The sequence below is a fragment of the Dysidea avara genome, chromosome 1, assembly GCF_963678975.1.
Source record: "Dysidea avara chromosome 1, odDysAvar1.4, whole genome shotgun sequence".
Classification (NCBI taxonomy): Eukaryota; Metazoa; Porifera; class Demospongiae; order Dictyoceratida; family Dysideidae; genus Dysidea; species Dysidea avara.
In genome coordinates, this window is record NC_089272.1 from 44529112 (window position 1) to 44601200 (window position 72089).

The 72089-nt window shown below is 36.7% G+C and overlaps 1 protein-coding gene and 2 long non-coding RNA genes across 4 annotated transcripts; all 3 read left to right on the forward strand.

Moving 5' to 3' along the window:
- The first annotated feature begins 13967 nt into the window (after nt 1-13967).
- LOC136250593 (uncharacterized) lies at nt 13968-17090 on the forward strand. Of its 2 annotated transcripts, XR_010698586.1 has the most exons (9): nt 13968-14448; nt 14504-14591; nt 14648-14733; nt 14789-14874; nt 14930-15015; nt 15072-15157; nt 15215-15300; nt 15355-15646; nt 16613-17090. It is a non-coding gene; the product is annotated as an uncharacterized lncRNA (long non-coding RNA). The 2 variants fall into 2 exon arrangements; XR_010698587.1 differs by lacking the exon at nt 14648-14733.
- A 15548-nt stretch (nt 17091-32638) lies between these two features.
- LOC136250602 (uncharacterized) lies at nt 32639-33998 on the forward strand. The gene is made up of 5 exons (XR_010698589.1): nt 32639-33037; nt 33081-33394; nt 33449-33576; nt 33627-33716; nt 33775-33998. It is a non-coding gene; the product is annotated as an uncharacterized lncRNA (long non-coding RNA).
- Nucleotides 33999-38488: 4490 nt separating this feature from the next.
- LOC136246965 (uncharacterized) lies at nt 38489-40093 on the forward strand. The gene has a single exon (XM_066038564.1). The coding sequence runs from the start codon at nt 38489-38491 to the stop codon at nt 40091-40093; it is 1605 nt and encodes a 534-aa protein (XP_065894636.1).
- The last annotated feature ends 31996 nt before the right edge of the window (nt 40094-72089 follow it).

The following is a 72089-nucleotide window of genomic DNA, read 5'->3' on the forward strand; positions in this document are numbered from 1 at the left end:
AGCATCATACGTTGTACAACGAAAGTTGGTAACGTTGTACATGAAACGAATGCTGCGAATGTCAAATGAAAAATGAAAACGAATGCTATGAATGAATGAATGAATGAATGAATGAATGAATGAATGAATGTCAAATGAAAACGAATGCTGGTACGTTGTACATCATACGAAAGCATCATATGTTGTCAAATACCAAATAGAAAGCACATACGTATGTACATACATAATTTTAGACAATGAAAAATAAATGCAGATATGTCGATCACTGTATATAATAATAATGCAGTACAAAGCTATATTTACTGTACCTAATTTCTGTTGCTGTTTGCTATTCTAAGAAAGCTCTATATGTTTAAGTGTCACAGTATAGTGATGCTATGAAATTACGGTATATTTATTGTGACTAAACAACATCTATAGCATTCATCTGTGTCATGTTTTCAATATAATTCACTTATTGTTATCCTGCTGAGGATAACAACCAGTTGTTTATTATGTACTAGCATTGTTACCTGCCCTATGCAACAGGACTGTCTCCACATTAAACATTTCAATGCAAAGGGAATTAATCATTAAACATCACCACCCTTCATGTAGCATGCACGGTGATGTCACTTTTAAAGAACATATTAAGGTTGCCTTATGTAGGTAAGTTATACAACAGAGTTGCATGTTTCTAAGACAACTGTAGTATTGTGTATATAATGTTTACCACACAGATGCATATGTGCATGGTGCTAGTAGTCGTAAAACATCAAAGTTGTTGTCTGTGGTTTAACTTTTCAGTGAATCTTCCCTGCATCAGTACTAGGCTTCAATGTGCTGTAAAGAACGAACAAAAGCATTGGTATATATGTACCTGCTTTACATGCAGTACATTCAACTTTAGATTCAAAATTTTTTTACAATGTGACATAATAATTAATGCGTTGATAACTTATTAGTGTCTGTGTAGGTGTGCATGGCAAAAGTGCTTAAAGTACATGATCCTTATGCCATCCTTTAAGTATGTATAGTTAGTAAAATAATGTGAGCATGTCAGGGTTAGTTATAAACTACATAATTATAAGCTAAGGCAATTGATAATGGTCAGGTGGTACAGTACTTTATCGCATGTAAACTTCAGTTTCTAACATGATCTTTACCTTCCTGATAGCGAAAAGAAACCTTGTAGTAATAGACTGTATATCATTTAACCAAATCATTCACAAAGTTACAACTTCAGCAAAAATATTCCATCAACAACAACAGCAATCCTCATACAAAAACTGGAACTCGCTTAAAGTGTATTACATCAAAAAGGTGCACATGACTATGTATCATTACAATCAATAACAGTGTGCATACTATTACAAGTCATTACACTAGTGCATAATGTAATTTGCAACAGTTATATGGCAAGCACAGGTTTGAAAGTTTCCCTATAGAATGAGAACAAAGCCTCATTATTTGCACTGAAATTTTACAGTTTTGCATCAGTGCGCACCTACAGATATGCTTTTAGCCCTGGCTGGTAAATGATTTTGAATTGACTTTTCCAATCACTTGAATCGGCAAGTGTTCCTCTAAAATTCTGCAGCCAAGTCAGAGCACCATGGTCTATGCAGGCCATGAATGGCTTACTCAGTAAATACAGTAAATGAACGGAAGTCACAACAGCAAGGAGTTCCTTGCATGTGATTTAATTTCTCTCAGCAGTCAGTTGGCATATGCTATCACATGTTCACGTCTGTCAGAATGGCATTGACACTAATTCTAGTGTCAATGGTATCTGTCCAGGCCTGTTCCAGTCAGACATTTCCAATAATTTATTGGTGCTGATGTCAAATCATATTGAGGGTACTGACAGGACGTATGTTTGTATGCTGATTTGCTGTGTTGCGTGTGCAGTATATGTGCTGTTCTGTGCTTCGCTTTGCTTTGCTGTGCTGTACTGTGATGTTATGCACTGTGTGTGCGCGCATGCATATGTGATTGCATTAGTGTAGACCAATCAGTGGCGGATCTCAGAGGGGGTTTCAGGTGTAGACATCTATGTGGGCATTAGAGAAAATCACTCAACAAGTGTGCATATTCCAACTAGGGACATGGTCCCACAGGAAACTTAGCCTTCTGAGATTGAATTTGGTAACACCTTTGATTAAATAAACACTATATGAATTACTGCATGGTGTTATTTTATTATCCAACTCTGGCAGAGGCAATTCTAAAAGCTGACATTCAGAGGGCAAAGCAACTGAACTAACTGAATGCCAGGAAAATTTTGATATTTTAGCCTTACTTGGTGCTAAACTTGTTGAATAAACATTGATGGTGAACATGTATGTTGAAAGAAAGCTTATTATTAAATACCAGTCACTGAAGTGGCAGTTTGAATCTGCATGAGATGTGCAATGTGTGAGTCACAACATAATCTAGTAGAATGATTTCATGCATCCAGAATGCTCTGAAATGACTGCAGAGGCTATCCTAGGCCTATACCAATAAAAATAAGTGTTGGAGAATGTTTCTGAATAGTTAGCTACCAGGGACAGATCCAGATCTTCAAAAACAGGAATTTAGCTTCAGTCTATCTAGCTCAGTAGTAGCTAGATACAAAATAAGCACTCTCCAGCAATGTTTCATTGTTAAGTACTACTAGAAAATGCATTTAGAATTAGCAACAATCAGTTTTAAACCATTAAAATGATAATTATTTTCAGAGGTGCTTATTAGAGGTGCTTTAGTCTTGCCATAGATTACATCTGAATTTGACAAAACAAGGCTTCCACATACATACAATTCTCTGACTTTGGCCAATTGTAACTTGGCTACTCAGTAAGCTAGCATTGAGCGACGTAAAATTTTCACACAATTCTTCCATAGTATTGTGAAATAGCTAACAGTTGAAAAGTTGAAGCTGATAGGTATGCATACTCCTACATTAAGTTATGGTGCTTCAAAGTCATAAAGTGGATGTGTGTGCAGTGGAAGCCTTGTTTTGTCAAATTCAGTCACATATACGCCCCCTAGGGGTGTATATAATCTATGGTCTTGAAGAGACTCCGTGAAACCTGAACAGTGTCTGTGTTGCTGAAGTATTAACAGGCTATGACTGGGCCTGCAAAATAGGGCATGTGGGCACATGATTTTTGTCTACTTTTTCAAACTTTCATCACTCATAACTTTTTGTACCATTATACTATGGCAATGCAATTTTAATCTCTTAGTAAGCATTTAATTGGCTTTGTGATGAAAGTTACAGAATGGAAATATTCTTTTCCAGTACTAGCTGAGATATGACCTGTAGCGTGATGGGGTGTGGTTTGTGCCCACATGCCCCAGTGTGGGCATGGCAAGGAGTGAAATACAAAAAATATATTGAATATACCAATTAATACAGTTAAATCAGTTCAGGTCTGGGGAGAACCATTCACTGCATTTCCGAGCCATAAATATCTTCTGAGAAACTGATATGCATTTCTTTGCTGCAGTGTCTAGCATTTGCTGCACAGTGGACCTTGGGAATGATAGATCAGAATGGATAAAACACAGCAAGTTCAGTATATTTTTAACAGAAAAATGCTTATAGTGCCCAAGCACACTTATTTCCAGCATTTCATAAAAGTGTGGGAAGTTTAAACAATCTAGCTCTGCCAAAAGTTGTTGGTATTCCAATTTACTCTGCTTACGGGTTCTAGCTGCCTCTAGATGGTGATCAGAATCCAAAGGGCATATCAACTCTAACAGTGCCACAGTGGAGGTATCAGTGTTGTGGATAAGAATGTCAGGTCAATATGCAGTCACCATGATAGCAGTTGGGATCGTTGCTGGAGGAGACTCACAGGATCTAAAGTTCTGCACATTTATATACAGAGCTCTGTTGAAATACTCTAATAGAACATACACCTGTTGACAAAATACCCCAATAGAACAGTCACTGCTACTGTTCTGATAATCGAGTGTCCGGATAATCGAAGTTCGGATAATCGAGGTCCTACTGTATTTGTTGTTTGGCTCTTCTCATAGCCCACGCCCCATAAATGTCCATTTCGTAAGTGTCTTGCGTGTAAGTGTCGGTTCAATATAGCCACGGCGTTATTGCACCGACCGCTTTTGGTTCAGTATCTAAGTATGGTGCATTCAGCAAAAACCAGAAACATACAGGTGTTAGCAAAGTTCTTGCAAATCCCATAATTCAAACACTTGCACATGTGCGTTATTGTTCTTGCCTTTTAATATCCTGAAACGAATGTCATCTGCTACAACTGCACCTAATGATAATGTTTGAATGTGATACGGTAGCTACTGTAGTTCGTGTAAACATGACCATTGCTCACTTTTGCACCTTAGAATTTGAACTGCGTTTTATGCGCATGCGCAAAGTTTGAATTACCTGACCTCATTTTTTGGTAAGCTTTTTCATCGTATACTGTCTATTCGTTTAGAGAAGTTGGCTTTGAACAACAAATTAACAAATTGTCAAATTCTTCATTTCAGAAGGGTTTTTTTGGAGTGAATGGCACAATGGAACATATTTTCAGCATCGATTCACTATTAGACAATGCCAGAACTACTAAGAACCCCATTGTCATGTCATTTCTTGACCTGGAAATGCTTTTGGGTCAGTATGTCATCAATACCGTACCTCTTTGATATTTTGCAATACATAAAGTTACCTTCTCTTGTTGTTTCTTATATACATTACCAGTAAGCTGTTGTTATTCAAAACTGACAGCGTATGTCTCTACCAAGACATGGAAAACAACCGTATTTTCTATTTACTGTGTAGTTTTCCAAGGTGATACTCTATCAATATAATCACCACTTTTATTCAACTTAGCCATTAATCCATTATTAGCTTATCTCTCCACCCCAGAGGATTGTGGTTACTCTGCTCAACTACAGGCTGCTAACTCCATTGGGCTACCCCCTGCGGAGGTTCCAATAATTATATGTGTTATGGTCAGACTCCTCTGATGATTCACCATCCAGATGGTATAGAGCAAAAGCGACCTCCTATCATTGTGATGGCTCCTGTGATCTTGCTTATGATAATGGTGATAGTGAACAGTGAAACAGTCCGTGGATCTTCACGCTGTGGAATGGTGCTACACAGGCAGGTATCGCAAAGTATACCGCCCTGATAAACCTTCCACCTAACCATCAACCTGCTGCTGCCCTTCCAAAGATTTGCTATCCATCATGAGTCACTGCATAAAGCAAAGGGATTTGCTGATGACTTAACTGTCATCTCCAATGATGTCAAGTCACATCAGCGGGTTTTATCATCATTAGTCTTTAAGGAAATTGACATATGTCTAGAGTTCCAACCTCCGAAATGTATCATTCTTAACTTTAATGGCCACCGCATGGTTTCCTCTGCAGTGTTTTCAATGGAAGATGGGAATACTGTTAATATATATACATACATATATATATATCTGTAATGTAAGTTTCTGGGCCGCACTATTGGTATATCCACAGCTATTATTTGAAAGACGGCTTCTGCCAACATGAAACAACTAATCATACAATTCTTACAGCTAATTGGTAAGTGTTATCCATGGGGAATACAAGATATGGATCTTAAAAAAATTTGTGACTTCTGTTCTGCATTTTCATTTGGCTGTTGAGAGGCTTACTGTGACATCTATTAATTCTGCACAGTCGTCAGTGTTGAAGTTTGTGAAGAATTGGTTGAACCTCCCTCATAATTGTACTCCTGGAACTGTTTTTCACCCAGATGTGTTGAATCTTCCCTTTTTACCCCATCTGAACTTTTGAAGGAGTCAGCTAGATTGTCATACATTTTAGCTGTGGAATGGTCAGTTGATCCACTGATTGGAGAGCCATGCCATTCTGTTGTAGCCAACAGTCTGGACATCTCTCCCACTGTCTTTCACTCTCTGCTGCTAAGGCTTCAGTTGCCAACATTTGCTCTGCAACCTTTAAGAACCATGCACGTGACCATTTACATTGTACTCACAATTAGCATTGGGATTCAAGGTTTGAACCATTAACTGTTCAAAATAAATTTTTATGTCATCCTGGAGCAAGCTTGTCCTTTATGGAAGAGATTGATGTTTGGCCGCCCTGAGAAAAACTGTTGTTCTTGCTACGTGCTGGTTGTGATACTCTTCCAACTCCTATGAACCTGTCCAGGTGGAATATAATTACTAATTCAAAGTGTGCTCTTTGTCAAACTCCTCAACCTACCATGAATCATATCCTGATGGGATGTTCTGTTGCTCTCGTTCATGGTAGATATACCTGGAGGCATGATTCAGTTTTGCAAGTTTTCGTCCACGTGCTTCAAAAGCACTTACCAGAATTTTCAAACTTTATGCTGACCTTTCAGATTATCTTGCCAGTGTCAGCCCTCCTAGTAATATCCCCACCAACCTTTCTACCTCCCTTAGCAGACCTGACTTGGTCTTGGTTTCTAAGGATTCCATCTATACCTGTTTGAGCTGACCATTCCCACTAATACCCAGCAACATTTTTTGGCTGCAAGAGCTCGGAAGGAAGATAGATATGGCTCTTTATTGTATGGTCTTCAGTGTACTGGATTAGCTGTTGATCTCATTTCTATTGAGATTGGATGTCTGGGTCACTTTATGCCAGAAATACTTGCTCAAGTGGTCATTACCAAGTTTGGATGGACATAAGGTTATGATAAAAAAAGTAAAAAGAATGTATTGCAGACATATGAGAATGCAAATTTAAAGCAACATAGTGCAGCAGTGAAAAGACTGCTGCTGTTAGGTAACGTCAAAAGCTATCAACCATCTATTACTACATGATTTAGCATCAGAAAATTAGGAAAATATTGGTGTTATCATCTGGCAATTTCAGCATTTTATAATATTGCATTTTTAGTACAATTGTACGAGAAAGTGCAATATTATAAAATACTGAAATTGCCAGGTAATAGCTAACACCAATATTTTCCTGATTTTCTGATGCTAAATCATGTAGTAATAGATGGTTGATAATTTTGATGTTGCCTAACAGCAGCAGTCTTTTCACTGCTGCACTATGTTGCCTTAAATTTGCATTCCCATATGTCAGTAATACATTCCTTTTTCCTTTTTTAAATCATAACTTTGTGTCCATCCAAAGTACAGACAGACAAAGTTGGTAATGCTACTGCTTGTTGTGTATCAAAGAAAACTAGTGTATGGTCACTGGTTGCTCGTATTACGATCTCCTGCTCCTACAGAACTTTCAATTCTATAGAGCTTCCCTGGAGTGGGATCTATTGGACCTCTTGACCTGAACTTTGCTACTGTGTAGTTAGTTTTGTACTGTAAGTTAAGCAATGTAAGTCTTGCCAGGGCTCTCAGTTGCACTGATCACTCTTTGGCTATCAGTGTATGGTAAACCTGAGTCTAGGCCCCTGTTTGTATACTATCAAGACACACGGTCGTGCGGCCCAGGAATCCGGCGCGCCACACCGTGAGTATATTAACAGGAAGAAACTGAGAAAACGCAATTTTCACACCTATGTAGCTCTGTGATCCCTTATCCGATTGGAACCACATTTGCTAGAGAAGTGCCGGCCAGTTAGGGGAGTCTACATACCAAATTTGAAGAAAATCGCTCAAGCCATTTCCGGGATACGAGCGAACAAAATGTCGTTTTAATTTCTTCGTTTTTCTCTTCTTCATTTTCTTCATTTCGCACACTTCGCAAAATCCGCCATAAAACACGAATGCGTACTCAGGTTGGGCTGAAATTTGGCACACTTAAAGGGCTCATTAAGGCGGATCTCAGTAACAACTCTTTGGTAGGAATCCGATGAACATACACGGAGTTATGACCAATTATGTGCGTAAAATAAGGTCGAAGGTTTGTCACGCCTACAGGGTAAACCCCTTGGAAGAATGAGTTGAAAATTGATATGTAGATGGAGTAACCATCGTAGGAGTGCCTTTTTGTGGTTTGAAAGGAATCGAGATAAAGACCATGGAGATATGACACAAAGCCCAACCTGTGTCAAAATTACGCGATCGATTTTTATGAATAAAACAACTATTAGTTTTCACGTATACCAGGCAAACCACTTAGAGCAATGAGCTGAAAATCGGTGTGTAGCTGGAATAATCATCATAGAAAGTCCTTGCAGTAGTACAGAAGAATCGGATTACAAACCACTGAGTTATGATTGGAAAAGGCAACTACGTGTAGCAAATGCGAGATCGAGATACTCTAATAGAACAGTCACCCTAATAGAGCATTCAGCTACGTTTATAACTTACAATACTCCATTATAGAATTATATTACATTGCAAGTTATTCTGTAGGGAATTCAGCTACAAACAGTTAATCTGATAGACAATTCAGCTACGAACAGTTAATCTGATAGACAATTCAGCTACAGGCAAGTCACCCTGTAGAGAGTTCACCTATAAACAAGTCACTCTGTAGAGAGATCAGCTAGAAGAAGTCACCTTGTAGAGAGTTCAGCTACAAAGAAACTACCCATGTAGAGAGTTCAGCTAGAAGAAGTCACCTTGTAGAGAGTTCAATTACAAAGAAACCACTGTGTAGAGAGTTCAGCTGCAAACAAATTACCCTGTACAGAGTTCAGTTACAAACAGATCACCCTGTAGAGAGTTCAACTACAAACAAATCACCCTGTAGAGAGTTCAGCTACGAAAAGATCGCCCTGTAGAGAGTTCAGCTAGAAGAAGTCACATTGTAGGGAGTTCAGCAGCAAATAAATCGAGTCACCCTGTAGAGAGTTCAGCTACGAACAAATCACCCTGTAGAGAGTTTATCTACAAACAATTAACCCTGTAGAAAGATCAGCTAGAAGAAGGTACCTTGTAGATAGTTCAGCTACAAAGAAACCATCATGTAGAGAGTTCAGCTGCAAACAAATTACTCTGTAGAGAATTCAGCTACAAACAAGTCACCCTGTATAGAAGAAATCACATTGTAGAGACAAAGAAACTATCATGTAGAGAGTTCAGCTGCAAACAAATCACCCTGTAGAGAATTCAGCTACAAGCACATTGCCCTGTAGAAAGATCAGCTAGAAGAAGTTACCTTGTAGAGAGTTCAGCTACAAACAAATTACCCTGTAGAGAGTTCAGCTAGAAACAAGTCATCCTGTAGAGAGATCAGCTAGAAGGATCACCTTGTAGAGAGTTCAGCTACAAACAAATCACCTGTAGAGGGTTCAGCTAGAAGAAGTCACCTTGTAGAGAGTTCAGCTACAAAGAAACCACCATGTAGAGAGTTCAGCTGCTAACAAATCAGCTGTAGAGAGTTCAACTAGAAACAAGTTACCCTGTAGAGAGATCAGCTAGAAACAAGTCACCCTGTAGAGAGTTCAGCTAGAAGAAGTCACATTGTAGAGAGTTCAGCTACAAAGAAACTACCATGTAGAGAGTTCAGCTGCAACAAATCACCCTGTAGAGAATTCAGCTACAAACAAATCACCCTGTAGAAAGATCAGCTAGAAGAAGTTACCTTGTAGAGAGTTCAGCTACAAACAAATCACCCTGTAGAGAGTTCAGCTACAAACAAGTCATCCTATAGAGAGATCAACTAGAAGGATTACCCTGTAGAGAGTTCAGCTACAAACAAGTCATTCTGTAGAGAGATCAGCTAGAAGGATCGCCCTTTAGTGAGTTCAGCTACAAAAACAAATCACCCTTTAGAGACAAAGTAACCCAGTAGAGAGATCAGTAAGAAACAGATCACCTTGTAGAGAGTTCAGCTACAAACAAAATCACCCTGTAGAGAGTTCAGTTACAAACAAATCAACCTGTAGAGAGTTCAACTACAAACAGATAACCCTGCAGCTAGAAACAAGTCACCCTGTAGAGGGAATCCTGTAGAGAGTTCAACTACAAGCAAATCACCCTGTAGAGTTCAGCTACATTTCAAGTCACCCAGTAGAGAGATCAGCTGCACACCAGTTATCTGTATAGGGAATAATTGGCATGTAATAAATGTATAGATTATATATATAATTTGTACATTTACTGATAAAATCTGAATTAGTTAAAGTATTTAAAATCTACTTCATCTTTTTCTTCTTCCTGTCAGTTAAAGAAAAAAAGATAGGTTTAAAAGGCCCTAAATGGCCGGCTTTGGGGTATACAAATACAAAAAGAAGTGAAATCTAATCCAAAACAGCCAAGCTGTAAAAAAAAGAGTGCGGCCTTCAGAAAGGCTATGGTGAAAAAAGATGTGAAATCCAAGGAGGCGGCCAAGAAATGGCTGTGATGGTAGGTTAATGGTAAAAATTTTAATAACGACAATTCAGGTGAATTTTGGTGCCGCTTGGTCTTGGCACAAAATTCACCTGAATTGTCGTTATTAAAATGTTTACTACCATCACAGCCATTTCTTGGCCGCCACCTTGGATTTCACATCTTTTTTCACCATAGCCTTTCTGAGGGCTGCACTCTTTTTTTTACAGCTTGGCTGTTTTGGATTAGATAATATTGTCTTAATAATCAATAAGACGTTTATCATCACTAGCTACGTACTCTATCACCTATTATCTGTTACTACTAAAATTAGCTAGCTACTAGCTAGACTATAATTATTTAGCTAGCTATACTGTATCTAATCAAAAACAGCCAAGCTGTAAAAAAAGGAGTGTGGCCCTTGAAAAAGCTATGGTGAAAAAAGATGTGAAATCCAAGGTGGCGGCCAAGAAATGGCTGTGATGGTAATAACGACAATTCAGGTGAATTTGGTGCTGCTTGGTCAATTGGCACAAAATTCACCTGAATTGTCGTTATTAAATTTTTACCATTAACCTACCATCACAGCCATTTCTTGGCCGCCACCTTGGATTTCACCTCTTTTTTCATATGAAGGGTGATCAGTGCCATAATTATGCCATATAATTATGTTATTGAGGTAGACTATTATCTCTCTTATTATTAACTCTTGCTATTATGGTGTGGTGGGCTGCAGGGTAATGGTGATGTTGCTTATAATTACTGCCTTGTTATCATTAATTGTGTGATGTTTCCATTGCATGCATGTGATATACATAGTATAGTTGTCATCATGATAAGTATGTATGCTTTGATATAGACTATATGATACCATTATCATGCAACATTGCCATTATGACATGCCATTACCATTATGACATAGACCATTGCCATTATGATAAAGACTTTACCATTATGACATAGACCTTTGCCATTGTGACATAGACTTTGCCATTTTGATGTAGACTTTTACCATTATGACATGGGCCTTTGCCATTGTGATATACATTATGACAACATAGACTTACCATTGTGATATAGACTTTTACCATTATGACATAGACTTTTGTCGTTATAGCATTGACCTTTGCCATTATGATATAGACCTTTACATTCTGACATAGACCTTTGCCAGCCTGATATAAACTTTTACCATCATGAATTATTCTACCATAATGACATAGGCCTTTGCCATTATGATATAGACTTGTAATAATGTGATTAGGTACAGTGGTAGATCTTGTGGGAGGTACTCCAGCAACCAATTATTTACATACTTGATAATACTATCTAATAGAGCAGTCAGGTGTATATTCTTCCATTATTTTAACCAATTAAATTATCTATGCCATAGCAAGAGCAGATCAGATCTAGGATTTTATAAATGGGTGCTCACAATGGCAATTAAAATAGAGAGGAGGGAGTGATAGCAGGTTAATGCACCTGGGTAGCACAGTAAGCATGCAAAGCAAAAACTCCTGATGCTTGTAACCATGACAACCATAAGCTCTATGTATACATTCTTTTCAATTAGGTATGTGTGCCTACATTATACTCAATGGTCTTGGCCCTAGCTTCCTTGCTCCTCCTCAAGCTGCTTGCTTTTACTATCATCAGAAAGTTGTTAATACAATATTATGTACTTTACGCTTGTACTGTTCTGGACACCATAGATAATAGGCATCTATTTTGTATGTATGTTATACCCAGCCATACTTCCTTCCCATCATATGGGACACTAAAGGCAAACTCCCCAGTACTAGAGTAAAGATAAAGAAGTTTATCTAATCTCCACTATGTTTCTGCCTCTTAAGAAGTATTTCTATAACTATTTTGAACTGTACATGTCATTGTTCCAGGGGTGCTGTAGTCTTGCCTAAGGCCACAAGGATCTGATGACATGTAAAATACAAGATCTTAGTGACTACTATGACGAGACATTTATTGGTTACCAATTAGACTCATGAACACCTCTCATGTCAATTAATCCTATAAACTAGATTCACTTTATTCCTTATGCTATCACTCTGTTCCTTATTGCCATCTCTTTTACTAGTGACAGTCTACCAAAACATCTTATTGTGTCCTAAGTAGTGCTCCATATCAATTAAGATTGCTTCACAAAATATTTGTAAGACTTTGCTTTACAAACAAACATTTCTAGACCAAATTAAGTAGGTGGTCCTATATATTTAATAAATGGTGAAAAGAGCAGTACTCAACTATACTGATGTGAATGGGTGACCCAAAGTCATGGCAGTGCAGTAGAGCTTTTATTGATGTCCGTCCAACTATATACCAACCACCTTAGAGTAAGTCACCAACCTACATGATGCAGCTACTGTACAACGCCTTTGTTGAAGGAAAATCTGATGAGTCCACACTACATCAGGCTTCAGCAATCATGTTTTCATAGATCTGACATTCATTTATAAAAGTGCATGATCTAGCAGATATATGCAAGACATAACCCTACTACTTGACTGACAATGTCTAGCCATATGCATTATAACAAATTTGTGCATGGCACCATAGCACCATCCATGCAATTATTGCATATATATGACAACTGAAAGGTATGTATGTGAATCATTTCCATTTTGGAAATTCAGATTCATTAATATTGCTATAGGTGTTTTCCCTTAGCACTAAAGTAATAGTGCATGCATACCTTACAAGGATGTTTTTGTTGTTTAGCTATAGCATGTTAATGATGGAGCCAAATATAATTTTCCTTATGTAGTAGTTAAAAAAGAACTCTTGGCTTCATAGCTGCAAGCTAATTTAAGTCATACAAAATTTCTGCGTGTGGTATAGTGTGTATATGTAATCCTTTCTCCTGACAGTAACCTGACTGGAAGATCCAAGAGCAGTAATGGTGGTAATGCCACTAGCAGTAGCGACAGCATCGGCAGTCCAACTTTCTAAGTAAGATGTGTACAAGTAGTGTGTGTATGTGTGTAGCTATAAGTATCGTATGTCATAGGCGGTGGAGACGGGGCGGCCAGGGGGGCCATGCCCCCCCCCCCCCCCCCACTTTTTTGGGACACTGTTTGCAAGAAAAGATCGAGATACTCTAATAGAACAGTCAGGATCTGGATACTCTAATAGAGCAGTCACAGTATTCAGAGTAGTGTAGCAAGTTACTTAGCTACGTATGTGTAGTTATAAATAAGGACATATAATTTGTGGAGAGCAGCTACTGTCAGCAGGCTATGACCTTTTTTTTTTTTTTTTGGTCTTCAACTTATAGCTAGCCTGGCCCCCTCACTCTTTGGCCTACTCCACCGCCCCTGTCGTATGTGCATACTTAAGTGTGTCCCAGTGCTGGTTCACTGGGTATAGGTGTGACCACTAGTGTGGCAGTCAAAGACTTTGCTTTGATATGTGTGCATGTGTGTGTGTGTGTGTGTGTGTGTGTGTGTGTGTGTGTGTGTGTGTGTGTGTGTGTGTGTGTGTGTGTGTGTGTGTGTGTGTGTGTGTGTGTGTGTGTGTGTGTGTGTGTGTGTGTGTGTGTGTGTGTGTGTGCGTGTGTGTGTGCGTGTGTGTGTGTGTGAGAGAGAGAGAGAGAGAGAAGCAGCATGGTCCGAATGGTAAAATTTGTAATCATAAGGTTTTAAGTTTGATGTTTGGTGATTGCTTGTTGTTTCCTTGAACAAGACACTTTATACTCACATATCACATTGCTCTTTCTACCCAGTTGGGAGTTGATGTTAACTAGGAAGGAACACAGGAAAACCTTACCGAATATTCAGAGAGATTCTATCCCGAAGATTTAACTGGATTCGGACGCACAATCGTCAACAATTCGGTGTATCATTGAATCGGTTTAACTCAGCACCGAAACATCGCGATTTTTGTGAACCATACCCATACAAATATTCAGTACCCCGAATACACCTGTACACGTCGACTTATGCAATAATCGATTGTGGTACGCATGTGGTGGTAATCATACTTTCGATTATGGTTTTTGTTTTTTACAAAATGGCCAGCATTGACGGTGGAACGTTACTTATGTTAGAGAATGACGACGAAGGTCGGTACTGTCCTCATTGCGATGAAACAGTATCAAAATCAACCTTTTACCGACACAAGACGAAATTTTTCAACCTCCTCACCAAAACCTGGCAGCTTCCAGCAGGCATTCCCATAGGTCTTACTGATCATGAAGAGACAGAAAGCTATGCACAGGATGTGCAGACTCATTTGAGAGCTCGTAAGTGATAGCATAAGGCCAGTTTAACTAGAGATCCGTCTCTAAATTCACCTAGAGATGTGAAGCTAAAGTACGAGATAATAAAGTGCCGCACATCACTGCACGGATTACTAAACACACTGCACGGATTACTAAACAATGATGTAAGTGTTTTGTTATTCAAATAAACAATATTTTATAGTGTTGTTTGTTTCCTCAGATGTATGGTAAAGGCTATCTCAAGACGGACAACTCGTTGGAGTTACATCATGAATGTAGACACTGCACGGATTACTAAACAATGATGTAAGTGTTTTGTTATTCGAATAAACAATATTTTATAGTGTGTTTGTTTCCTCAGATGTATGGTGAAGGCTAACTCAAGACGGACAACTCGTTGGAGTTACATCATGAGTGTGGACACTGCACAGATTACTAAACAATTATGTAAGTGTTTTGTTATTCGAATAAACAATATTTTATAGTGTGTTTGTTTCCTCAGATGTATGGTGAAGGCTAACTCAAGACGGACAACTCGTTGGAGTTACATCATGAGTGTGGACACTGCACAGATTACTAAACAATGATGTAAGTGTTTTGTTATTCAAATAAACAATATTTTATAGTGTTGATTATTTCCTCAGATGTATGGTGAAGGCTAACTCAAGACGGACAACTCGTTGGAGTTACATCATGAATGTGGACACTGCACGGATTACTAAACAATGATGTAAGTGTTTTATTATTCAAATAAACAATATTTTTATAGTGTTGATTATTTCCTCAGATGTATGGTGAAGGCTAACTCAAGACGGACAACTCGTTGGAGTTGCATCATGAGTGTGGACACTTCATAAACTAGTACTCAACAATGTGAGTGTTTTTGTACGCAGATAATTTGTTACTGGTATTTGTTTATTTCCTCAGAGATGTGTCACCATAAGCGCTGAGCGGATGGGAATAGCTATTCAAAAGCCAAGCTGCACTAGGAGGATGATCTGATAAACAAGATCAACTGAACCATAATTTTTATTATAATCAATATCGCATTTAAAATCATTTGTAAATGTTAAATAACGCGAAAGTTAAAATTGAGTACCTTGGATGCGGAGAAACACGATCCATTTGTAAGTATCGTTTATGCGTGCAATCGGAAGATGTCAGTCGCAATTTCAGGAAGAACTAGGAGATATTCGGATGATATCAGTCAAGGAATCAGGTGAGCCCGAAGATGTTGTGTTCCTAATCGAAGTTATTCAAGCGAACTCGTACCCCGTGTTCCAAGCGGATTCAGGATACGAGTTTGTTCGAATGCGCCTGACTGCGCGTCGATTTCTGAGGTTTTCAGTCGAGTATTCACCCCGTATTTGCGAGGTCGTTTTCCTGTGGAAAGCAGCCGTGCTGTCAAAGGCTAGCTATGGCTGGTAATAATTGGTGTCCGTGTCTCAATGCCCTCACACATAACAGGTGAAGTTGAAGTGGGACTTTGGAAGCTATTGCTGTGAAAAAGAAATTAAACTTCAGAAATTAGGTATAAAACTGACAATTATTTATGAGATTAAGTATGGAAGTGACTTTTAGCCAAATGGTGGATTGCGGAGAAAATAAAAATAAATCTATAATTCATGACATTAGTTAGTCAAATGGCTTGCAAGTGCTTTCAATTAAAGTCTGGTCACCCAAACTCATCCCCAGGGTTGGAGCATACACAAAAATATAAGTACAGTATAACTATTAGGGATCAAGGAGGTTTGCAAAAGACACTTGACCATGGCCAAAAACCAGCAATACATCCATCTCGACTATTAGTTAGGTATACATACCTGTATTAATAAACCTAAACATTCCTTCAACACAACCTAACACTTCCTATAAATTGCTACAATTTTTGGTACATTTTAAGAGAAATTTTCTACTGATTAACTATCAGATGCCTTCAGACAACTGAAATTACAGCTAAGGCTTTGGTCTTGACTTTTTTCTTTGTTGTGAGTATAGGCATCACTTCAGCTTGACATGTGCCTCAGTTGACATACTGCACTGCATACACAGTGCAAGCATGGTGGGCTTACCTTTGTCTTCCTTTGTGTCCCATTTAATTTTTGCTGACTACACAAGGTGTCAATTTGTGATAGCTTGTGATGGTTTTCTACATTTGTAATGGGAATCATCTGTATTTTTATAGTAGCTGCAGAGCTTCTTACACCGTTCTTCATTTGTAATGCAGTTTAACAGGCTGACACACAGCTGAAATTGAAGCATAATGACAACTTTACTCTTCAGTAGTAATTGATAGTTGGGGTGTGTGTTCAGTTGAAAGCATACAGTCTGCATATGGTGCTATTGTTTATTTTGATATGGTATAAGTAGATGTACCAGTTATAATCACATTATTCAAAAGTAAGCAAACAAGTATATTCAAGGAAAATGAGGTCAATCAGGGATCATAGAAATACAAAGAATTGAAACAAGGAGATCACCTAAGCACATGGAGATATACCTGTGGACATTTAATTCCAATTTCAGTTATGGATTACTTGTCCACTAGTATATCCGTACTTTTACTTTTAAGATCAAAACTAACGAACATTAAACTAATAGTGTGTTGTTATCTTTGCATAGGCTTACAAGGGGTATTCATCATCATAAGGCATGCAACTGGAATCAAGACATTTGATTGTTAATATTCTCTTTGATCACTTGATTTCAACTAAAAGTTATGCTTAATATTTTAAGCAGGATGTCTTATAATGATCTTGAAATTATAAAGTTACTTGATCACCTGTTTTTGGCAGTACTTGGCTGCTTTATGTAGCTTTAACTAGACCCTTGATTTCATGATCACATAATTGCATTTTTATCCTAGGTTAAAGGGTAGTCACTTCTATAGGTTTTTGAACTCTGATCCAAGAGACATGCAACATCGCTGTTAAGGAAGAGATTGTATAATTAATTCTTGTGGTTTAATAGTTGCATTGCAGTTGTTTATTGTATAAGCCACTGATGAGTACATAATGCATGGTGTATTACCTTTTGTCACTGGCCATCTTCGCACAAGTACATCTCAGATGGTTGCTTGTAAGTTGCTTCATATTTGTGACCATCTCAGCAAAGATGATCCACCTACGTAGTTCACACTTTTTTGGGTCTCAGCATTATATACAGCGTCCAAAATAGGTTATCAAAGTTTCAGCCAATTGCTTGGGCAGAGGGAAGGGACTGTAGCCCTTGTCAAACAGATTATGGAGGGCCCTCTTTAGCTGCCATCAAACATTGGCAATAGTTGTGCTAATTTATTACAGCTAATGGCTAAGTGTACAAATCCTTAGCTATGCCTACAATTCCACCAAATTCTACTTGCAATTATTGCTATTCAAAGAGGAATTCCAAGTTATCAGCTTGCACTGATTACGTCCCTGCCCTTTGTTCACACCACCTGTCTATAAATGTATAAAGATCAATATACCCCAATAGAGGAGTCACCCTAATACGACAGTCACACTTATGTTAGTGATCTCTGCTGATCAAATATTTCTTAGAGGGAGGGGTCCTTCTATGTACATCTCCATCTACTTGACACTAACAGGAGTCCATAATAAAGAAGGGTCCTCTCTATTACAGATTCTTGATACTGAAGATAAATATACCCTATCAATGTAGTTCCCTAAAACACCTAATACCACTAAAAAGGTGCCTTCTCCACAAGACCTATTGAGGTAGGTAGATTTGGAATTATAGTGCTAGACACAATAGACATAAAAAAGAAATAAATTTATTTGTATAGCAGCTGCCCTGAAAACTGAATTTGTAGCCATAACTTTCATTTGTATATATAGGCTTAATGCTCGCCATGAATTGACAAGTCAACCAAGTTGTATATATACAGTTTTAGACCTGCATTTACTTGTGTACACAAAGTGTTAAGGCATTTTAAATGAAGAAATGGTGATTTTGATTACACCTACTGCATTGTACGTACATGATCCTTTAAGTTGTTTATCTGCATATGCTTTAATTGCAAACTATAGACTGCAATTTGCTGAGATGGTCACATACGTATGTTGACAATTCTTATGTTTCTCAACAGTTTATAACCAACTGTCTAACTTTAAAGATGAAGAACCGATTGTGGACTAACAACTAACATTATTGATAGTCATAAGAGATACCTACATGTAATTTAACTACTTAAAATGTATACAGTGAATCAAGACACACGGTAGTGTGTCGTGCGGCCCAAGAAGCCGGCGCATAACACCCGTGAGTATATTGACAGGAAGAAAGAAAACGCAATTTTCGCACCTCCGTAGCTCTGTGCTGCCTTGATGAAACAAGACGATTTTTGCTGTGGACACTCCCTCCACCTTCAGCACTCCACATTCCAAATTTGAGCGAAATCGCTTCAAGCGTTCCCGAGATATGCGACTTCAAAAATTGGCTTAGTTTCTTCGTTTTTTTTCTTCTTATTTTTCTTCCTCTTTTCGCACATTTACAAAAACTGCTATAAAACGCGGACGCCATATCCGATTACCTTGAAATTTGGCACACTGAAGCGGGGTATAAAGGCGCATCTCTGTACCAACTTTGGCTAGGATACGATAAACAGGAAAAGAGTTATGATCGATTATTCACGAAAAATAACACTAATATGTTGTCACGCCTACAGGGTAAACCGCGTATGGGAAGAAGCTGACAATCGGTGGGTGAATAGGTTAACTATTGAACCTCAAACCTTTTGTGGTTTGAAAGAAATCGAGCTAAAAACCAGGAAGATACAACGAAACAACCAACAGTGTGTAACAATTACGCAATCGAGATTAGCTAATAAAAAAAACGATTACTTGCCACGCCTATCAGATAAACCGCTTGAGGTAATGCTTTGAAAATCGCTGTATAGATGGAGTAATCATCTTAGAAAGGCTCTTCAATGGTGCAGAAGAATCAGACTTAAAGCCACGGAGTTATAACACGAAATCCAACTTGGTGCAGCAAGTGCGAGATCGAGATACTCTAATAGAGCAGTCATCCTAATAGAGCAGTCATCCTGAAGAGAATTCAAGAGATCAGCTAGAAACAGGTAACCTGTATAGAGATCAGCTACAAACAATTCAACCTGTAGAGAGATCAGCTAGAAGAAGTTACCTTGTAGGGAGTTCATGCAACTATGGAAAGAGATAGTTCAGCTAGAAGAAATCACCTTGTAGAATTCAGCTACAAAGAAACTACCATGTAGAGAGTTCAGCTACAAACAAATCGCCCTGTAGAGAGATCAATAGAAGAAGTTACCTTGTAGATAGTTCAGCTACAAAGAAACCATCATGTAGAGAAATCAGCTGCAAAAAAAATCACCTGTAGAGAATTCAATTACAAACAAATCTCCCTGTAGAGAGATCAGCTAGAAGAAATTATCTTGTAGAGAGTTCATCTACAAACAAATCACCCTGTAGAAAGATCAGCTAGAAGGAGTCACCTTGTAGAGAGTTCAGTTACAAAGAAACCATCATGTAGAGAGTTCAGCTGCAAACGAATCTCCCTGTAGAGAGATCAGCTAGAAGAAGTTTCCTTGTAGAGAGTTCAGCTACAAACAAATCATCCTGTAGAAAGATTAGCTAGAAGAAGTTACCTTGTAGAGAGTTCAGCTACAAAGAAACCATCATGTAGAGAGTTCAGCTGCAAACAAATCACCTGTAGAAAGATCAGCTAGAAGAAGTCACCTTGTAGAGAGTTCAGTTACAAAGAAACCACCACGTAGAGAGTTCAGCTACAAACTAGTGACCTTGTAGAGACATCAGTTACCTTGTAGAGAGTTCAGCTACAAAGAAACCATCATGTAGAGAGTTCAGCTGCAAACAAATCACCTGTAGAGAGTTCAGCTACAAACAAATCACCTTGTAGAAAGATCAGCTAGAAGAAGTCACCTTGTAGAGAGTTCAGCTACAAAGAACCATCATGTAGAGAGTTCAGCTGCAAAGAAATCACCTGTAGAGAGTTCAGCTACAAACAAATCTCCCTGTAGAGAGATCAGCTAGAAAAAGTTTCCTTGTAGAGAGTTCAGCTACAAACAAATCATCCTGTAGAAAGATCAGCTAGAAGAAGTTACCTTGTGGAGAGTTCAGCTACAAAGAAACGTTCAGCTGCAAACAAATCACCTGTAGAGAGTTAAGCTACAAACAAATCTCCCTGTAGAGAGATCAGCTAGAAGAAGTTTCCTTGTAGAGAGTTCAGCTACAAACAAATCACCCTCTAGAAAGATCAGCTAGAAGAAGTCACCTTGTAGAGAGTTCAGTTACAAAGAAACCACCACGTAGAGAGTTCAGCTACAAACTAGTGACCTTGTAGAGACATCAGTTACCTTGTAGAGAGTTAAGCTACAAAGAAACCATCATGTAGAGAGTTCAGCTGCAAACAAATCACTTGTAGAGAGTTCAGCTACAAACAAATCACCCTGTAGAAAGATCAGCTAGAAGAAGTCACCTTGTAGAGAGTTCAGCTACAAAGAAACCATCATGTAGAGAGTTCAGCTGTACACAAATCACCTTTAGAGAGTTCAGCTGCAAACAAATCACCCTGTAGAAAGATCAGCTAGAAGAAGTCACCTTGTAGAGAGTTCAGCTACAAAGAACCATCATGTAGAGAGTTCAGCTGCAAAGAAATCACCTGTAGAGAGTTCAGCTACAAACAAATCATCCTGTAGAAAGATCAGCTAGAAGAAGTTACCTTGTGGAGAATTCAGCTACAAAGAAACATTCAGCTGCAAACAAATCACCTGTAGAGAGTTAAGCTACAAACAAATCTCCCTGTAGGGAGATCAGCTAGAAGAAGTTTCCTTGTAGAGAGTTCAGCTACAAACAAATCACCCTCTAGGAAGATCAGCTAGAAGAAGTCATCTTGTAGAGAGTTCAGTTACAAAGAAACAATCATGTAGAGAGTTCAGCTACAAACAAATCTCCCTGTAGAAAGATCAGCTAGAAGAAGTCACCTTGTAGAGAGTTCAGCTACAAAGAAACCATCATGTAGAGAGTTCAGCTGCAAACAAATCACCTGTAGAGAGTTCAGCTACAAACAAATCACCCTGTAGAAAGATCAGCTAGAAGAAGTCACCTTGTAGAGAGTTCAGCTACAAAGAACCATCATGTAGAGAGATCATGATCAGCTGCAAAGAAATCACCTGTAGAGAGTTCAGCTACAAACAAATCTCCCTGTAGAGAGATCAGCTAGAAGAAGTTTCCTTGTAGAGAGTTCAGCTACAAACAAATCACCCTGTAGAAAGATCAGCTAGAAGAAGTTACCTTGTAGAGAGTTCAGCTACAAAGAAAACATCATGTAGAGAGTTCAGCTGCAAACAAATCACCTGTAGAGAGTTTAGCTACAAACAAATCTCCCTGTAGAGAGATCAGCTAGAAGAAATTACCTTGTAGAGAGTTCAGTTGCAAAGAAGCCATCATGTAGAGAGTTCAGCTGCAAACAAATCACCTGTAGAGAGTTCAGCTACAAACAAATCTCCCTGTAGAGAGATCAGCTAGAATAAGTTTCCTTGTAGATAGTTCAGCTACAAACAAATCACCCTGTAGATAGATCAGCTAGAAGAAGTTACCTTGTAGATTATTCAGCTACAAACATTCACCTTGTAGAGAGAGCAGCAAGAAGAAGTCACCTTGTAGAGTGTTCAGTTACAAAGAAACCGGCCACCATGGAGAGTTCTATGATAAATATATGTATTATATATATAATTTGTACATTTACTGATAAAATCAGAAATATTTAAAGTACATCTGCTTCACCTTTTCTTCTTCCTGTAGTAAAGAAAAAAAAGACAGGTTAAAAAGTCCCAAAGTTGGCCATAGGCCGGCTTTGGGGTATACAAATACAAAAAGAAATGAAATCTAATCCAAAACAGCCAAGCTGTAAAAAAAGTGTGCGGCCCTCAGAAAGGCTATGGTGAAAAAAGATGTGAAATCCAAGGTGGCGGCCAAGAAGTGGCTGTGATGGTAGGTTAATGGTAAAAATTTTAATAACTGCAATTTAGGTGAATTTTTTTGCCAAGACCAATTGGCACAAAAATTCACTTGAATTGTCGTTATTAAAATTTTTACTATTAACCTACCATCACAGCCATTTCTTGGACGCCACCTTGGATTTCACATCTTTTTTCACCATAGCCTTTTTGAGGGCCGCACACTTTTTTTACAGCTTGGCTGTTTTGGATTAGATATTATTTATGGTTAAAGTAATAGTATAGAATGAGTTACATGAATATGGCAAATCACACATTACAGTGCATGTAAATTCCTGAGTGATCATTCCACACTTATAGGGTAGTGCTCTGGGGTAGTGCTAAATTGTGTTGTTATCAGCACATCCTTTAATTATATGTGACCATTGTGGCCTGTAAGAATGGCAAAAACTACACCCCTATCACATAACAGGTCTTATCAATAGAACTGATATCTTGATTGTGAATCAAGCCAATTAAATGTAGAAAATGGCCTGAAAAAGGTTAACATACGTACCACTATGTGGCTGCTTGGAGCTCCAACTTAATCTCAATATAGTTATTCTCCTTCATTCTTTCACTGTGTAACGATAGTAATGATACATGGCACTAGAATGCTATAGTCAGGCATGAGATCAAGGAAAAAATGGCCTCAACAATGAGGTGGTTTTATTATTGTGTACACCTTAGCTATGTTAGGGTATTAGGGACTTCCGCGGTACACGACAATAAAGTCATGCATGTATAAGGATGTGCAAAATAAATGTATGTCTACAAGGGTAGCTAATTTTCTATTTAGTGCTATGAGTAAAGCGTTTTGGCTGCCATATCTAAGTCCTTTTCAAAAATGAGTACATAAATGCAATACTGCCTGTAACTATTGCATATAGTAGCATTTGTACACTCATAATCCAAACCTAAAAATCAATGTAATGTAAATACAGTTATAAAAGTACCTACATGAACTTTTAATGATAGAAGTTAAGATATGTTATAATATTATATAATGCAAGATCACAGTAAATCAAAGTTCAGAAGTATGAATATGATATATACTTAGGATAACAAATTCACAGTGATCCATAGTAAATTTCTTTATTTATAGTTATTTAGTGAACTCTTCCTGCTAGAATGCGACATCATCAATACAAGTAACATCGGGAGTTCATATATTCATAGGGGAGAGTGACTACAAGTTGGTATATACGGTCTGTATGAAAGCACTGCTGCAAGTTCTGATCATATCGAGAGTAAAAATTTTATTGTTTATACTCTTGATCATATGTACACCACTACCCTGCTTCCAAAGAACTGTTGATAAGGTCAGCCTTCCTTCTAAGAGAAGCCTGGGGTGTTATTTGCAATTGCAGTGGAGCCTTTACTCAGTAATATTACATACACTGAACCCTAAAATCAATAATAACTGAATAAGAGAAAATAATAAAAGCTATAGACACTCTCTTTATTGTTTGCTGTTGATATAAATCATCAAGAGTTAATAATAGTGAAGGGAGAAGGCCTAATACTGTGTAGGCCTTATAAAATGATCCTGAGAGAGTGACTCACTCCCATACTGAAGTTAGACAATGGTGGGAGAGTGTGTAACACTGCATGCATCCTGAGAAATTCAAAGGAATTCTTTCTGCTAATTTGTAGTATTCTCCTATAGGTGAAGATTGTTTTAAATTAATTACCTAACATTTGCATATACTTGTATAAAATGATCTTCAGAGGTGTAAAATTAATGTCCACAAGGAAATGTGATGATTGTACACTGAGAGAATAGTACTCTCCCTCTACTATTATTAGCTAACTCTTGATATCATGAATCATGTATATATTACTTCAAATTCACGCATGTGAAAATTAAAATAAAAAGTCAATCTCAATCTCCATGCACATTACACTGAAAATTTGAAACTAACTTATCACACTGTATGAATATAGCTAGCCACACCAATACACTGTAAATTTTACACCACAGCTAGCCGTGATTAGGCAGCCTTTTACAAAGTATTTCCCATGTATCAGGCAGGATCAGACAACATGAAAATGCTCAATATGCTTATGCTAATTCAGTCATATTGCTACTAAATTGTATCTTAAAAGTCTAATTTTGTACAAAAATGTTGTTGGGGTGAGGGTTCAAGCCCCCTTGAGATAGAGCATATATACATGCATGCTCAGGACCGTGTGCTTTGCACACTGCATATACTAGCAGATGTATCAACCAGTTACCACCTCTTCTGCCTAATTTAAATGCACTTGTTAGCACCCCTCTGTAAAATCCTAGATCTGCTATTAGATAATTAAAATATATTTGGTTAAAATAGTCTTAATTGTGATAGAAGAATATATGCCTGACTGCTCTATTAGATAGTATTATCAAGTATGTAAATAATTGGTTGCTGGGTACCCCCCCCAAGATCTACCACTGTAACTATTATCACATTATTACATCTATATCATAATGGCAAAGGTCTATGTCATAATGGTAAAAGTCTATATCACAATGGCAAAGGTCTATGTCATAATGGTAAAAGTCTATATCACAATGGCAAAGGTCTTTGCCATAATGGTAAAAGTCTATATCACAATGACAAAGGTCTATGTTATAATGGTAAAAGTCTATATCACAATGGCAAAGGTCTTTGCCATAATGGTAAAAGTCTATATCACAATGGCAAAGGTCTTTGCCATAATGGTAAAAGTCTATATCACAATGGCAAAGGTCTATGTCATAATGGTAAAAGTCTATATCACAATGGCAAAGGTCTTTGCCATAATGGTAAAAGTCTATATCACAATGGCAAAGGTCTATGTCATAATGGTAAAAGTCTATATCACAATGGCAAAGGTCTTTGCCATAATGGTAAAAGTCTATATCATAGTGGTATAGTAAAAGTATATGTCATAATTGCAGAGGTCTATGTCATAATGGTAAAAGTCTATATCACAATGGCAAAGGTCTATGTTATAATGGTAAAAGTCTATATCACAATGGCAAAGGTCTTTGCCATAATGGTAAAAGTCTATATCACAATGGCAAAGGTCTATGTTATAATGGTAAAAGTCTATATCACAATGGCAAAGGTCTTTGCCATAATGGTAAAAGTCTATATCACAATGGCAAAGGTCTTTGCCATAATGGTAAAAGTCTATATCATAATGGTATAGTAAAAGTGTATGTCATAATTGCAAAGGTCTATATCATAATGGTAAAAGTCTATGTCATAATGGCAAAAGTCTATGTCATAATTGCAAAGGTCTATATCATAATGGTAAAAGTCTATATCATAATGGTAAAAGTCTATATGTCATAATTGCAAAAGTCTATGTCATAATTTCAAAGGTCTATATTATAATGGTAAAAGTCTATATCATAATGGTAAAAGTCTATATCGTAATAGCAAAAGTCAATGTCATAATTGCAAAAGTCTATGTCATAATTGCAAAAGAGTATGTCATAATTGCAAAGGTCTATGTCAAAAGTCTATCTCATATTGGCAAAGGCCTATATCATAATGGTAAAAGTCTATATCATAATGGCAAAAGTCAATGTCATAATGGTAAACACTGCACGAAAAGTAAGATGTCCTGCTTGTGTCAGCATGTAGGAATTTTTTTTAATGATTTCCTTTAGAATTTCCTATTTGAGTTATCATGCAGGAAATATTTTTGAACATTTTCTGTACAATTTCCTGTTAGTGTCACATTGCAGTAAATTGTTTTAACATTTACAAGAAATGTAGATAAAATCAGTATTAAGATTTTCACCACATTCATGACTAGTGAAAATGCAGCTGTAAACTGATCAAATGGATACTGCAGGTTTCTTGTGTTTAGCTCAGTGTAATACTGAGCCAAAACTTGGTTCTCAACACTATATAGGGCTGGGCGGTATTGGAGTTTCGCTTCACGATATATCGTGCAGAAATATATCACGATATTACTATTTATCGCGGTTATTAAAGATGACTGCTATATTAGAGTAGCTGACTGCTTTATTAGGGTATCTCGATCCTAGCTGACTGTTCTATTAGAGTATCTCGATCTATGTAAAAAAAAAATTGACCAGCTAGTACTAGCTAGGTCCTTGTTTGCAGTAATATCACGTGATTATTTGAGGTGCATTATAACAACCTTAAGGACTTAATAAGCTGTCACAAACACTAAAAATCGTAATAATATCGATATCGTGATATTATCGTTTCACCGAAATCTACGCGATACAGATATCGTTTCATTGCAATACCGCGGTATTACTATAATACCGCGGTATTACTATAATACCGAGAAACCGCCCAGCCCTACTCAACACAACATAGGCTTTCAACATCATATAACAGAGTGTCTCTACAACAATGTGTAACACTGTAACCCATATTATGCTGCTGCAATAACTGTTTAGTGGTATATGAATTGTTATACTAAGGAAGCTCTATTGTACTTTTAAAATTAACTTTACGTGATGCCAGAATTGTATCTAAATCAACTACACCATATTTCTCAGTGACTTACCGTGCTACAGAAAAAAGAAGCTATGGCATACAGTGATGATACTCAACCCTTTAGGGCTTTCAACATGACAATGTAAACAGTCAACACACGGAGCTGGATAGTTATGTACTGTATGCCAAGGTAAATATTACATGAATTTATGGCCTTAATTGTGTGTTACACTTTGTGTCTTTGTTAGGGTCCGCAATCCGAAAAATCAACTTTTACAAATCGATCCCCCTACCATTGTGGGATGTTCATTGTGGTATCCCATTGCTAGATCCACCATGAAACCGGAGGCACGATTGTTGTCTTCACAGAAATATCGATTTTAGTATTTCGTGAGATGCAAAAATTATTTTTAAAATTTCGTGCTCCACACAAAGAACAGGATAGAACTTGCTGCTTAGCTAGATATTATCTAGAGTTAATGTAGTTAAAAAGTACGCACAGTAATAAGCAAATGATTGGCTGGGTTCCCGGCACAGGGTTGCTTTCTTTCAAAAAGCAGAAAGCCAAACAATAATTTTCGAATTCAAACTGCCCTACCAGCCAAGACAAGAAAAGCCAACTCTTCCTCATGGTGACGTGATAAGGTTGGATGCATAGTCTGTCTATGCTGTTAGTCTAGAAAGGATCTGAGACTTCTCACCATCTGGGTGAAGAACGTCAAAATTTTCGTGCGTCATTTCAAGGGATTCTCTCAATGGTACCAAAGTGCTTTCCAGTACTTCTGATGCCACACTGGTCACTTAATTTTGTTTAGAATGATGATAAATGATGGATCAAAACGTTTGGTGGTAGTAGCAGTTGGTGTTTCTGTGATTTCATATGATGCAGTATACCAGCAGCTCACCAGGAGCTCCACCCAGCTCGAACCAAAAATGAAAGGTTTTGTGCTTTTTTCGGTTTGTTTTTGGGTGTTTTGCAGCATAATGGTGATGTAGGGTGATCTAGTGGAGATTTGAAGCTGCTGTGGAGCGTGAGAGGTGAAGTCAAATTTGGACGATTTTGTTGCCTCCCTTGATGCATAGCTTAGAGCGAGGCGTGGAAGCCGTGGATGAAATAATAATTGACAACCGCTGTTACCAAACGTTCAGGGACATATTTTGCCATAGTTTTAGTTTATAATTGATGATTGTTGTGGCTGCTGAAGTGCTGGAAATGGCTAGAAATTCTTTAATGCTGCAGAAAATTTTGACGCTCGTCACCCAGATGGTGAGAAGTCTCAGATCCTTTCCAAACTAACAGCATAGACAGACTATGCACCCAACCGTATCGAAACACTATGAGGAAGAGTTGGCTTCTCTTGCCCTGGGTGGTAGGGCAGTTTGAATTCGAAACTTCGCATCTCTTTGTCTGTTTTTTCAAAGAAAGCAACCCTGTGCCGGGCACCCAGCAAATCATTTACTTATTTATGTGCGTACTTTTCAACTACAACAACTCTGGATACGATTTGGCTAAGTAGCAAGTTTCATCCGGTCCTTTGTGTGGAGCACGAAATTTAAAAAATAAATTTTGCATCTTGCGAGATACTGAAAACAATATTTCTGTGAAGACAACAATCGTGCCTCCGGTTTCATGGTGGATCAAGCATTGGGATACTACAATGAACATCCCACAATGGTAGGGGGATTGATTTGTAGAAGTTGATTTTTCGGATTGCGGACCCTATCTTTGTACAATATGGATGTTAGAATTTGTCATGAATAGTGACAGACAGCTGGGGAGTATGGCGTTGTGACAAAGTGTTTATTTTAGTAAATACCTAGCGATGGCTTTACTTACTGTTAGGGACCCGCCGATTATGCTGGCATAATTATGAGCATAATAGGTGCCTGAAAGCATTGAGCATAATGCTAGCATAATAGGTAGAATATTTTGTAAGGCAGTATGAATTCTTGCTTATAAAAATAGCTATCACAGAAAGATCGATATGCTCTAATAGAACAGTCAGTAACTCTAATATAGCTGACTGTTCTATTAGAGTATATCGATCTTTTCTGTAATATGCATTTTGACAAGTAAGTTTGTGCTTCAGCCACTTATTATTAAATTTTATCAATAAACTGGAAATTATTAGCAGAGCATGAGAACTGAGGCATAAATAACTGGGCATAATTTGAGCATATTAGGTAAGTATTGAGCATAAATTTAAGCATAATAGGTAAATTTTTGAGCAATGCAGCATAGCATAATAGGAAAATTATGAGCATAATCGGCGGGTCCCTACTTACTGTTTCAGCGGTTCACCGTCTTCATGCTATGTACTTTAATGTATACTACAATGGTGAATGATATACCTTGATTTGTGGAAAGGTACTGATTACTACGATAAAATAGCCTGCACTTGGTTGCCAGGAGATAAAAAAAGAAATAGTACATTTCATGAATATAATAAAGGAAATGTAAGTGGCTATGAATATTATACATGTACACCATAAAAATTTCCCCTAGTGTATATATAAGGATGGGAATATATGCCTTTACAGTTATGTGGGTGATTATGTGTAACATAGCTACAGTACAGTGACTAAGTTGATGCCATCCTAGCATTCCCGGTTATCGCTCAGGTGACATATTATTGTAATGTTGCTTTATATTAATTTAATAACTGAAGCAAGCTATCAACTTAGCTATGATGATATCACATCATTTTACATATAGCTAGTTTCTGTGTGCATTAGCTGCATCATACTGTCTACATTACCTGATACATGATGCACGCAAGTCTACATTGACAATATACAATATGGCTAATCTCAACTCTTTGGTAGGGATGCGGCGATTATGCCGGAATAATTTCGGGCATAATAGGTATGTGTGAGAATCAGGAATTATGCTAGCATTTTGAGGTGATTATAAAGCTTTAACAGAAGGAAAATCTGCAGATTGCACAATTCCGTTTAAAAAGATCGAGATACTCTAATAGAGCAGTCAGAAACTCTAATAGAACAGTCACTAAAGATTATTTACTCTAATAAAGCAGTCACATTGAAATGAAATACTCTAATACAGCAACCAGCTAAAGAATTCAAGACTATTTGAAGCTTAAACATCAATGAAAATGGTCTGATACAGCAATAAACTGGCATTATTAGCCAATTATAGTGGCATAATTTTGGGAATAATGGGCAATTCTCAAAAGCATAATAGGTGATTTTTTGAGCACTGCTCAAAAGCATAATGCTCAATTTTTGGAGCATAATAGCCTCATGCCTACTCTTTGGTCAGTCATGGATGATGTTAACACAGTATACTGTAATGTTGTGACCTCCCCTAGTCTCTGTTGAGGCACCACAGCCAACTGTGGTATAGTTTTTCCCACAATCCTATAGTGGATGGTTGTCAAACCAATAGGCGTTAGTCTTTGTGTCACTGCCACTGGGCACTTTCTGACAAGTGTATGTAATGTGTAACAATAAATTACTGATTTTTGATTGTATATGTGTACTATCAATAGTTCATAATAAAGAGGTCTTATAGTATGGACTCTTGGTACAAGAGGTTATTGGTAGAACTTAATTGCAGGAAAAAAACACTAATGACACTTAGATGGTTTATTAATTGCAATATTGGTTTACAGTTAAATGACTTCTATCCATGCAAGAATTATGATGTAAGAAAACAAAATGTTTGGATTACAGCACTCTCCTATGGTGGTCTATAGCTAGTATCACATTAAATTTTTTTAGTTCACAGATTTACTATACAGATTTGGAGACCTGTATGCCTTAATAACATTATGATACCAGCTAGATGTGATCATCATTCACATGTAACTAGTAGCTAGTAATGTGCAAGGACTTTCATGAGGAATAAAGTTCTCCTAAAATTAGCTATTTGCTAAGAAACTGCATGAGTGAGAAAGGTGGTGGCAGCTAATTGGTCATATTCATAGAGTTGATTGAAGAATTACACATAACTATATTCAAATGTTAAAGTTTTGGTAGACCTTTTGGTTAAATACATAAACTATAGCTACCTGCCCATTTCTTTGTTCTGTTGTAAATGAGTTTCTGGTCACCTCTTAGCAGCAATGTGTGAACAAAATTCTATCATGTCAGCAAGGTAAGAGTTTAATCTCAGAGGCTCGTAAGATGGAATGCAATCCATCTATGTACATGTGTCCTGCTTAACTATGTTACCTGATCCTGCATGGTGGTAGCTGCAGCTTTATGTGTTTAAAGTGTCAAGTGTTCAAATTTTTCACAGCAATATGTGAAACACATTGCTCTTCAAAGCAGGCAATGAAGTGTAGCTTAGTAATCTACTCTATGAATTTCCATACTGGGCATTTGCGCTTAACGTTATTTCATTAGTGGTTATATCCATTTAGTGGCTTGAAGTAACAGCTGTTAGTGTCTTTGTGTCGCTAATGCTTGGAAGGGACTTATATACTTTGCTATTCATTCATGTAAGCATGGCCTATAGACATTTTGAATCACAAAAAAACTTCTATAGCTGATAATGGTCTGTCACTATCAAATGCATGAATTTTAGTAGGCACAATCAAAGTTTGGTAATTGTAAGGTTTCAGCCAGGGTTGATGCTCAGTTGCTGTTGCTGCTTCCTTGAGCAAGAAAAGTTACTCACATTGCTCTGGTTTACCCAGTTGTTAAATAGGGACCTTTCTTAAATGGTGACTTTTTTGGTAGCCCTACTTTTAAATGCTTTTGGTTGAATACATATTAAACTATAACATTACTTTGTTCTGTTGTAAATGAATTTCTAGTCACCTGTTAGCAACTATTGTGTGCACTATAATGCATATCTACATGTCAGGAACATGCATTAAGCATGTAGCAAAGTAAGTTTCAATCACAGAGGCTCTTATTAAGATGGAATGCAATCCATCTATGCACATATGTCCTGCTAATGGTGGTAGCTAGCTTTTTAATATTAAAACTAACTTAAAAGTGCCAAGTGTTCACAATAATCTCCACAGTGATGTGTGAAGCATATTGAGCAAAAGCTCTTTGAAGCAGGCAGTGATGTGTAGTGCAAAAAATTCTATGAATTTGCATACTGGGAATCCACCACAGCACATTATTTCATTAGTGTTAATGGTTATATTCATTTTAATGGCTTGAAGGAACAGCTGTTAGTCTGTGTACCAATAGTTTGAAAGGACTTATACTTTGCTATTGCTTTTGACTCATGCATGCATGCAAGCACAGACATTATAAATCACAAAAAAATTCTGTAGCTGCTAACAGTCTGTCACTATCAAATCCATCACCTTTGGTAGGCACAATCAGTGCTTTGATACATGGAAAAATTTAATGTTGTGTAGTAGCTAGTGTGTGTGTGTGTGTGTGTGTGTGTGTGTGTGTGTGTGTGTGTGTGTGTGAGAGAGAGAGAGAGAGAGAGAGTAATGAGGCAGTTAAGATAAGTGGTCTGAGTTTGGTAATTGAAAGGTTTCAGCCATTTTTGATGCCCAGTAACAGGTGTTAAGTGGCAACCTAGTGACAACTGGGGAGGCAGACCATCCATAGCTCTGATATAACATATGTAGTGGGTGAAGGTACAGGTATACTTAATTGGGCTGCCATGTCCACATATTCACATGAGATACTGTATGGTACACCTTTCTGTGAGTTACGTATAATACTAGTCCTGCCCTCGAAGGATTATGCTTACGATGACTCTTAGCACCAGCCTACATGAGTAGCTAGCACACAGATGCAGTCAGGTAGGCAAGTGCAAGTGGTAGCTGAAGGTATTGTCTTTTGTGTGTGTGTTTGTATGTGTATGTGTGTGTGTGTTTGTGTGTTGAGCTTTGCTCTGTTAGTGTAGGCTAAGGCTGACTAAGAAGTTGACAGGAATGCATTCAAGTACATGAATATGTTTACTAATCAACGTGGACAATCTAATTAGCCACAGTGCATCCACCGCACTAGCTATATGGCTGCGCATGGATGAGGTCACTGCTCTATCATGCTCGTATACCAACAGCATTCATGCATGCACAGATTGCACACAATCACCTTCGCTGCATGCCTGTTTCTTACGATTGTTCTAGTCGCAGTTAATAACGAGGCTCTAGCAATGATGCAGCTTGTTGTCATCCAGAACTAGAACAGTGCTTGTGCTCCATGGTAGACTTACCTGCAGGTATAGCTATAAAGACTGTCACAGCTTTTATGATCGTTCATAGATATCGCCTCTTCCATCCTTTTCCGCCAGTTCTAGCGACGCCACAATTGTATAGTAGCTAGCTACAGTGCTACACGCATTTGGCACCTACAAAATCGCGTGTTGCTTGCTGGCAAAAGGAGTAGAGGATAACACCCCCTGGGTCGAGTGACAACTGGGTGCATTCCACAAGCACTCATCATCTCTAGTACAACTACCTCACAGTGAATTGGTTAAGTCTACTTTATAGATGACTGCAAGTGCAAGCTACCCTGACATAGGGAACTTTGCAGAAAGACATAATATAGGAAGAGCTGCATTTGTAGCAATCGTGAGGTAAGAAGATGTGGCTAATTCATTATTAATTTGTTATCAATCATTGCATGGCAGTGGGATCCACCATCAACATCACCTAGCTACGTAAAACTGTCAAAGGAAGTTACAAAGTAGTTACTGATGCTTTCAAAACTTGGACTGCTGATGATGTCTTGTGGTAGTACTGTAGATGAAATCACATAGTAAGTTCTGCTATAGTTCTTGGAAATGAGTATTTTGTGGTCTATTGAAGTTAGGCAGTGGAGAAACCTGTGATCATGGCTGGATCTTGTGAAAGCTATGAATGACACTGTACAAGGAATAGTATACATTATAATTCAAGGTTTGTCACAGAAAAAAATTGCCATAGCAATATTTTTATTGTAACAACATTTTTACAGATGCTACCTATAAGAACTATATATAATTAGTGATGAAACAGATTATGAGAAGAAAGCTGCACTTGACGGACAGAAGTAAAAGAGCAAATCTACATTAATTTTAGTGATGTAACATCCCTCAGAAAAAAAGAATCCTGAAGGTGTCAAGAACTTCAATTTGTGAACTGAAAATTATAGTTGCTGTACAAATGATGTGCTTTTTAACTTATTAATGAAATACGTATTGTGAGTAGTAAATACAACACAGGAGTGAGACATTGCTAGCTATATTACTAGCGCAGTATCAAGCAGATGCACAATATAGAAAATGTTGATTTCAACTACAGGATTTTTTACATCCTGTATGCATTTCACAGTGTTAAAATGTACATTTCTTCACTGCCTCATTTCCAGCACCATTCTAGATGCAGTAAATCTTTCTCTATCCTCTGTATGAAACTTTACTGAAATCTACTAATGTTCTAAGTATGAAATGTGGCTGAAATGACAAATTTCATGGCCATTTTATACTCATTACCTACAAGCGGACATGGAAGTTTTCGCCCAGTGAAAGTCTATGTCATAATGGTAAAAGTCTATGTCATAATGGTAATGCTGCATGATAACTATACTGTGTGTGTCACATGCAATAGAAACATCACACAAACAAGGCAGTAATTATAAGCAACATCACCATTCAATCTGTAGCCCACCACACCATAATAGTCTACCTATATAATGTAAATATATGGCATAATTATGGCACTAATCACTCTTCATATTTTCACCATAGCCTTTTCAAGGGCCGCACTCCTTTTTTTACAGCTTGGCTGTTTTTGATTACTTCTTTTTGTATTTGTATACCCCAAAGCTGGCCTATGACCAGCGTTGGGGCTTTTTAACCTATATTTTTTTCTTTACCACAGGAAAAAAAAAAGATGAAGCAGATTATATATATACTTTAACTCATTCTGATTTTATCAGTAAATGTACAAATTATAATATAATGCATATATTTATTACATGTCAATTAATCCCCACAGGATAATTTGCAGCTGATCTCTCTACTGGGTGACTTGAAATGTAGCTGAACTCTCTACAGGGTGATTTGCTTGTACGTAGATGAACTCTTTACAGGATTCTCTCTACAGGGTGACTTGACTCTAGCTGAACTCTCTGCAGGGTTATCTGTTTGTAGTTGAATTCTCTACAGGGTGATTTGTTTGCAGCTGAACTCTCTACAAGGTAACTTCTTCTAGCTGATCTGTCTACAGGGTGACTTGTTTCTAGCTGGTCTCTCTACAGGGTGATTTGTTTGTAGCTGAATTCTCTACAGGGTGATTTGTTTGCAGCTGAACTCTCTACATGGTGGTTGCTTTGTAGCTGAACTCTCTAAATGGTGACTTCTTCTAGCTGAACTCTCTACAGGGTGATCTTTTCATAGCTGAACTCTCTACAGGATGATTTGATTACAGCTGAATTCTCTACATGATGATTTGTTTGTAGCTGAACTCTCTACAGGGTGATTTGTTTGTAGCTGAACTCCCTACAAGGTAACTTCTTCTAGCTGATCATTCTACAGGGCGATTTGTTTGTAGCTGAGTTCTCTACAGGGTGTTTGTTTGTAGCTGAACTCTCTACATGGTAGTTTCTTTGTAGCTGAACTGTCTACAATGTGACTTCTTCTAGCTGAACTCTCTACAGGGTGACTTGTTTCTAGCTGAACTCTCTACAGGTGATTTGTTTGCAGCTGAACTCTCTACATGATGATTTCTTTGTAGCTGAACTCTCTACAGAGTGATTTGTTTGTAGCTGAACTCCCTACAAGGTAACTTCTTCTAGCTGATCTTTCTACAGGGCGATTTGTTTGTAACTGAGTTCTCTACAGGGTGTTTGTTTGCAGCTGAACTCTCTACATGGTAGTTTCTTTGTAGCTGAACTCTCTACAATGTAACTTCTTCTAGCTGAACTCTCTACAGGGTGACTTGTTTCTAGCTGAACTCTCTACAAGTGATTTGTTTGCAGCTGAACTCTCTACATGGTGGTTTCTTTGTAGATGAACTCTCTACAAGGTAACTTCTTCTAGCTGATCTTTCTACAGGGTGATTTGTTTGTAGTCGAATTCTCTACAGGGTGATTTATTTGCAGCTGAACTCTCTACAAGGTGACTTCTTCTACCTGAACTCTCTACAGAGTGATTGATTTTTTTGCAGCTGAACTCTCTACATGGTGGTTTCTTTGTAACTGAACTCTCTACAGGGTGATTTGTTTGTAGCTGAACTCACTACAGGGTGATCTGTTCGTAGCTGAACTCCCTACAAGGTAACTTATTCTAGCTGATCTTTCTACAGGGCGATTTGTTTGTAGCTGAGTTCTCAACAGGGTGATTTGTTTACAGCTGAACTCTCTACATGGTAGTTTCTTTGTAGCTGAACTCTCTACAATGTGACTTCTTCTAGCTGAACTCTCTACAGGGTGACTTGTTTCTAGCTGATCTCTCTACAGGGTGACTTGTTTCTAGCTGAACTCTCTACAAGTGATTTGTTTGCAGCTGAACTCTCTACATGGTGGTTTCTTTATAGCTGAACTCTCTAAAAGGTGACTCCTTCTAGCTGATCTCTCTACAGGGTGATTTGTTTGTAGCTGAACTCTCTACAGGTGATTTGTTTGTAGCTGAACTCTCTACAAGGTGATACTTCTAGCTGATCTCTCTACAGGATGACTTGTTTCTAACAGAACTCTCAACAGGGTGATCTGTTCATAGCTGAACTTTCTACTGGGTGATTTGTTTGCAGCTGAACTCTCTACATGGTGGTTTCTTTGTAGCTGAACTCTCTACAAGGTAACTTCTTCTAGCTGATCATTTTACAGGGCATGTTTGTTTGTAGCTGAGTTCTCTACACGGTGATTTGTTTGCAGCTGAACTCTATACATGGTAGTTTCTTTGCAGCTGAACTCTCTACAATGTGACTTCTTCTAACTGATCATGAACTCTCTACAGGGTGACTTGTTTCTAGCTGATCTCTCTACAGGGTGACTTGTTTCTAGCTGAACTCTCTACAGGTGATTTGTTTGCAGCTGAACTCTCTACATGGTGGTTTCTTTGTAAATGAACTTTCTACAGGGTGATTTGTTTGCAGCTGAACTCTCTACATGGTGGTTTCTTTGTAGCTGCAAGGTAACTTCTTCTAGCTGATCTTTTTACAGGGCATATTTGTTTGTAGCTGAGTTCTCTACACAGTGATTTGTTTGCAGCTGAACTCTCTACATGGTAGTTTCTTTGTAGCTGAACTCTCTACAATGTGACTTCTTCTAGCTGAACTCTCTACAGGGTGACTTGTTTCTAGCTAAACTCTCTACAGGTGATTTGTTTGCAGCTGAACTCTCTACATGGTGGTTTCTTTGTAGCTGAACTCTCTACAGGGTGATTTGTTTGTAGCTGAACTCTCTACAGGGTGATCTGTTCGTAGCTGAACTCTCTACAGGGTGATTTTTTTTGCAGCTGAACTCTCTACATGATGGTTTCTTGTAGCTGAACTCTCTACAAGGTGACTTCTTCTAGCTGATACAGGGTGACTTGTTTCTAGATGAACTCTCTACAGGGTGACTTGCATGTAGCTGAATTGTCTATCAGATTAACTGTTTGTAGCTGAATTCCGTACAGAATATCTTGCAATGTAATATAATTTTACAATGGAGTAAGTTATAAACATGGCTGAATGCTCTATTAGGGTGACTGTTCTATTAGAGTATCTCGATCTCGCATTTGCTACACGTAGTTGCCTTTCGAATCATAACTCAGTGGTTTGTAATCCGATTCTTCTGTGCTACTGCAAGGACTTTCTATGATGATTATTCCAGCTACAAACTGATTTTCAGCTCATTGCTCTAAGCGGTTTGCCTGGTAGACGTGAAAACTAATAGTTTTTTATTCATAAAAATCGATCGCGTAATTTTGACACAGGTTGGGTTTTGTGTCATATCTCCATGGTCTTTATCTCAATTCCTTTCAAACCACAAAAGGCACTCCTACGATGGTTACTCCATCTACATATCAATTTTAAACTCATTCCTCCAAGGGGTTTACCCTGTAGGCGTGACAGACCTTCGACCTTATTTTACGCACATAATTGGTCATAACTCCGTGAATGTTCATCGGATTCCTACCAAAGTTGGTACTGAGATCCGCCTTAATGAGCCCTTCAAGTGTGCCAAATTTCAGCCCTATCCGAGTACGCATTCGTGTTTTATGGCAGATTTTGCGAAGTGTGCGAAATGAAGATGAAGAAGAAGAAGAAAAAAACGAAGAAATTAAAACGAAATTTTGTTCGCTCGTATCTCGGAAATGACTGGATCGATTTTCTTCGAATTTGGTATGTAGACTCCCATAACTGGCCGGCACGTCTGTATCACATTTGGTTCCAATCGGATAAGGGATCACAGAGCTACATAGGTGTGAAAATTGCGTTTTCTTTCTTCCTGTTAATATACTCACGGTGTGGCGCGCCGGATTCTTGGGCCGCACGACTGTCTTGATCTAATTCTCAGCACGTACGTTTTTTGAGTGATCGCTGACCCTTGGATCAATTGTATCGGCGACCTTAGCGGTGCGAGACTGCGAGTACGTTGTAGCATTCAAGCGTTCGGACTTTCCCGGCATAGCCTATATACGTAGCTACCAGAGTTGAGTGCCGCGGGTCAGGTGCGAACGGAGTAGTGATTCAAACAGAAGGCGATGTTGTATTCAGGTAAAAGGCAGAAAAAAAAATTGGAGAGTCCAAAACCACTGAAAGACGCAGCTGAGAAGTTTGTTCTATCAAATCTTGGTCACACAGCTGATAACATCAGCAGTAGATTCAGCTGTGGTGGAAAACTGAAATTACCACCCAAAGGATCAGTGTCAATAGCGTACAAGACCACAGTACCTCATCATAAAGATGACGCTAAATGTCATACCTCAACTACGGATGCGCAAGTGATCTGGTGTGAATTTCCTGGTGCAGACCAAACAGCCATGAGTAAGCTACTTGATGCTTGTACTGTTGCTAGTTTTGGATACAAAGGGGAGAGTGTGGTTGACAAAAACTATCGCGATGCTTTCAAATTAGACCCAAAAGACTTTATGACAACGTTTCAACTTTGTGACACTCCAATTCTCGGAGAAATTGGACTAATCAATCCAAATTGTGCTAGTTTACAAGCAGAACTCTACAAGTTGAATATCTATGCACCTGGTGGCTTTTTTAAGTCTCATGTTGACACACCTAGGTCAGCACAAATGTTTGGTAGCCTTGTGGTATGTTTACCAACTCAGTTTAGTGGTGGAGAGCTAGTGGTACGTCACCAGAAGAAAGAAATAAAGTATGATTGGTCTTCTACTGCCTCTGATCCATTGGATAGTTTATGTTGGGCTGCTTTCTTCAGTGATATTGAACATGAGGTTCTTCCAGTTACTGAAGGATATCGAGTTACCCTGACATACAATCTCTACTATGGTACTAACCTCGACAGACCCAGAATTAACATAAAAAAGAACCCGTTTTACAAAACACTTCAAGCAGTCCTCAGTAATTCCTTTTTTCTGCCTGATGGAGGTGTACTGGGGTTTAACACTCATTATTCTTACACCTTTGATTTGCGGTGGGATGATTTGTTGATTAATACCAAATTCACTGCAGATAAAGCAGAGGTTATCACCAAGTTACAGCAGTGCCCTATTCAAAAATTCGTTAACAAATCTCGAGCTGCACAGAAATTAGAGTTAATGAAAGTTGGTATCATTGGTGCAGACATGGAAAAGGTGTTGCACATTGTCTCAGATTCATCCAGCCATCAAAACTTGAAAGGTGCTGATTATGTTATATTCAACAGTGCTAGGCTCCTAGGTCTCCCTGTTCACATCAAGCCATTACTGAAGTTTGTGCCGTATGGAAGTAGTTTGAAATTAGCACTAAGGAATTTTGATGACTTTCAGTGTATACCACACATTCCAGGGTTTGGCATAGAAATGTTAGATAATGTATCCAGGTTGTTTGGCGCAAATGTTTGTGAGTATGAAGAAAAGGATATTAGCTGGTGTCAACAGCCCCAATATAACCAACCAGCTGGAGTTGCTGGATCCTATGGAAATGAACCATCAATTGATATTTGGTACAAGGCTGCAGTTATATTGGTTGGAATTCCAAGTTGGAGTGAATCTCGCAAACAGTTATCAATGCAGGGTAAAATGGAACAGGAAACTGTAGAACCTGGACCATCTGTGAAGATATTTGATAATGTAGAAGCTTGTTTTCACGGATATTCGTATTATTCGTGTGAACCACAATATTATTATTATTAATATCCCTGCAAGACTAGGTTGCTAAAGTAGATTTAATTATTGTACTTGCTCATAATAAAAATATAGCTAACTTGTGCTAGAGTGTTTCATCAGCATACTGTATTGTAATGTGCATTAATTTGCAGCTATACCATAATATTATGGGTATATTGTAGGGGTAAATCTGCCTGGTTGCTTGCTTGAAGGGTAAATATGCTCTGTTTCTTAAACCCCTCCTTTATTGAGTGCAACAACCTGTCTAGTGCTCTATGAATACAGTAGCAAACACTATAGTGTATTTGATGAATTTTCCAAAATACTGTACATTAGCAGACTTGGCACTACCATCTTGTGTACATCAGATATAATACAGTATTTTCAGTTGATTCCCAGGAATACAAGGATTCCACTGTATACATAATGTACATTTATTGTAGCTCAATATGTGCAACTCAAATTTGCATGTATACAATATAAAGAATGCGAAATCTGTAATTGTACTTGGCTACTTGCACTGATGTTGGACACCCCACATTCTGTATAGCTATTTGTTTGCACTTTTTTTGCATGTATATCATATATATCACCTTGTCATTATCACTGGCATTGTACTGTCTGTGGATAAGTGTGAGCATACTATATGTGACAGGAAAACCAGTCTTAATGTCACACTAGAAATCCACTAGCGATTACGTACAAATAATTCACAGAATTATTTGTAATTCAAAGTATTAGTGACTAGTGATTCTAATCACTATAAAGCTGATTGGAAGTTTGGAATGCCTTATTTTAATCTGTAAAATGTGACATTAAGGCTGATTTTCCAAAATCCAGTCCCATATGTGACTGGATTTCGAACAACAATCCTTTTGGGCACATGTAATAGCTGTAAGAAAATAAATTTCAGCAATCCTTTTAAATTATATATTCCACATTTGCTATTAATTAAACTCTCGTGCTGTGAAGTTTCACACCCAAAGCGTCTTTCTGCTAGGAGATATGTATATCAGACCATGTGGTAATTTCACAATGCGTGGGATACCAATTAACTTACAAATTGGGTGACATGCTCATAGTTGAAACTAACTATTTAGACAATGATATAATTATGTTATTAACTATGAGAAATCTCCTTTATTTAATATATTCTAGATGGTGGGGATAGAATTGTTTATCAACAAAGTGATTTTACACCATTTCCACTTAATCACTCACAGAACTCAATATATTACTATAAAAGTTAGTTTGTAATATATTAGACAGTGAACTGGCCATATCTCTGGAATGCATGCTTCAAGATATCAAGCTACAATATTAACACAAGACCCAATACTTCATTTTAGCTAGAAAAGAGAAAGTATTTACCAAAGATGGTTTCCCAAATAATTGGGAATTTTTACTGTGTACGCCAGGCCTTACACCCATCCACCTTGATGAGATGTTTTGGTTGCACAAAGTATTTGTCTGGCTGCATTAATTACAGCAATTACTCTAATAACCACTGGTATGCCATTATTGATAATTATGTAAACCACACATCACCTGACACCAGAAATTCATATAATAATCAAGTTTGCTTTTGCTTGATTAGTGTAGTGTGGCTATTAAAGGAATTCATTTTGCAGCTTAGCTATTTGTCCATCAAGCACAAAGTACATCTTAGTAGAGGAATACTAGGAACTGACAATGAGACTGATGCTATAAGTTGAATTGATTTGAATAGGTGATTATCATTAATAATATGATTTACCTTGTATGTATAGCCTTCCACCACCAACTGACCACTAGCTATATAATGTCATTATTAAAAATTTTACTGATTCTCTTACAAAAACAGGAAGTGTCCTTTGACATTGATGTGTCATGGGTCCTCTACTGCCCCTTATGGTATGCTACTCAATGGATACTAACTAGTGGTGGATCCAGTGAAGGCCACAAAAGACATGCACATTCCCCCTCCCAAAAGTCTATACGCAAGATCGAATAGAGCATTCAGTCAAATACTCTAATAGAACAGTCACCACATGTAACATTATTGAGAACTCTCCACTGAGTATGGAAACTTGTATCTGCAGCGCCATTCCAAGGGAAGTCATAGCTATGTAGCCTGCAAGTAATTTTTTTTTTGCAAATAAAACTTTGTATGTCATTCTTATAAATATGACAATTTATTTTAGGCTCAAGCTGAACTCATGACTGTCACTGATCCCTACATGGTCTTGATCAATTAATAGACCACTTAGAAAGTGTGATTTATTACTATGATTTAGATATTGTGCATCAAACTACTCTACATTAAAAATTCCAGTATGGAAACATGTAAAATACCTAGGCCTACAGTATAGTGTCTGGGAGGCATAGCCCCCCCCAGACCCTCTTTATATAGCTACCTGTAACCCAGGTCATGATGCAAAATCTGTCCTTGCATACTGCAACTACAGTTCTGGACCTGATCTTGATCTATTCCCGAGTTACGATCTTTATATACCCACAATAGTACATTATACATAGGTTTATCTGACAATAATCTGATGAGTGTGATCATTAAAAGGGTTGGCATTAACATCATTGTATATACATAGCCATTTTCTTGTATTCACAATGTCAACATGGACTTAGTATGGTATTTGAATTATCAAGGTGCATGGAGTGTAAATATTCTCATCACATTCATAGCAGTATAGTGGCAGAAAGCCATAATGTTTAAGTACACTGATTGAATGCAGAGGAAATCCTGTATCCCAGGCTGCACGTCTTCTCAGGACTACAAGTTGTCTGTGAATCAAGTCACCACCTGGTCTGGGATTTCTTTCTGCATAGTTTTAGTTTCAAGTCTTTCTGACTCCCTGCTCTATAAGCCCCCTTGTAGGGTGATTCACCCTACAAGGGGGCTTGTAGGGCAGGGAGTCAGAAACTTGGGTGAATCACATCTCAACCTCACAGTTACTAATGGTACTATCAATGGAATAATAACATTGTTAGTATCAATGACTCTGTTTTCTTGGTAATTGATAATGTGTTCAAAACCCTGTACTCTTTCATCAACTTATATTTGGGTATTGAGACATGTTATTACAATACAATAATAAGGTTGTGACTATAGGGTTATTCTTTTCATTGCATCTGATGTTTATAGGCATCTTTCATTATCATGCCAAGATACTGCTCCTTAGTGCGACTAAATATTTCCTGCACTTGTCATCAACAGTTCATGTGGTCTACTGATGCCAGTGTTCCATTGTTTGGAGTAAATTTTACCATACTGTTCATCACATGTCTTGTGTTGTTCTTATATCATCATCTTGATGTTTACAAGATGGTTATGACAATTCAAAATGATATCGATCAATCACTTCCAACCACTGTTAATGTGCTATTTGGTGCAGTAATACCCTCAGTGATGTGCACTTGGCAGGTTTGAACAGTGCACACCCTAGGGTGCAATATGTTACGTGACCACAAACAGAAGTCTGCATGACTATAATTTATAGTTTCCTATTGTTACAGTAACTATACACACCATCCTTCTACCACATCTAGCTCTTATTGCCCTTCTACATTTACCCTATGTCTAACCACATAACATTTTACACAAAGGTATGAAGTGTACATACTGTAACAATCATGAACACTGCAACATTAGCATTGGAGGTAAACAAGATAGAGATACTCTAATAGAGCAGTCACCCAACTACTGTAATAGAACATTCAATGGAAACATAGAAGTTGGTTTTGCTGCAATCATCCAAATCTGTCTGCATTTAAAGATTTAAAAGGCCTTCATTAACTGATGCATTTTTTGTACAGTAATTAATTGCATATACAATCTCATATCATTCAAATCTTTCCAGTGGGGGTATGCTACCAGACCATCCTGATATTCTTTGCTAACTAGGGTACAGTTGATGTATATAAGAACAAATTTAAATGGTAGCCACCCCATATACTATGCTCTGGCCCTCCACTTTTGGAGTACCGTTCTCTGCCCTTGGTTTTACAGTACATGCCCCTAGGTCTCTTTGTAAGAACTATGTACTATTTGTACTTTCTACAAGGGTTTTGGTTATTTATATAGCTAACTTTATTGCTATGGCTAAAGAGGTGTGCAGAACCCATGGACTCTATTTCATTTCTACAAAACTAGTGGCAGGTAATAAGATTAGGTATAGCTCAGCCTCTGCTATATTATTGGTTGATGGAACGGGTTTGGGTATAGCAACCAAGCACATGATGCACCTTATTAAATTGTCGACTGTTTCACAATAATATAGGTCCATGTCAGCCTGAGAATAACCCTTGGTTTCCCAAATATTACAAATTCCTTTAACCAAACAATTACACTCCTTGCTTTATAGCCTTATAGCTCTGGTATACTTGTAGGTACCATCATACAATTTTTTGTCAGCACTTCTCTACATAATTATGCACTAGTGGTATGGATGTTCATTGAATCTATGATGTAATAAATGCTTAAATCAATGTAAACAGTTTTATTGTAATAGATACACTCTGTTTATTTACAAGTTTTAGAATTTGTTGGGTATCTACATCATTCAGGCACAAGCAGAAAAGTTTCAGGGCAAAAGATTACTGTTTGATGGTTTTACAATGAAAATTGTGCCATGACATAGATGCAGGGAAATATACGAATAAACATGGAAAGCTTGTTTAATAAGGAAACTTTTATTTCTAATGTGTGCTTAGAAGTTACTGATCCAATAAAACTATAATTTGTCATTGCGATTGTCTCCATTCATCTAAAAGATAAGTATTATCTCAAAGTCAAAAAATGTATGGCAAAATCTATTGGTGGGAAACCAAGGGATAAACTGAATAATATTGTAATTGAAAGGTTGTGAAATGCATGCAGGTAGCATATAAGCATTTTATGTGGAAATGTCACCAAATTGCAGTATTTTGGTATCTAATTTTCAAAATTTACCCTCGGAGGACATGCCCCTCCAGACTCCCTAGCTTATGTACATGCTGGGTGTGCACACCACCTCCACCCAAGGTAACTCAGAGTGCTTTGAGTTATTCCCCAACTCTTAATCCTAAATCCACCACTTGGTAGTACAACCATGTGCATCTCATGCCACTGTACACAATTCTATATAATATAGTGCTGGTATCAAATCTGTTGAATAAACAAATTTTTGTGGGACTATAATAATTATATTGGCAGTAATTGTATTGGTTGTAATGATATGATCTAGAGATTTGGGTGCATGTTTTCCAAGAAAATGTTTACAATTATGATTAATATTAAGGTATTTTTCTTGGTTAAATAATGGTCATTCTCAAACAAGGAACTTTTCTTCTGAGATTTAGGAATTTATATTGGCTTTGCATACTACACTGTATTTTGAAAGTAAACTAGCCTAGACATTTTAAAAATTGAGATTGAATATTGAGAACTGAGTGAGCTACACTATTTTGAAAACAAGGTAAATTTAGGCCCCTCAGATATTGAATAGCCATCAGTGCATCACTAGCTAAAGTAGATAGGAATTTTTTGTATGCTGTATGTAAATAGGAATTTTAAAAACATTAGACTAAGGCTGAAAGATGTTTTTAGGTTGTGTATGATCTATAGTATGAAGAAATATTTAAATTGATTGTCTGAGAATGAACTGAGAAGAGTTGTGCACCATTTTATAAGCAAACATAACCTAAGTACGTATACGGTGTAGTTGTCAGTCACAATTTTAGGGAAGGAGTCTGAGGATTTAGGGTAGTCTCCTCCCTAACAGCCCTAGGATAAACACTGACAAATGGGATAAAAGATAATAGATCTTTAATAAATTGCGGTTTATGAAACAGTGTGTAATCCGTCTCAGCTGGTCGCTAATTGGCCCAAAATTTCCTGGCTTCAATTGGCAGGTGTTTGCTATCTTTAGACAAATGCCCTGATTGAGAAAAATATATAATAGTATGTTCAAATTGTTACGTGGCTACAGTACCATGCATTGATGCACACTAGACGTAATTAGTAAACTGTATTAAGTTTTCTAAAGTAAACTCGTAAGTCAAAAAATGATATCTTAAATGGTACAAACAACCATAATCCGTCTTATGCATAAGATTTTGTGAATGCTATCCCACTAGTCACACATTTGGCTCACTTGCATGACTGTAGTTTAGATTTAGTTCGTCATACTGCCATCATCTTGCATGACTGTACCTGTAGTTTAGATTTATTGTTATTAGTGCTTTACAGTGACCAGCACTGAAGGTCTGACAACAACATGTGCTGCAGCCTTAGGATTACCTAACTTCAAGGACTTAGACTTAGTGACTTATAGCTGAAAAGGTGTAATAGAAAAGGGGCCAAAGTAAGGAAAAAATCCCTCCAACCCCAGGATTCGAACTGCTAGTCACCCAATGTCTAGTCGGGGCCACACTCAGTCTCCTCCAGGAGGGATGGAGTTTCTTCCTTAAACCTATATATATAAAGTATTTATTGTTATTAGTGCTGATGTCTTCTTGCATGGCTGTTGTTTAGATTTAGTTTGTCATACTGTCGTCATCTTGCATGACTGTTGTTTAGATTTAGTTTGTCATGCTGATGTCATCTTGCATGACTGTACTTTAGTTGAGTGTATATAGTTTAGATTTCATGTCATGTTTCAGTTGCTATTATACTTTTGATATATGTACACATGTAGTTACAATACATGTACATATTAAAATTGCTCCTAAAGGACTGATATTTAGTATAGCTAAAAAGCTGCAAGAAGGTATGTAATCTGTGTGTGAGATATATTTAGAGAATTCTTTATGTGTGTGATAGTGTGTTACTTTCAGCTGCATGTACTGTAGTTTTATTAACAAAACAAAATGATGCAAAACCTATATCTGTAACTGTAGAATGATTTTCCTACAAGCACTATTGCATATGCGTATACACCAGTTTGGTGTGGACATTGAGATGTGCTGCTTGTGGTTTACCCACATATTTCCCGGACAATATCATGGGAACATCATGTCTTTGATGCCCAAAAATACAACGTGCCTTGACTTGCTATATTGAGTGACACAGATAGCTTAAATTGTGAGATTTACTGTAGTTTATTGGTATAGGCTAGGCTCAGTGCAATTGCCAAGTTTCGACCAGTTGATTGATTCAAAACTATTTTCTACTGTAAGTTGAATAAGAATAATCATTTGAGTGATACATGGATGTGGATTCTATCCACCATGTGTCAGCCATTGGGAAGACAGAACAACACAACTAAGACTGCTATGTTAAATATATAACCCCGAGTACTGTGCTGTCACAATCGCAAAGTTAGTAGGCTTACGTACTGTGGTGCAAAATAGTAGAATTAAAAACCCAATCCCATTTTGTATTTTTCTGGCAATGGGCGTAGAAGTATAATGACGTATTGTAGGAATAACATTCTAGGAGCTATTAGCCCACACTATTTGCACCATCAGTCATCAGATACTAATGTATAAAACAAATGGGGTAAGTGCTCTGTAGTTCTTCACCTATCAGGTGAGTGTGCCCTGAGTGATAGATATTTACTTATAACAAGAGTGTGTTGGAATGTGCTGATATATCAGCATTTTTGATAAGTATTTCGACTCTGAGCCAAACTGGCCCAACCCAGACATCTACTGCTCCACCAGTAGTTACCACTGGGCCAATCAGCTTAAGTTGGTCACAAAGCTGAAAGTGCTGAGAAAAGTGAAGCAAAAGCCATGAGTTGTGTGGGTCATTAAATTTTACATTCACACTGGGCCAATGGAGTGTCATATTGCCTTATCAAATACCCTGTAACATATTCACATCCTTAGCCCTTGAGCCTATGGCCCTCATGCTTCGGAAGTATATTAATATCAGGCACAACTGTGGTATAGCTATTACATATACATACAGTATACGACATATAATTATGTATGTTTTTTTTTGTTTGCTAAAGAAAAGCAATGAAGATTCAACTTTTTACAGTGACTGCTTACTTCTGTGAAGTAGTAATAGCAGGTAATAAACATATCTGTTGAGTATTGTATTTTAGTAGACAACTTTAATATGGTATATATCACAAGTAAGTAATCAACACTTGTAGCAGTTATCATGTACAGAATGATATACCTACAGTATTCCAAACAAAATAATGATGATTGTAATTATATTTTAAATGTCAAACAGTAATCACAACTTTAGTGAATATGCAAAAATTACCATAACATTATACTCATGTCATAAATGTTGTTATTCAGCTGTGATCATCACTAATGGTCCACAAAAAACTTCGGTGTGTGTAACTCAGTTTGTTAACTTTTCATGTGGATTTACTGGAGCTGATCCTAACCTAGCAGTACCCAGCTGGCATATCATTAAGAGGAAAAGAAGTGGAGCAATACTTTATGATGAAACTATCAGTGGACTTGGACTAAATAGTAGTGAAGATGGACTGGAGTGGATAGCTGATCCACATAATGGAAACAATAGTGCATACCTTATACCTTTTTTGACTAGATGGAAAATGTTTATTTAAGGCGAAAGTATGCAATATACAGAAGGTGTGGTGGAAGGGTAGTGTGTATAGCTAGGAAACTGTTATATTAGTCACGCTGTGTTTCTGCATGTGTACTCATATACAGTATAAATTATCATGTGAAATTATAGTATGTGGTGTACCCTGGCAGCGTGCACCTCTTAAAACCATCAAGTGCACACTGCCTGGGGTGTTACCACACCAATCAGTAAGTTATTTTGTTATTTTGCACCAGTGACCAAAACAACTTCAACTATGAGTAGTCAATTGGTGGCACCAACCATGACAAGAAATGGACATGGTATATGTATATAGAGTGTGTATGTGACACTGGAATAGATCTATTCTCATTATCTCATAATAAAAATTATCATCATTAAAGATTCTGCATATTTGTGTGGGATTCACACTTTGACATGTACAGCATGTGCTTTCCTTTTTTTGTTTGTTTGTGCTGCTAGTATTACTGCTGCAGCTCAAATAAATTCATTCAAGCATATACATGTAATTATTATATGAAATTAATTTCAATGCACAAATGAAGTATGGTATGCAATTATGTACCATATACACAATCATGCATTAATACCCATACCAACCAATGTAACAGACAGTACCTAGTAACAGATACAGTAGTGTGTCTAGTGTAATGCTCACTGAATTATAACTCTCAACTTACAAAACTACAGATTTACAAAGCTTGTACATGTTACAGGTCAATACATGCTATTCTAAGCCATCTAAAGGCATGTAGTTTATCACATTATTTTTATTTTGTGTTTGTTCCCAAAATACATGTACCCAACAACACTGTATGTGCAAGTGTAGTATATTGAACAATAGAAATTACATTTTATACATAATATTATGTGCTGTTGTATAAATGAAGAGTTCCTATGTGTAACAGTATTAGCATTTCTTCCCAAGTGTTGGACTAGAGATGAACCTATTCTTTAATTTTCCACCTATTTAGCTAATATTCTGATTTTTGGTCAAAATTTATTAACTTGCTCATTGACTGTGTCTCAAGCTCAAAAGTCATGCATGCATGGTTATCCTGTCGCAATAATTATTTCACAAATGTAGAGACTGCTGTGTTAGAATGTCTCTACTATAGCAAGAGTGCATAAGTGCATACCTTTTGTGTGATTGTTCTATTAGTGTATATTTCAGGATATTTATGAAACAGGTATTTTTTTTGTTCTTTAGCGTCCACCTTTCAAATTGTACCTAATACCAGCATTAAAAGCTCATAATGTGGTATGATTATTGTTATTCTCATGGTGCATGTACATGAAACTAACTTAAGCTATATCATGATGGTACTGGACTATTGTATTCTTATAGAAATGTATATAACACACCCTAAGAAAATCAGCTCACGTAAAGCAAATATTTTATTTATCAGCACTGGAATCCAAAAATAAAATTGATGAAAATAACCACATTAAAAATTTCGATGTAATTTGTGTGTAGGGTAGAACTCAGTCAAGTCAGAAATGTACTGTACATTTCATATGGTTCAATAAAGTTTTCAGGAAGAAAACTTTAATGCTGCTGCATGCTGTTTTGGTTCTATCTATTGTGTTACATTTTGTCTCACCTACATAAATCTGTGTTAGATTACAATGTAGTGAAGGTGTATTTCTAGTAATCATACAGTGTACAGTACATACATGTAGTGCATTATATTTATTGTTTCTGTGTGCTAGGTGGTAGGCACTTACATGGTCACAAGAAAGTAGCAATTATCATTCCAACTATTGGTCTGTTGATAATGCTAATCATGGCCACCATCATTGTTTTGATCTTCATTAAATATCGATACAAACTTCGTTTTGGAAATTACAGTAAGGCTTAAAATTACACATTACTGTATACATAATTGATTTTAACCTTTGTTGTTTTCCTGTAGAGCCTCAACACTTTGTGAATCAGGATCATTGTAATCCAGATACTGTAACAGTAATATCTTCAGATTATGTTCCTATGAGTGCCAGTAAACAACAACAAAACACACACCCTGATCATGGTGGTGTACATGGGGACTAATCCAGTTTGTGTGATAGTTTAATAAGAACCACTATTGTGCAATTTTTTGAGTCATTTTTTGCATACATTAATATGACTAGATATAATTATTTAGTTTTGCAGATGAAAATTGTTTATTTTGTGAATTATAGGTAATAGTAGAGTGGCTCAGCAAAAAAATGTTCACTTTTTGATACAAATACCAAACTTGGTACAATATGTGACCGGATTTGCGAAAAGGTACCTTTTTCACACACAAAATTTGACCTATTTTTTGAACTTTAACGCTTTATAACTTTTTGCTCATGACAAATAGTTGCTTGAAATTTTCAATGAATATAGCTACAGTATCTGGCTACAGTGTGAGACTAAGAGCAAGTTAATCAGTATAAGGAGTCAAGTATTACATCATTTTGTTTGCTGGTATGTCAAATGTGTGAAAAAGGTACCTTTTCGCAAATCCAGTCACATATTTGCTTGATTCATACAACTTTGTATTGCCATTAAAAGTACCAATCATATCGTGCGCAATGAACCTGACAAATAAAGCCAATAGAAAATGTATTGGTAAGCCATAAAATAAAGTGTTGAATATTAATTTAAAATAGAAACATTGCATCTGCATAGACAAGCAAGGGATGGCCATATCCAAAAGCTGATCAAGGGAGGTGTCTGTCAGGTCATTAGCTCACAATGTTAAGAAGCATGAAGGGTCAAGGCATATAATAATAATGTACACATAATTATTGTTTTTGTTGGATTGTGCCTGTACTTTTACACTGAAATATTGGTTACATTAGAATTGATTAAAAACGGATTATTTTACCAATATTTTCTGATTGCACCTGTAAATTTGAAATATATCTATGTTATTTTAGCATAAAAATATTAATAATGATTTTTTGAATACACTTGTATGGTTTCCTGACCAAATAGAAATGGGCTTATGGCCTAGTTTTAAAGTTTCCAAATTTTCCCTAAGGCAATGATTTTGATTTGGCACCATATTTCAAATGGCTTACTATACACTGTACCTTACTCAACTTCCATAGAAAATTTGGTGCTTTTATCACAAAGTGAATGATTTCATCATAAATTGTTGCTTAGCTGCTCTACTACAGTATACTGTAAGTTCTCTGCATTGCAACTCTGAATACAACAAATAATAATATATGCCATGTCCTGTAGAATACCACACCTGTTTCACTGCCCATACACACGTCCCTATTACAGCCATGAATTAGTCCCCAATTTTGCTGATATCAGCGAAAGTTGTAATTACAATTTAGCTATTTTTGTTTAGTAATAGTTATTATAGTGTGGTTGCTATGGGTCAAGATACATGTTCCGATATAAACTTAGAAATGATCTAAATGGCAATGGTTGCTAAGGAAACCATGTTGTTAGTTGCCTATCAACCATCTAGAGAAATGTTTTGGATGATTTGATATTTGCACCTTAGCAACTACACCCTAACAACCATTGCTTGACAATCAAAGAAAGAGAATGGAATTAGTGATAGTAATCTTGTTTCATTGAAAATGGGATTTCAATGTAACATTTATGGTATTTATTCCATACTTCACTGCTACTGATGCTATTATTACTGTAGTACTATTGATATCATTTTATTATGTGTTATTGCCAATTTAAAATTTGTGTTATATAACTTTATTTAAAATTTAGAAACTAAAGCCACATAAGCTATCGAAATTCAAAACAATCATAAGCCACAGAAATCTCCAGGTATATATATATATCTAATCCAAAACAGCCAAGCTGTAAAAAAAGTGTGCGGCCCTCAAAAAGATGTGAAATCCAAGGTGGCGGCCAAGAAATGGCTGTGATGGTAGGTTAATGGTAAAAATTTTAATAACGACAATTCAGGTGAATTTTGTGCCTAGACAAGTGGCACAAAATTCACCTGAATTGTCGTTATTAAAATTTTTACCATTAACCTACCATCACAGCCATTTCTTGGCCGCCACCTTGGATTTCACATCTTTTTTCACCATAGCCTTTTTGAGGGCCGCACACTTTTTTTTACAGCTTGGCTGTTTTGGATTAGATTTCACTTCTTTTTGTATTTGTATACCCCAAAGCCGGCTTATGGCCAACTTTTGGAATTTTTAAACCTATCTTTTTTTTCTCTTTACCACAGGAAGCAGAAAAAGATACAGGGTGATTTGTTTGCAGCTGAACTCTTTAAATGGTGGTTTCTTTGTAGCTGAACTCTCTACAAGGTGACTTTGTCTAGCTGATCTCTCTACAGGGTGATTTGTTTGTAGCTGAGCTCTCTACAGGTCATTTGTTTGCAGCTGGACTAATTACATGGTGATTTCTTTGTAGCTGAATTCTCTACAAGGTGACCTCTTCTAGCTGATCTCTCTACAGGGTGATATGTTTCTAGCTGAATGCTCTACAGGTGATTTGTTTGCAGCTGAACTCTACATGGTGGTTTCTCTGTAGCTGAACTCTCCACAAGGTAACCTCTTCTAGTTGAACTCTCTACAGGGTGACTTGTTTGTAGCTGAACTATCTGCAGGGTGGTTTTTTGTAGCTGAACTCTCTACAAGGTGATCCTTCTAGCTGAACTCTCTAAAGGTGATCTTTTCGTAGCTGAACTCTGTACAGGGTGAATTGTTTGTAGCTGAACTCTCTACAGTGTGATCTGTTTGTAGCTGAACTCTCTATAGGATGGTTTCTTTGTAGCCGAACTCGCTGCAAGGTGATTTTTTCTTGTAGCTGAACTCTCTGCGGGTGATTTGTTTGTAGCTGAACTCTCTACAAGGTAACGTTTTCTAGCTGAGCTCTCTCTTGTTTTTAACTGATCTCTCTACAGAGTAAATTGTTAGTAAAGCTAAACTCTTTACATGGCGGATTTTGGTTGCTAAACTCTCTGCATGAAGACTTGTTTGTAGCAGAATTCTCTTCAGAGTGAATTGTTTGTAGCTGAACTCTCTACAGGGTGTATGACTTATTGATAGCTAAACTCTCTTCAATGTGACTTATATATACAGCGATATATTTGTAGCTGAACTCTCTACAGGGTGACTTGCTTGTAGCTGAACTGTCTACAATATTAACTGGTTGCTGCTGAACTCCCTACAGCATAACTTGCAATGTAATAGAAATCTATAATGGAGTAAGTCATAAACTAGCTGAATGCTCTATTAGGGTGACTGTTCTATTAGAGTATCTCGATCTAGCATTTGCAACACGGAGTTGGATTTGGAATCATAAGTCAGTGGTTTGTATACCGATTGTTCTGCACTACTGCAAGGACTTTCTACGATGAATATTCCAGCTACTTACCAATTTTCAGCTCACTGTTCTAAGCTGTTTGCCTGGTAGGCGTGAAAATTATTGGTATTTTTGTTCACGAATCTCGATCGCGCAATTGTTACACACCTTCGGTTTCGTGTCATATCTCCATGATCTTTATTTCGATTGCTTTCAAACCACCAAAAGGCACTCCTACAATGGTTGATCTATCTACAAAATGATTTTCAACTCATTCCATGAAGCGGTTTACCCTGTAGGTAGGGTCCGCAATGAAAAAAAAATCGATAATCACGAAATTGTCCCCCTACTATTTCAACCTGCAGGGCATATCAAAGTATTTTTCTACGTACCAGTAAAACTTATTTATCTTTCTCCATACGACGGGAATCGCGGTTGTTTTATGCTGGAAATCGTGAAAAATTGCGTGCTCTCCGGATGAAGCATGGGTACCTTCCCATACTTGGCATATATAGTCAGCCTATGAAATTTATAAACCAAGGGCCTGACGGTTTATAAGTTAAGGGCCTGAAGGTTTATAAATTTCAAGGTCTATACCTGATTATAACCCACAGCAGAAATAAATCGATTTGCTACTGTGGATTTGGTACGGAGCTACTCCTTGCCGAAAATCGGCCGAAAACCACGTATTTTTAGATTCGGAGCAATCCAGCAATCAACGAAAGGAAAGCCCACAAACCTTCACTATACAGTAATATAGTTTGGTTATCACTTCATGCACAGCGCAAGTTTCATATGGATCTGAGCTTTCCTTCCATCAAACTAAGCGGCATGAAATTTCTTCCTAGCGTGTCTGAGACTATAAAATGGGAGGCGTGGCTGCAATAACTCCAAGTTTTAGTTTCTCCAGCAAGTGATTTAGGCTTCAACATTATGTTGTGACCACCTAATGGTATTAGTTTCCAACCAGAAATGGATCACGTGATTATGGATTGATTTTTCGTTTGCATTATAGCTATGCTATAGAGACACCATTGGTGAAGCATAGAGTTAGGCATAGTAAAACTCGGGTCCTACCAAAAATGGCAGGGTTGTTTGTATGCAAGATCAAGATACTCTAATAGAGCAGTCATGCAAACAGTCTCCAGTCTCTTTACTATTCTTTTCTCTTTAGTAAGCAAGTGGAATCCATAAACAGGCAGAATTGAAATATCAGGGTAAAAGTGCAATTGGAAAGAAACCTCAATAGTATCAGATTACTGGTTTGAATCCACATTATGAGTGCATGGCTATACCCAGAGGCAATATATATAGACAAGATTAGGTAATAAGAATAATTATATATGCTGCTAGAGTTTCAATTCACTACAATAGCTGCAGAGGAATTTCAAAAAGAAAATTAATATTGGTATGAATTGGCCACCTTGCACTATACTAAAAGGCACAACATACACTTTTGATTAATTAGCTATTAATATCTTCATATTAACTGTAGCTGTAAGTTTTGTATATTGTAATGATGTGTATAGGCCCTTCTAACACACTGCTAAGCAAACATTCGTCACACAAACTGGTGTCAAATTATAATGGTAGAAATATCAATCTATTGTGCAAAATTGTAATTTTCCTGTGCCTTATTTATACTCCCTGCATGGTGGAGGCTCTGCACAGTAATAAATACAATACAATACAATATATATAATTATAGTTTTAATGGTACAAATACAAAACTATATAATTATATTTTAATTAATTTTGCAAGCTTTTAAATTTCTGTTTTGCTTGTAGGATGTGCATGCAATTTTATGTTGATCTATAGACTGTGTATGGTATATATTTGGTAACATGTCGCATGTGTGAGATGTATACATGTACTATAGATATCCTTTTTATTATATGAGTCATAAGTTTAAGGACTTATGATACTTGGTATAACATACATGCAGTTTCAATGGCCTATGCCTTCCCACTATGGATCTATTACCTTAAATGTGACTTAAAATGTGATTTCTAAAGAACATGTAATTTTCTTCAATGACTTATAAACCTCACATAAATTAAGGAATGGCTATACACATACATAGACAGCTCTACAAAGTGCATGTTATACATATATTATAGAGCACTCAGTACATTGTGGCTGTTGGTATAACAGTTATCTAACAGGCCTTTGGTGTGGTTTCTCATGATAAAGCCAAAAATAAGTAATACCCTTAAGCTATATGGGTGAAAAACCTTAAATTTCTTGTTTGTTAAAGGCTCACACACACATATATATATATATAATATAGCACAGAGTAACTGCCTGCAGCCTGCTGTGAAAAAAATAAGATTGAGGACATACCTCCCTAACTTTTAAGAAGAAATTAAGTACAAACTAGCTAAACTTGTATACCACTGATGTAAATGATTTTTGTTGGCTCTAAAATATATATAGGACCCAAGTAGAACTAAAACTTGGTAGGACCCAAGTTTTACTATGCCTAATTAGCTCTATGCTTCATCAGTGGTGTCTCAGTCGAATGTTGATAAAAATACTAGTGAAATATTACCTGGATTATACCACTACATAGCTAACCATGTTTATAGCTATAATGCAAACGAAAAATCAATCCATAATCACGTTATCCATTTCTGGTTGGAAACTAATACCATTAGGTGGTCACAACATGATGTTGAAGCCTAAATCACTTGCTGGAGAAACTAAAACTTGGAGTTATTGCAGCCACGTCTCCCATTTTAGTCTCATACGCGCTAGGAAGAAATTTCATGCCGCTTAGTTTGATGGAAGGAAAGCTCAGATCCATATGAAACTTGTGCTGTGCATGAAGTGATAACCAAACTATATTGCTGTATAGTGAAGGTTTGTGAGCTTTCCTTTCGTTGATTGCTGGGTTGCTCATAATCCAAAAATACGTGATTTTCGGCCGATTTTCGGAAAAGTGTAAAGCTCCGTACCAAATCCACAGTAGCAAATCGATTTATTTCTGCTGTGGGTTATAATCAGGTATAGACCTGGACTATATATGCCAAGTATGGGAAGGAATCCATGCTTCATCCGGAGAGCATGCAATTTTTCACGATTTCCAGCATAAAACAATCGCGATTCCCATCGTATGGAGAAAGATAAATAAGTTTTACTGGTACGTAAAAAAAAACTTTGATATGCCCTACAGGTTGAAATTGTAGGGGGACAATTTCGTGATTATCGATTTTTTCATTGCGAACCCTACTGTAGGCATGACAACAATTTGATCTTGTTTTACGAGAATAATTGGTCATAAATCCTTAACCGTTCATCGGGTTTGCACCACATTGGATACTAGGATTTGCCTTTGGACTCCCTTTCTGTGTGCCAAAGTTCAAGGCTATCGGAGTATGCATTTGCGTTTTATAGCAATTTTTGCAAGTTTGCGAAAGACGAAGAAGAAGAATAAGAACAAGAAAAAAAACGAAGAAAAAAACCGAAACTTTGGCTGCTCGTACGTATCTCGGAAATGGCTTGAGCGATTTTCTTCCAATTTGGAATGTGGACTCCTCTAGCTGGTGGAAAACTCTGCAGAAAATTTGGTTATAATCGGATAAGGTATCAACGAGATACAAAGGTGTGAAAATGACGTTTTCTTTCTTCCTGTCAATATACCCACGGTGTGGCGCGCCGGATTTTAGGGCCGCACGACACACCATCGTATTTTATTATTATTATTATTGTTACTGAGCAGACAGCACAGCTGATATGCTCAGGAAAGAAAAGCAATCATAAAATGAGCTACGTAGTTACAAAGATTACAGTTATTGAGTTCCATACGATGTTTGCAGTTCCGCTGAAAAAGAGTCAATGTTGTTGCTCTCAATGATGGAAGATGGTAAGTTGTTCCAATCCTTAATTGATCTGGAGAAAAAGCTCTGTTGGTATGAATAGGTGGATGGGTTTGGTAGAATAAAACGATGTGGGTGATATAGTCTGGTGGATCTTGTCATTGCAATGAAATGAGGAGGAATTGACAGTGAATAATCTTGATGTATGCTATAATTTTAAAAAGTGCTTGTAATCTGGATATTTTTTGTCTTGATGTTAGGAGTTTTATTTAATGTTACTGTAACAATATTTAACTGTACAAGTACTGTACATTACCTTCTGATTATCAATAGTTGAATAGCAGTAGATGATTCATAAATTGTATAATATTATTCATACTATGTTTGTGAAAGTTTTGATACACAAGACTAGTGTGTTGTTACATCCTGTTACCTATGTTGAGCCACTGTCAATCTCAGATGGTATAGTAACCGAGTAACTGTATGTCCTTGTTTATTTGCCTGAGGATTTCTCTGATGGATTTCTCAGCAGGAATATAGCTACAGGTGTAGATCACACCATCAAAAGCTTGATTACATGGACAGAAGGAGTTTGTAGTGCTTCGGTTACTCTGTATAATACTGATACTTACATTAAGATTTCACAGCTGTTTATTTTGTCATCCACGTAGCTAACTGTATGGTTAACGATATATTGGCCCAAGTATAATATTTGCTAGTGTTGTAAAGTACACAGTATGAATTTAATATTACATTAGATAGACATGCAAAAAAAACTGTATGTAAATACAGTTTTTTTGCTCCCCTGTATGGTTTGTCATAATTCCTCTGTACCTATATATGTAGTTATACTGTTATTCCTAATATTTGCATACATTTGGAGGGTATAAGACTTGCTCATGGCACAGAAAGGCTTGATCAGCTTCAAGCATTATGAGATAAAGTTAAACAACTTTTGTTGCTATCTGAATAGTTTTACAAAATTATAAAATGTTTAATAAAAAAATGAAATGTCTACTTAGACTTTTCAATGTTTGTCAGCAGTCAGCAGCTGTTAATTTCTGCCATCTATTGCTACGTGTATACTTCAGTGACATGCTTTGAGCTGTACATAGTAATTATAGCAGATTGTTTTTTTATGCTGTATGCTCATAATTATTGTGACTCACTAAATCAGGATCCTCCACTGTGCAGGGATCTCACAGTATTGCTATGCTTGTGATAATTCAATAATTGAAAATTCCTTAAATTTAGTATACATACCATGCAGGCATTCACACACATTCAATTTCTATTATCGATTGTAACTTGAAATCTCAGCATTCTATTAAGCTGGAAGTTTTCACACAATCCTCCATAATATAATGACATGACCGGTAAACTATGATTTTGATTGCATGTCTGTAGATTGAGTGATGGTCCTTAATTTCCATGAAACTGGATGAGTGTTGAAGTTGTTTAATAATTCAGTCACACATATTGTACATATATTCAAGTCTCTTAGTTTGATGGTGTATGTTGTAAACAGAGTTAAATGTCCACTTTTATTACGACAATAACAGATTGTACGTACATACTTGTACAAGTGTGATTAATTTTCTGATGACTAGCTGAGTAGCTAATTTCAGGGTAGAGTCTAATACATTATATAAGCACATAATTATCTGCATGTATTTTTGGGATCTAGAAGAACCATTTATTGGAAGAACTGAATTAACCCAAAACACTGCAGTTTTATTATGGTTTGGTGACAATGCTGTATCCTACAGCATATCAGTAACTGGTGATTTAACCACGTCATTTATCTCACATACAGTATGATAATCAATACTCTTTCACTGGATTAACTAGTGGCAGGATTAAGATTGTCCCCAGAAACCAGATATGTCAAGGAATGGAGTATGTTAAAGGAGCGTTTGGCTTAGGTATCTAATGTTTAATGAAGTGTAGGGCTTAAACCAACTGTGAAAATTCATTTGCTAGAGAAGACTCACATTGTCTGAATATTGCACCCTTAGACTCACTGACAATAATTGCTGTAATTTTACAGTGTAACTGCCTTTATTACAAATTGATAGTTACGTCAGTGCATTCAAGTTTTGAGCAGCTTCTAAACACATGTGTAATGCAACATTCATTTCCACTATTATTATATTTGACTGCTCTATTAGAGTATGTAGATTATTACATTTTATAAAATCCCCTGGTTGAGCAAATGGCACTGGAAGTTTTCCACTGTATGGATTGTACTTCTTCCGAAATTGATATACCACACAGCTACCTATTGAGACAGTGTTATAGTATGTTCACGTTGAGCTGAACCCTCAAAAACATTTAATAACTCATGGATGCAATTACACACGATCCTGAAATTTGGCTCATTTGTAGTACTGCTTGACCCGCTAAAAATATTTTAAAATCTTATTGTTCAAATGTTTGACACAATATTTATGGCCAATCAAAATTTTCACAATACATTTCCTATGGTGAAGCCATATAAACACAGTATCCATTACAGCCCTTTCCCGAACTTGTAATGAAGCCAAACCGTACCTGTCTGTTGTTGACACCTTTGCTGTTACCAATAATCATCTGGTTGGCTGAAATGTTAACTCTGTTGAGAAAAAATCCACTTTTAATTTTTAGCCATTTTTTCAGGATTCAGCTCAACGTGAACATTCTATAGTATAATATACAATACTGCAAAAAGCCTCTTTGTACATGCTAGTTCCTGTACCATGCATTACATGAGGATAAGCCATCATATTTTGGAGGGGAATTTCACCCGTATGTCATTGGGTAATATAATACATATCACTCTGACATCTCTGTTGCCAGCATTTCAGTTATAAAATCTGCCATTGCCAGCAGATGTCAGAATCTTCACAAAACTTATTGTTTACCTCCACTATATTACAGTATACTAAGTATGCATTGGATGTGATATATACTTCTAGTGCTAGCTGCAACGACATGAATGCAAATATTACTGCATTGTGCTGTATCACACCAAAACTATGCACGTAGTAATACTGATACTGTAAACTACAATATAAACACTGTTCCATCTTAATTTAGTATTGGTACCAGTACTTGTCCATGTTTTGTACAATGTCAACCAATGTGAAGTGTACAGTCAGAGTGATACTATCGTATCACAAATTTAATCTATCCCATTGTAGAAACCCATACAACAACAACAACCACAACTAACGGTGACACCAACAAAGACAGTGAACACAAAGGGTAAGCATTAATGCATCCTACAGTGTAGTTTGGCAAAGGGGGTGCACCATAAACAGGGTAGTAGGTTGTTTGGAGTATGCGGAGTGCAGCTCTCTAGAGGCTGAAGATATTTTGTATGTTCACAATCATATGGGGGGGGGGGGGGGGGTCAATTGATCAAGAGCTTTCCATTGGGATCAGTGACACTCCTGAGTTCAGTTATGACATACTAAGTACTAAGGGTGTATGGTACTACAGATGCTACGTTTCATTTTCATACTCACTGGCCAGTCAGCAATAACTGTGCTAATTATGTTAATGCAGCGACTGTTCTATTAGACTGACTGCTCTATCAGCATAATTATCTCAATCTTTCTATAGGCTGTGTTTGGGAAGGGAGCATGTGCTTTGTACCCCCATATGGGTCCATGACAGCACAATAACATCTATTTTTTTACATTTTCATCAAAATTATTATACTGCTGTATGATAACTTTTACACACCCTTGCATATTTGCATGGAAGAGTCAATTTTCCAGTAAAATGTAAGGAAAATAGCAATGGGAAAATGCTGGTATAATAGGCACAGTTGTTGTACAGTACATGGGACACTGAGGGTCATAAAGTTTCCATATTTTACATAAAAGAGATAGAGATATAATAATAGGGTATTAACACAAGGTAAAAATCAACAATAACATGTGACCTGGTATGACAAAACCAGCTTCATAGCCTTTCCATATATCCAAGTTTGACAACCTATTATTTTCTGTGTTTTCATTTTATCTACTTGAAACTTTCCCACACATGCAACAGCTTCAAACCGGAAAAGTTCTAAGTTACTACATTGTTTGCAACACTAGTTGTGATTTGTAAACTCCTGCCAACTGTAAATTCCATAAGACTGGTTTCACTACTGGCATTATGCTATTGGAGTATGCTGATACACATCTAACAGAAAAGTCACTGCTTTATGAAATATCCTATTAAAACAGTTGTTCATTTTTTTTTTAAGCTTGATATACTCTAACAGGTACTGACTATTTTTGAGTAAAAATATAGTTAAGTAAAATATTGAGCATAATAGGTGAAATAAATGAATTACCAGAAAGGAAAATACATATTGTGGCAAGAAAAGGCCTTCGTATGCTAACATGCAGTTATGCACGTGCACAGCAATACTGCACCTTTGCACTGCAGTAGCCTGTACATTATGCTAGCAGCTAAATCTAAGCAATTTTAGTTCAGTTTGCAAACCTTTAAGTTGCAATAGCTACCAATACATGTACTGCATAATGCAGCCTAGTGTGTATACATATACATATTATTCTCAGTAAATACATGTCAAGTGTGATGGGTAGGGAGTGCAAAGGTAGTGGAAAGCTGAATAATAATGTACACTAGGCTACTTATTGTTGATGTTTTCAGATCTCCTGCCTGCAGTGTTATGTCTCACTGCCTAAATTTGGTTATTATTATCATGACATCATGCAAACTTTCACCATTTATTCCATCATCTCAATGTTTAATGATTGTATGGTAATAAACTAATTTGTTTACATAGCCAGGAATAGAGGAAGACAGGCTAGATCCACCTCAATGTCCTTTACCTCTTTTGCTTCTTAAGATAGCAGAATAGATACTATTAATATTGTAGTGATCATGGTTAATGTTAACTTTAATAAAACACTAAGGTATAAATAAGGTTATAATGAATAATAAATTCCTGATATGAAAAAGAAACACAGTATTAACAGTAAGTGGTCTTATACCCCAAGAAAAAGAGCAAGTTACAGTGAATGAGTCATTAGACTATATACGTACATGTAGGTTTTGGGCTACCATGATATTATGTATATAGACTGACAGAAGGTACATGTAGCTATAAGTGTATGTGCTTTCTGAATAAAGAGTCCCACATTCTGGCAAGATGCTATATAGCACCTATCCTAACTAGGTGGCTGATCAAGCTGCCATCACAATGGTGTTTGATTCGTAGCATTGTAGGAGATGCGTAAAAGATGTTAAAAGATTTATACAAAATACTTATACCTGTACCATATCACAACAATGCAATATACTCTCTTTTGTGAGTGTTATGCTCAGCATAGGTAAATTTTCTCTGTCAATTTTGTTTTGCATAGTGCAAGGTATTTACTGAAAAGTAAATTCTATTGCAGTGGTTTGTGTAAGGTTGCAAAACCAACAAATGTGTTTCTTGATCTAATCCACAAATCATGCATGTCATTGTAATACAGTACCTCAATGCTGGAATAGTCTGGATTGCTCAGAAGCTAGAAATCTATGGAGTACTATTTTTGTCATCAAGGAGAGTATAATAACTTACAAATTTCTACGAGTAAATTGTTTCCTAGATTACAATGTAGTGAAAGTGTACATATCTCCTAACAATAAAGTTAGAGTAATACATTGACTTTTTCTATGTACTACATAGGTGGCAGGCACTTACATGATCACAAGAAAGTAGCAATCATTCTTGCAATTAATAGTCTGTTGATAGTATTATTGATCATGGTAATTGTCATTGTGGCATTAATGAAGTGTCGATATAAGCTTCATTTTGGCAATTACAGTGAGTTAAAGAGCATACAAATACCTGTGTATGAAATTCCAACCTTGTTGTCTTGTCCTTAGAGTTTAATGAACACTCCTACCAATTAGAATCCAGATACTGTAACAGTAATGTCTTCAGATCATGTTGCTATGAGTGCCAGTAATCCTGCAGTTCCACAACAAGATACACACCCTGATCATGGTGGTGTACATGGGGACTAATCCAGTTTGAATGTGTGACATTTTAAATACGAACCAAGATGATTAGAATACATTTTTATTAATATTAGTGATATATAAACTGTTTGTTGAATGATAATCTTTTGCTTGTACTGGATATCGTCAGTGTTGCAGATGAAAACTACCATTAGGCATAACGATTATAAGTCCTCTGTATGGTAGTCTGAATGCTGTATCCTGTATAATAACATGTTATAAAAAAAACAAACGAATAGTGTATCATTGCCTCATGCTAGCCAATTAACAAAATGTTGTTTTATTTAGCAATTAAAACTCGCATACACTACCAAAATTTAAATTCAGACAGGGATCTCCAATTTTATTTTACAACAGGGTTTCTTAATACAGGTGTGTATTACTGTAACGATATTTGTGACCGGATCTGTGAAAAGGGGCTTATAGCTTTTCCAAGTTTGACGAGTCATAACTCATCATGTGTTTAACCAATTGTCTTAAAATTACATCCAGGAATAGTGGAATAGTGCTATGTTAGGAGTGTAATGTGACCAAATTGCAGGCTGGTACCATGCACACAAGTTATTAAGTTATGAATTGCCAAGTACCGGTATTTGCATGTGCATATGCCTCATACTGTATTATTTATTTAGTTATTTATTAAGGCTTTGCAGCACAAGTGCTGAAGGTGGTCTGTAGGACACCTGGTCCTACAGCCTGTTGTACTAAGTATGTTTGAAAAGGTGAAGAAAGAAGATGACTGGATCTGGGCAGCTTCAAATCTGCAGCCATCCAATTTACACTCAAACGCTTACAGGAGTCTGTCAGAAAGTCAGGATGTTTTTTTCTTGTAAATTTCATGTATTTGTATCCATAGATAAAATTGTGTAGATTTACATGCATCCTGAGCTATAGCACCACTGGTCAATTCTGTATCACCAATGAAGTCCAAAGGTAATTGTATATATCAATATATCCTCTGTGAGTCACTTTACAGTGCTTGCATACTGTGACATTATTCTATTTCTACTATAGTATGATGCATAACAGAACTTAATGATACTGCTGAACCACTCTATAATGGACACTTTTACACTGAAATTATATAGGACAATATATATTTTTGCTGTAATATAAAGGTTTTCCTCTTTCAGAGGTAAATGTATAGACTCAGACCTGCTAGCTGACTCAGAGACCAAACTCTTTGTCCATTTTCTACTGTGTGCTGATTTTCAGGAAATTGTTGTGAGAGGTTCCATTGTAAACAAACTTGTCAATTGGAACATGGTAGCTGCTTATGTTCAATTTTGGCACCTTATACTGAGGCTTTTGACTGCCGTGAATACTGTCAAAGAGTAAAAAACTGACATCTATGTAGCCATGCTGCAAACAATTATGTACTTTGTATGAATGCTTATAGCCCCAAGCAAAATGTTTATAAGATATTTATGGTACATAACATAAGGATTCCAGGGAATACATACACATTATACATAATTACAGTAAAATTATACTATGCAGTACACTTTATATGGCTACATAATTATATTGGTCTCATATGGAATTCAAGTCTTTGAACGATGACGATGATGTGGCATTATTAAAGAATTGGCCATATAAATAGAAACATTATAAGGTGGATACTTGGTGAGGTTTTTACCATAATACCGTGCGTATGAAGGCATTCAGAATCCTAACCAATAAGTAATGAATGAATTATGAGTACATATATAATTATGTTAAAAAGTACCCTTGATAGTAACTTTTTAAAATGAGCTCCAAAATAAGTTGATTCTGATACCTGATATGTTATTTTATTAAGAATGAAAAACAGAAGTCCTCGTACTTTAGTTCACATTGCACAGACTTACTGTCATAGCAAATTAAAGGTGTGTACCACTGTATGTACTTTATCTTAGTATGGCTTCCAACAAGCACATTATCTCCAGTGTTGAATAGTTGACAGCCTCAATCGTAAATACATTATAGATATACAGTACAGTATAAAGTATTTATTTTGAAAAACAGACACATCAAGTTAACTTTCATGCATGCATTTTTAGGTATACAATTAAACTACTGTATTAACAGTAGTAATAGGTTTTACTTTAAAAGTGTTCGGTCAATCAAGTAGGTAGATTAGAGACAATGGTATATACTTGTTACAATTTAGCACAGTTAATTTCATGCTCAGTATCATTTTGTTATTTGAGAACATGAACACCAGCTTTTATTACATACACTCAGTATAAGAGGTTGACAGGTATTTGTACTGAGTACAGTATGTATAAACTTACTACCCTTGACAGCATAATCATTTCTTTTGCTGCATGATGCATGTTCTTATAGCTTTAGTGGATTCTAATTATGTAAATAGTTCCTGGTAATGGTACTGTAGCTAGTAATGGTAGTAACTTTTTCTACATCACTGTCTCAAATTTTAACTACAATGCTCTATCAGCTTTATACAAACTGGTCATAGGAAACTACAACCTGGCACTTCTGAATCATTATGGCTTCATGCATGGAGTTTCCATAAGGGAAGTTTCTGCCATTATAGCCTATTGTTATCACCTATCACTGTGTACATAGACACCCAGATATTAAAAGTCCCCCTCCCCTTTCAACACAATAAATGTAAGGAGTTACAAGTTACAAGGTAAAGCTAGCAAATCATTAACATCTTCCAATGTAAGCAGTCATAGATCTGTTTCACTATAGCCTGTAATGTATGTAAATCACTAATAAGCTGTGACAGTTATGTACTCATTTGCATGTAATTCATTAATAAATTCTCTAATCCTTTCTGAATAGTTCACATTTGTGACTCACGTATTATTTGGCAAGCTTTCTTACAGTATAAGACCATTTTATAAGATGCTGATTACGATATAAAAAAGCTGAAATTAGAAACTGAAATGACTTAAAACTTTTAATTTTTTTTGATAATTTGCTGCACATACAGTACATGCAGTACTCACTCTAATGATGTGATGATCACCACTTTACCAGCAAAAGTGCTCAGTCTTCTTAATTTAACCTTTCATCCTACAGAACTACTAAAGAAAATTATGCATTCAGTTCAATGTGATAAAACAGAAAACTGTGTCAAACACTTAGACATTGTACAGTATATATACATAGCTAGTAATTATCATAGTATCAGTAATCTTGTTAAACAGCAGTTGGTCCATTTTGACTCTTCCATACATGTAAGTTTCATTCATTTGTTGAAGTGACATTTACTGTATGTCAGCCCACGATAAGGATGTATTATGAGGCTGCCATGTTTATGTGGACATTAGCACTAAAACCTGCAAGTGCATAATAGACAAGTAATTCTGATTAGTTGTGTATAAGGCTTCTGTTTGTTCAACATATGTGTGTGTTTAGGTGTACTGTTTATAGTGTGCATAGTGTTTCAGTAAGTGTCACATTCTGTAGTTTCATACACATGCATAATTATAAAAAAACAATAATTATTTGCATTACACAATCTAAAGTGAAATGGGAAAATCTATTATCTATTTTTGTATCTGCAAAAATAGGATGAAATGCCAAAGTTTTGCAAGACCTAGATTAATTATTTTTATTTTGACAGGAGTTCAGTTTTGTGCATATTAAATCTTATTCTAACTGGACTACTCTGCTGAATGTATGTAATGTTTATGCACTATTGATATCAAAATTTTGATTTAGGCTGTCTGCAATTGCTAAATATTTTACATCAAGAATGTCCTAAATTTTAAACACAAAGAAAATGTCAAAATCTAGCAAAATACGCAATATTTGCATTAGCTGCTTGCGAATTGTTGGGAATTCATACAATATTTGCAACTAAGGCCTGCAAAACTGAGGAAATAGTGCAATATTTTGCAACATTTTACCCAAAATAGATTTTCCCATTCTAAAATAAGCATTGTTTTATACTACGTATTTGGAAAGAAGGGGTGTAGTGGTGATATGTACCTTCACCCATCATTACATGAGCACTGTGGAGAATTTTACATCTTAGTTATGCTCTGTAGTTATGGACATAATTATTAAACAGCCAGCACTTTAAAAACAACTTTTACTTTTTCCTGCCATATAAGACAGACATGCATGATGTACACTCATAGGAATGACCATGCAAGTGCTTAAGTGAATTTACAGTAAATTCCTTTGTAAAGTTTTATATCATAGCTACATATATACTCTATTGTCATACAGGCGATGCAGCACTTCAACAGATTGTGCTATATAATCTCCTCAATATATTAATAAGTATACAACTGTATACAGTTTTAATGCATTGATAACAAACTGTAACAAATTAACACTGTAATTGCAAGGTCCAACAATTTAAAACATTGTAAGCTAGCTTGTCTTAAGGGGATATGAAGATGTAAGAGCTTTTAATTATACACAATTACATACGGGTATATAATGTAGCTATGTGTGAAGATAGGGATGGTGAACTCTGGTTCTTGTGTTATTAGCTTTGTGACTACATAAGTCCTTCGACATTGGTAGTTACCCAAGTACGGTCAAGAGCAAATGTCTACAACATCTCTATATATGGATTTACATGCCTGTAGAAAGATACCCATTAAAACTGCTGACTGCATGGCAAAGATTGCAATTGATTAATATTAATATGTATTTCCTTACAGTAATTAAAATATATGGAAGTTAGTATTATGTGGGTGTTTGAGGTGAATAGCATTACATGCTTACAGTAGAAAATGTCCCTAGCCCAAGTCATCAATAACTTAATTAGAATTGAGGGACAGTTATAGAAAGATAATATAGAGTACTTTCACTACAGGCCATGAAGAATACATACTGTGGTTATACCAAACATGTGCATATGTATTCAGCATGAATCTTTGACTATGTTTTGTTAACTGTGAGGGATTTTTGTGATGGATGCTCTATACAACACAACATGTAATTCATTTCTGAAAGCAAGCCTTGTATAATTATTACAGTTATACCGAGAAAAATTCCCACTTAATAGATAGGAAATCACAAAACCACACAATAAAAATGAGTAGTGAGCACTGTGGCATATAGTGACCATCATTAATAATGTGCACTATTTGCCATGACTCAATGTTTACTGTGTATACTACATAGCCTTACAATCAGCCGCTGATAGTCATAGCTACTGAAGCTACCTAGACATATTTACAGTACTTGACATATGGTTACATTTACATTCACTACAGCATTTAAGCATAAATAAGTGTGTGAATGTTATGTACAACTTTATGATGCACATACGGTACACTCTCACCGATGATATCCGCAGAAACATCCAGGAGACTACTATCCATGTCTTCATTAATGCTACTTGTGTGGTGGAGAAAAAAATTTAAATTATCATTAATTATCATTGTCTTTAGTATCTTTTTAAAAAAAAAGTATCATCACACTAGGATGGTATATCCCCTTATCACTAGCTGTACAAAACGCGCCGCGGTAGACGTGAATATGTACAGCTTCATCCTCTATATAAAGCTAGTTCCTCTGCCCGCCAGCATCGACATACTAAAGTAGCGCGATTTTAAGGAATCAGATAGATATTTTAAGATAGGAAAAGGCTGCGCTGAATATTTACCGATCGCGACTGAACGAATACGTCGTTACTATCTAGCTACTGTAGCTAACTAACAATCTTGTGAAACCATGCAATCCTTCCTACAGCTACTAATCATTACTAGTGGACTCGCATTGAATTTTGGAATGGAACAGGACAAGGGAAAGCTATTAGACAAAATGCCACCATGTATACATGATCAGGTAAGGCAATGATAAAATAATAAGTTGCGCAATAGAAAAGTTCTTTTCGACAATAATATTGTATGTGCACTTTGTAATCATAACTATTGCATCGTCCTAACTATATACGGTAAAAAGCTAAAGGGAGAAATGCAATGGTGACAGAAGCTACGGCAGAAGTTTTTGCAACAGCAGCAGCAGCAGCGGCAGCAGCAGTAGAAGCAGCGGCGGAGGCGGCGGCAGCAGCAGTAGTATTAGTAGGATTACGCCGGAATAATTTCGGGAATAATAGGTATGTCTGGGAATCAGGAATTATGCTAGCATTTTGAGGTGATAATAAAGCTTTAACAGTTGGAAAATCTGCAGATTGCACAATTCAGTTAAAAGGTCAAGAAACTTTAATAGAACAGTCTCGAATATTGTTTACTCTAATAAAGCAGTCACATTAAAATGAAATACTCTAATACAGTAACCAGCTAAAGAATTCAAGACTATTGGAAGCTTAAACATCAATGAAAATCGTCTGATACAGCAATAAACTGGCATTATTAGCCAATTATAGTGGCATAATTTTGGGAATAATGGGCAATTCTCAAAAGCATAATACTGTAGGTGATTGTTTGAGCACTGCTCAAAAACATAATGCTCAATTTTTGGAGCATATAATAGCCTCATGCCTAGCAGTAAGCATCAAGCAGCAGTACAAAGCTAAGGCAGAATAATCTCTGCAATGATAAAATTTAAAGGCTGCGGTATAGCTAACTAGTTAACTACATGGCTGACAAGGAGGTGGTTAGCTATACCTCCTGCTCTGAATGCAAGTTCTGTGGCTCATGGACAGACATAACACCTGCAGTACTTATTAATATTTGCTAGCTGCACCTGAGCAGACTGAAATTGCAGTCAAAGTAGTGAAATTTCTATAATAGCTAGCTGGTTACAATAACTTGCATTGTGCAAGAGTAATGCATGGGGCTCGACTGTGTCTCTGCCATGGTTTGATTTTATCAAATTGTGTTAATTTTCCCAACCAACTGTAAGGTAAATTCTACAGCACAATGCCATGATTGTATTTTAATCACAATCACATAGATTAGCTACCTAATGCACATTTCTGGTTAAATATATAGCTATTCTCATTCCATTGTCTAAGAGAGGTGTTAAAATTATATGTAAATATTCAGCACATATGATAGTTTGGAAATAGCAATCAGTTACACATAGCTAGTATAGTGTCACAAATGTTGTATGCTTTCAGACATTCAAAATGCATCATCGCAATTGTGTATTAAACTAACCCCAGATAAGTAATAATTATTGGTAAAAATAGTTATTATTGTCATTATTGCAGATCGCTGAAACAGATCCACACATTGTAGACCTATCTACTCAAGATGGAGGAGTGAATAAGAGACAGACTTCAATGGACTACTCCAACTTAAGAATACATACTGAATTTACAAATGTTGATCCCTCAGCTGTCACATTTTTACAAGGACCAGATAGTATTCTGTCTCACAGTATTGAAGCTCTTGAAAGTATTTTAATGGTTCATCCAGTACAGGGTAACTTACTCATCCCACCAATGTGTACTGAATACACTTCTGGAGTCAATGAGGGCAAATGTACTTCACCTTTACCATCTCAGAGTAGCTATAGCTGTGGAGAGTTTGGCACATTTCCTTTATCATACATTGGTGTCAGAGAAGTCTGTACATCATCTTTATTTAGCTCGTCCTGTTCTCCACAAGGTCCAAACGGCACTGGAGTAGCTGATGCTGATTATCTATTGTTTGTGTCAGCATCGTCTTCTAGTGAGTATTATTAAGCAGAAAACTACCTTTTATGGACATATGACCATGTTGAATCATCCTGTGATTATTTATAGCTATTAGCTAACCAGCATATTTAGCTATGATCACAAGAACTATATATGCATACAGTATGGTACACGGCTTTTAATATTCATAGTTTAGTCCATGTAATGACATGTCATGACATACTATTACTTTTATTGCACTTTATAGGCCTTTGCAATTCTGGAGTTTTGAGTTATGCTTCCCACTGCATGTTGGATATGAGTGACAGCTATCGACCTGTGGCAGGATATATTAATATTTGTCCAACAGTAAGTTATGCTTAGAATAAAATATCCGGAAGAGTATATTTTTAGTTTAAATATAGGGAAAAGTAAATTTCATGCAGTAAATGCATTTCTTTAGCGCACAAGTAATGGTACTCACAATTTGAAACCAAAATGGATTCTGAACTTGTAATTTAATGTAGCTACTAGTATCCATACATGACCATAATCATACATAGATACCTGGCTTCTGGTCTGCGAATATATGTACTCAATTTTCTCATGCATTTATGCATTTCAGGTTCTCAATACAAGTGATTCTGATGATATGATCTACAACCTGTTTGCTCATGAGATAATTCATGCACTTGGATTCTCCTATACTCTGTTTGACTGGTAAATATGACAGTATACAGGGTGTACATATGTAATTGGCAACTGTGTTTAAGCAAACTAATACTGTATGTCTGTAGGTTTGTCGATACAAATGGTACTGCATACAATCCAACAACAAACATTACTGGACCATATGGACCAGCAACTGTGTTTACAGGTCCAAAGGTATTACTGATTT

Excerpts from the sequence above, each read along its gene's own strand:
- LOC136246965 (XM_066038564.1), top strand. The coding sequence starts at position 38,489 with ATGTTGTATTCAGGTAAAAGGCAGAAAAAAAAATTGGAGAGTCCAAAA.